The sequence below is a fragment of the Salmo salar genome, chromosome ssa16 (assembly GCF_905237065.1).
Source record: "Salmo salar chromosome ssa16, Ssal_v3.1, whole genome shotgun sequence".
In the NCBI taxonomy this organism is placed as follows: Eukaryota; Metazoa; Chordata; class Actinopteri; order Salmoniformes; family Salmonidae; genus Salmo; species Salmo salar.
This window is the reverse complement of record NC_059457.1, coordinates 72,104,737-72,168,190: the sequence shown is the minus strand read 5'-3', so window position 1 is coordinate 72,168,190 and position 63,454 is coordinate 72,104,737. Positions and strand designations below refer to the sequence as shown.

The following is a 63,454-nucleotide window of genomic DNA, read 5'->3' as shown; positions in this document are numbered from 1 at the left end:
TCCTGGACAGTCTGCGATGCAACGTGGCGTTGGTGTATGGAGCGAGACATGATGTCCCAGATGTGCTCAATTGGATTCAGGTCTGGGGAACGGGCGGGCCAGTCCATAGCATCAATGCCTTCCTCTTGCAGGAACTGCTGACACACTCCAGCCACATGAGGTCTAGCATTGTCTTGCATTAGGAGGAACCCAGGGCCAACCGCACCAGCATATGGTCTCACAAGGGGTCTGAGGATCTCATCTCGGTACCTAATGGCAGTCAGGCTACCTCTGGCGAGCACATGGAGGGCTGTAAGGCCCCCCCAAAGAAATGCCACCCCACACCATGACAGACCCACCGCCAAACCCGTCATGCTGGAGGATGTTGCAGGCAGCAGAACGTTCTCCACGGCGTCTCCAGACTCTGTCACGTCTGTCACATGTGCTCAGTGTGAATCTGCTTTCATCTGTGAAGAGCACAGGGCGCCAGTGGCGAATTTGCCAATCTTGGTGTTCTCTGGCAAATGCCAAACGTCCTGCACGGTGTTGGGCTGTAAGCACAAACCCCACCTGTGGACGTCGGGCCCTCATACCACCCTCATGGAGTCTGTTTCTGACCGTTTGAGCAGACACATGCACATTTGTGGCCTGCTGGAGGTCATTTTGCAGGGCTCTGGCAGTGCTTCTCCTGCTCCTCCTTGCACAAAGGCGGAGGTAGCGGTCCTGCTGCTGGGTTGTTGCCCTCCTACGGCCTCCTCCACGTCTCCTGATGTACTGGCCTGTCTCCTGGTAGCGCCTCCATGCTCTGGACACTACGCTGACAGACACAGCAAACCTTCTTGCCACAGCTCGCATTGATGTGCCATCCTGGATGAGCTGCACTACCTGAGCCACTTGTGTGGGTAGTAGACTCCGTCTCATGCTACCACTAGAGTGAAAGCACCGCCAGCATTCAAAAGTGACCAAAACATCAGCCAGGAAGCATAGGAACTGAGAAGTGGTCTGTGGTCCCCACCTGCAGAACCACTCCTTTATTGGGGGTCTTGCTAATTGCCTATAATTTCCACCTGTTGTCTATTCCATTTGCACAACAGCATGTGCAATTTATTGTCAATCAGTGTTGCTTCCTAAGTGGACAGTTTGATTTCACAGAAGTGTGATTGACTTGGAGTTACATTGTGTTGTTTGTGTTCCCTTAATTTTTTTTGAGCACTATATTTAGTATAGTTTTATCTAAAAAGGACAACTTATGTTTCCCAAAATACATTTTTATTAAATCCACTGAGGATGGTTCTCCCCTTCTTCCTCTGAGGAGCCTCCACTGGTCTTTTCCCAGTGGGATGTGTGGAAAGAATTTCAGTACATCTCAACCTGAAAACACATATTAGAGCTGTACATACAGATTCCGAATGTACAGAACGCCCATACAGATGCTCCCAGTGTGACAAGACATTTCTGCAGCCAGCCAAGTTAAATGAGCACCAGGTAGTTCACACGGGAGACGCAATTAACGTGAGATTTGTGGAGCTAATTTCAGTTTTAAGGAAAGCCTTGCAAGACACCATCAAATTCACACAAAGAAGAGGCTGTACTGTTGTGAGGTGTGACATGCTAACCTCTCACCATTACCAATAACAGGGAAGGTTAGCATGTCTTAGGGGTATGATCTTTGACCCTATAACTTTATAACTCAATTATTCACAATTCTTTCTGGATTATCCGTAATCATCAAATAAAATGTTATTGGTCACATACACATATTTAGCAGATGTTATTGGGGGTGTAGCGAAATGCATGAGTTCCTAGCTCCAACAGTGCAGTATTATCTAATAATTCACAACAATGCACACAAATCTAAAAGTAAAAGATTGGAATTAAGAAATATATAAATATTAGATTGAGCAATGTCGGAGTGGCATTGACTAAAATACAGTAGAATAGAACAGTCTATACACTACCATTCAAAAGTTTGGGGCCACTTAGAAATGTCCTTGTTTTTGAAAGAAAAGCGATTTTTTTTTGCCGATTAAAACAAATCAAATTGTGTTGACATTGTTAATGTTGTAAATGACTAATGTAGCTGGAAACAGCTGATTTATAATGGAATATCTACATAGGCGTACAGAGGCCCATTATCAGCAACCATCACTCCTGTGTTCCAATGGCCAATTGTGTTAGCTAATCCAAGTTTATAATTTTAGAAAGGCTAATTTATCATTAGAAAACCCCTTTGCAATTGTGTTAGCACAGCTGAAAACTGTTGTTCTTATTAAAGAAGCAATAACACTGGCCTTCTTTAGACTAGCTGAGTATCTGGAGCATCAGCATTTGTGGGTTCGATTAGAGGCTCAAAATGGCCAGAAACAAAGAACTTTCTGAGCTGGCAGCCTTGCGAGGGTTAACACACTTAAACGTCTTACTCATGTCGGCCACGGAGAAGGAGAGCCCGCAGTCCTTGGTAGCGGGCCACAACGGTGGCACTGCGTTATCCTCAAAGCGGGCGAAGGTGGTGTTTAGCTTGTCCGGAAGCGAGACGCATCTGGTTTTCCCTTTGTCATCCGTGATTGTCATTGCATCATTTACCATTCAATTCTATTGGACACAAAATAATCTGAAACACAACCAAAACGTTGTTGCCTTGCTATGTTGTCGTCTTAGGTCTCTCTTTATGTAGGGTTGTCTCTCTTGTTGTGATGTGCATTTCGTCTGATATTTATACATCTTTTTTCTTTTTTATCCCAGCCACCGTCCCAGCAGGAGGCCTTTTGGTAGGCCGTCATTGTAAATAAGAATTTGTTCTTAACTGACTTGCCTAGTTAAATAAAGGTTAAATAAAAAAGTCATAAAACAAACTTCAAATCTATCCTACAAGTTTGTACAGTCACAAGCTTTGATCATTGCGTGCTTGGAATATGGGGCCAAATACAAAACTTTTAACAACTTTATTTTTATGTTTAGGGGTGTAAAAAAATGTTGACTCCTACCTTTGAGAGAAAGTATTACTTGTTAAACAAAATCTTTCTCTGAGCAATTGTATTAGTATATAAAAAAAAGCTCAGTATTTGAGTTATTTATCTTATACAGTTATTATTACAGACTCCACTGTATGTGTAAAGAATTTATTACAATTATCAACTGAGAAATCACAAGCTCTCACACACAAGTAATGGTTAACACACTCAAGGAATGAGACAACCAAAACCTTTCAGCTGTGAGATATGTTTGAAGGGCTTCAGCTCCATCAGTTCTCTAAAAACACATGGATGAATTCACACAGGAAAAACAGATACATTTGTTTCACATGCGGAAAAACTTCTCCATAATGCTACTTTTGAATATCACCAGAAATTACACACTGGAGTGAAGCCCAATGTTTATGGCTGTTGTGGAAAGAGACTTATTACAAAATAATCTCTTAAAATACATGAGCTGATCAATACAGGTGAGAAAACTACACAAGCGGAGTGGTTGTGGGAGACTTTCAACTCATCAGTGATCTCAAAAGGCGAGTCCATGAGAGAAGCCTTTCAGCTGTGATGTCAGCGGGAGAAGATTCAGCCAAGCCATTCATGTCGCAGCCAACATGCAAGTGCACACAGGAGTCAGACCATACTCATGCAAGAGATGTGGAAAAGGCTTTTATGATTCAAGACACTTAAAAAATTGAAAAAAATCCAAATAAAAAAAACTGTCAGTAGCTACCGTTATTGTCTGACCGCTCTTTCAGAGGTAAGAAATAAGAGAGTACATGCCAACCTGAATAACATGGACATCTAATAACTGTTCACCAGTTTGAATACTGACAAATTGATGTTAGTTTTCAAATTGTATTTCCCAAATTATTCCATACATCTTGGCTTGTAAATGATTTATACTCTGATGATCACATTGCTGATATTCACCTTAGTTCTAATAGCCCATATTTACAACAGTTGTAATCTTTGTAATAGTATTTTGGGTAGTTCAAGTGGGCAAATAATTACCCATTTGGTTGTTTGGCCTTATGGAATGCTTTAGGTGCAGGGGAGGATTGATAAATACCATTTATGCAGGGTGGAAACTAGGAGAGTGATAAGAGATTTTAAAAACTGTGATTTATAAAATACATTTTACTGTTAATAAAAAACAAATTGTGTTTGACAAAGTAAAAAACACATCTGCAATAACACAGTGATACTGTTACTATATTGCATTTTTGTGTCTCTGTTGTAGTAGTTCTTTCTTATTGAGTGTCTCTGTGACTTTGCCTTTCAGACTGTAGAATAGAGGTCGTCTCCTCTCCAGAGTGTTGCCTCTTCTGGTGCCGTTTTCTGTCGTTAATTTGGGAGAAGCTTTGTCCACAGTCTGAGCAGTGGTACGGTTTCTCTCCAGTGTGACTTCTCATGTGTATTGTAAGAGAGTTCTTTTGGAAAAATCTTTTTCCACAGCAGGAGCACTGGAAAGGTCTCTCTTTATTATGAACCCTTCTCACATGAGTCATCACGTCACATGAACGAGAAAAAGTATTTCCACATTCCGAGCAAGGATAGGCTGCTCTTTCACCAGAGAGTTTGAACTTGTGTGCTTGCTTGTGACACTTAAATGTTTTTTCAAGAGCAAAACTCTTCCCACAATCAGTGCAGTGGTATGGTTTCTCTCCAGTGTGCATTCGTTGGTGCCTTTCTAACTGTTGCATATTTGTAAAACCCTCCCCACAGTCAGTGCAAAGGTATAGTACACTTCCAGTGTGTGTTCTTTGATGTCTTTCAAACTTTGCCTTGTTTAAGAAACACTTTCCACAGTCAGAACAGTGGAGTGCCAGGTCTCCAGTATGTACTGGAAGGTGTGATCTTAGTTTTGCCATGTCAGGAAATCTTTTATCACACCTTGAACAGTGGTAAGGTTTCTTTTCTGCCTGAGTGTCTTGTGGATGGTATGCATTTTCTCCAGCATGTACATACATGTGTGTTTTTAGATCTTCTGGTTTGGAGAAAAGTTCCTCACAAAGATTGCAGTGGAAGTATTTCCCTTTCATATGCTTCCGCTGGTGGTGTCTTTTCAAATGATATGATTGAGAATAACTTTTGTCACAATCAGGGCATTGGTGAGCCTTCACTCCTGTATGTGTTAGCTGGTGTGACTTAAGACGATCTAATCGGCCAAAACCTCTGTCGCAATCAGGGCAGTGGTAAGGCTTCTCTCCAGTATGCGTTCGTTGGTGTCTTTTAAGATCCCCCACTTGTCGAAAGCTCTTCCCACAGTCGGCGCACTGGTTTATTTCGGAGCAGTGGTAAGGCTTCTTACCTGTATGAGTTTGTTGTTGAAGGTATGCCTTTTCTCCAGCATGTACATGCATGTGCGTTTTTAGATCTTTAGGTCTGGAGAAAAGTTCCTCACAATGATTGCAGTGGAAGTATTTCCCTTTCATATGCTTCCGCTGGTGGTGTCTTTTCAAATGATACGATTGAGAATAACTTTTGTCACAATCAGGGCATTGGTGAGCCTTCACTCCTGTATGTGTTAGTTGGTGTGACTTAAGACGATCTAATCGAGCAAAACTTTGTTCACAATCAGGGCAGTGGTGAGGCTTCTCTCCTGTATGTGTTCGCTGGTGTCTTATAAGATCCCTTACTTTTCTAAAGCTCTTACTGCAGTCGGAGCAGTAGTGAGGCTTCTCGCCTCCAGGACTGAAACCCTCAATCCACTCATCAGTGCCACCAGTATCTTGGGGATCCTCTCCATTCTCCTGCGTTGTTTGGGGTTGTGGTATTTCTGAGTTTTGATTCTTCTCTGATTGGCATTGGGTATTGGCTGGGCATTGCTGTTTGCTATGTGAAAGCACACAGTCTACATTTGCCGCACTGCTGGCAGCTTTGAAGTTATTCTCTGGCAGGTCCTGTTGCTTTTCCACAAGTTTAATTTGACGAATGCGTGTGACAGCTTTATCCAGTGTTATTTCTGGGTCCATTTGTAATTGCTCGGACAGTCTTCTGTCACGTAAGCCCATGACTAGTCTGTCTCTTATCATCTCACTGAGCAGAGCTCCATAACCACAATGTTGTGACAAACAATGAAGTGCAGTGATAAAATCATCAGCTGTCTCTCCTGCTTCCTGTTGTCTTTGGTTGAATTTAGTTCGTTCTAATATTACATTCCTCCTAACTGCCAAATGTCCATCTTGCTGCTCATTATTAGAACTGTGGAAGTGTTCCCGCTCGATCAGGTTGTCATCTTGCAGGTCTTCTAGGGTGTCCATCTTCTCTGCCTGGAAATACATTTAAAATAGCATAATTACTAGTAGGCCTATAGTCTCTGTTCTCTAAAACAACATCATTTTGTAATAGGCTATATTATCTATGTTTCATTATGGTTAAAGTCCAAATTAGAATAGATAGCATATACAATAAATAACTAAACAAATAACTTAGCTACTACTGTAAAGATGTGAAGACCCTAAGTCTAATCATTTGAAATACCTAGCAGTATCAACATGATAATGATGATGTTGTTGTTTGTCATTAGGCTTAGCGATCACAATGATATAGCATATCCATTGCATTGGCTAGTGATCTAGGCTAGAGAAGGTTCATTGACAGTAGTAGTAGTGGACATTTCCATGTAAAAAGCCCCATGATCACTAGCATATGAAGTGTCAAATGAAAGTTAAGAGCCTATAGTTCAGAATTATAGGCATATCAAATGTTCAACCATTTTCCATCCAAGCTTGAAATATACTTATTACCATACTAGAATGTATTTATTACTTTACATGTATAAGAAATGTATATGTTGGGGGTACATGAATGGTGAATAGGAACACTGTGTATGGAAAGTTACAGTGTGACAAGGGGAAGTGCAGAAAGTTCATATTCAGAAAGTTCATATTCTGTTCAAACTTGTTGCTGAATATGAATATTCCTGAGCAAGGAGGCAAAGACAAACAGTCTAGTTTCAGTTCCTGAGAAGGAAGGCCAGTTGCTTTGGAACTAGGACCATGGGGGATGTGGAACTCAACTCAAGATAAGGTCACCAGTTGAAGAGAGAAGACACTGCTTGGAGGGGGGGCCATAGGGGCCCACCCCGAAGACCACCTGATTACAGTCCCCCCACACACACACACCCCACTTCCATGAGGATCATAGACTTAGGCAGGCCATGCCAATACCAGTAAGAGGAACCTACTGTGTTTCTGCCTAACTGAGAAGGATTGTTTATCTTAGACATGCAAGGAGATGACTTGCCTAGTCGGAAGGTATAAATATATGCTTGTGTGACTTGTATGTTGCGTCTGCAGCTAAAGCACCCAGTGGGTTGAATAAACTTGGTTTGAGCTTTTTCTAGTCATCCATTTGAGTTTCGGAATTTAACAGTTGATGTTGCTAGTGATTCACCGTGATTTACAGTCGAACTGGAGAGTCTGAATCAGTGGAGCAGGAGCCGACACCAACAACAAGGTAGGCACAATTCCTACACCTGTTTCCACTCATTCTGACATCTTGGGGAGATGAGAATCATAGGCTGAACATATATTATAGGATACGGACCTAGGAAACCTTTCTTCAGTAGTCCCATTGTGTTACGAACAGTCATAGGGTTAGGGTGGGTTCTGCAAGGCTAGGTCCAGGATTGGGTCCCTGAAAGATCCGTGGGCGACCCCACGGTGAAGGGTAGATTCCGTGTAGGATAGGTCTCGGGTGGGGTTGGTTCCCTGAGAGATCCGTAAGTGGGACGATGGTCCCAGGGGGGTGAAAGCCCCAGCTGTGGTGGCCATAAAGTGTGTGTATGGATAAACTGTCATTCTTGTATACTAGTACAGTAAGATGTAGAGAAGTAGTCCATGTAGGAGGAGAAAGGCACGAAGTGCATACGGTGGAGAATAGCAGATATCTGTGCTTAAAGATGAAACATTGTCAGTGAGTGGGAATGTGGATGGTGCTAGAAGGTTGCCTGTAAATTCTGGAAAGCGGCCCTCTCCATGGTGAGTCATCCACAATAGTCTATGGTGAATTGGCATACAATACAACACAGTGTCGTCCAACACCAAAACTGTTCAGACGGGTGACAAATAATTTAGCGCCTACACTGTTACTACTCTCTGGGGGAGTGGGCATCACTGCCTTGGGAAAGTCATTAATAGAAGGTGAGTGTTAGAACCGTGGGTACAGAAACCTAAACACCGTTGGGGGTGGCGCGGAGCCAATAATACCTGATATGGTGTCCGGAAGCCAGGAGAATCCTGGAGCGGGAGGGGTGGAAAGGGAGAACGTTACCAAAGCATTAGAAGCGTTGAAAAAGGCACATGAACAGCACCAAGTATCAACTAAGTGGTGAGGAAAGTTAGCCAAAAATCGGACAAAATTGGTACACATCCCGTCGATGGACAGTTGAAATCCAGGCAAGAGTGTATGGATGCCATCGTATTGTGGAACACTGACATCAAAGAACGGTTCAGACCACAATACACAGGTATCCTAACCACAGCACTTTATCAGCAAAGGATAACATTTTTAAAAAGTTCAAAAATAAAAACCTGCCAGATAAAATGGAGCAATAAAAGAAACTAGGCATATCCGAAGGGTGAGTGCACAGATTAGATGAACAGAAGTAGGAATTGGCTAATGCGTTAGAATAGAGTAAAAATTAGAGGGAGCCCTTGAGGATAGACAAAAGCAAATAAAACAAGTTATGGTTTCGCTTCAATAGTATCAGAATACTTGTATATGCCATTGCCACTCCTCCACCGTTCGCCCCAGGCTACAAAGTGTAACAGGTACATCTAGTGTGCCACCGTTATACCCCTCTCTTACAGAGGAAAAATAGCGATATGGGTTGCAAGACGCGGAGGACGGGCACATTACGAGCCCGGACATAGTAGTCTTGGATAGTGGATCAGCATGATCCAGGTAATCATAGAGATGTGTGTCCAGTACGAACGCATGCGACCCCAGTTAAGTATTATACAAGACAAATATTACCAGGGGAGGATAATCCTATCCCAGCTGACGCACAGCCCCAAGTACGGATCCAAATTCAGCATCGCCATCAGCCACTGAGCGTGAGCCAAATGCTTAGCATTATGAAAGAAGCACCAGACCCAGTAAAGGAGGGACAAGAACGTATCAGTTTCTTGAGGAAACAGGGTAGGATGAGTGACCACGAATGACAAAACTGAGGGATTCTTAACCTGTTATGGCTAGGGGGCAGTATTTTCACGGCTGGATAAAAAACGTACCCGATTCAATCTGGTTACTACTCCTGCCCAGTAACTAGAATATGCATATAATTATTGGCTTTGGATAGAAAACACTCCAAAGTTTCTAAAACTGTTTGAATGGTGTCTGTGAGTATAACAGAACTCATATGGCAGGCAAAAACCTGAGAAGATTTCATGCAGGAAGTGGCCTGTCTGACAAGGTGTCGTTCTTCTTGTCTCTGTTTATTGAAGAGTGAGGATCTTAGCTGTCCCGTGACACTTCCTACGGCTGCCATAGGCTCTCAGAAGGCGGCAAAATGCAGAATCGTGGCTTTGCAGGCTCTGGCTGAAAAAAAGTAGCGCGTTTGGGTAGTGGCTGGTTACAGTACTGTGAGACTCAGGCTCGTGCCCGCGTCGACCGAAAGCTTTGTTTACTTTCCTCTGTTTAGCTAAATGGACATTCCCGGTCGGAATATTATCGCTTTTTTTACGAGAAAAATGGCATAAAAATGGATTTTAAACAGCGGTTGACATGCTTCGAAGTACGGTAATGGAATATTTAGATTTATTTTGTCACGAATTGCGCCATGCGCGCGACCCTGATTTACCATTTCAGATAGTGTCTGGAACGCACGAACAAAACGCCGCAATTTGGATATAACGATGGATTATTTTGGACCAAACCAACATTTGTTATTGAAGTAGCAGTCCTGGGAGTGCATTCTGACGAAGACAACAAAAGGTAATCAAACTTTTATAATAGTAAATCTGATATTGGTGAGTGCTAAACTTGCCGGGTGTCTAAATAGCTAGCCCTGTGATGCCGGGCTATGTACTTAGAATATTGCAAAATGTGCTTTCACCAAAAAGCTATTTTAAAATCGGACATATCGAGTGCATAGAGGAGTTCTGTATCTATAATTCTTAAAATAATTGTTGTGCTTTTTGTGAACGTTTATCGTGAGTAATTTAGTAAATTGTTAGCAAATTCCTCCGGAAGTTTGCGGGGGGTATGCTAGTTCTGAACGTCACATGCTAATGTAAAAAGCTGTTTTTTGATATAAATATGAACTTGATTGAACAAAACATGCATGTATTGTATAACATAATGTCCTAGGTGTGTCATCTGATGAAGATCAAAGGTTAGTGCTGCATTTAGCTGTCTTCTGGGTTTTTGTGACATTATATGCTAGCTTGAAAAATGGGTGTCTGATTATTTCTGGCTTGGTACTCTGCTGACATAATCTAATGTTTTGCTTTCGCTGTAAAGCCTTTTTGAAATCGGACAGTGTGGTTAGATAAAGGAGAGTCTTGTCTTTAAAATGCTGTGAAATAGTCATATGTTTGAAAAATTGAAGTTTTTGTATTTTTGAGGAATTTGTAATTCGCGCCACGCCTATCATTGGATATTGGAGCAGGTGTTCCGCTAGCGGAACGTCTAGATGTAAGAGGTTAACAGCAGTTGGGACTATTTTGTTATATAAAGTACCAGTCAAAAGTTGGCACACCACTATTATTCTACAATATAGCAAATAGGAAAAAAGAAAAGAAAAAAACCTGAAATGAGTAGGTGTGTCCAAACTTTTGACTGGTACTGTATATCTGGCCTCTGTGCAGTCGATTGTGGTTCAGCAAGATAACGGTTTCTATGTGGAAGGAGACGTAGGAGGCCACGTCTCACACAACTTCCAGTAGATACCGGCGCTCAGATATCACCGATTCCTTACGATGAGAAATTAGCTAAATTTGCGACAGGGAAAAAGTACCACATTCAGCGGGGTAACGGGCGGAATCGAAAGCGATACAACTATTATCCATGTCCTATATCATAGGACCAGTAACAATACCATGCTAATTTTACATGGCGACAGGTGTGGAACCAATGTTGGAGTTGGATAATCTCTGCAAAAAGCCAGGGGAGTGGATTCTCAAAAGGTACCAAATTAAAATTCGCAGTACAGACGGTGAAAGCCGAACAATAGTTGTTTCAGGATCATCCCCTATTGGCAAAAGATGCATTAGATTGCGGTCAGATTGGAAGGCTGCAAGCCTGTTGTGGTGGAGGTACATCCACTGCCACCGATAAAGCAATATCCTATTAAACTGGAGGCTGAGAAATCGGTGGCAATATTACTAGAGCGAGGCATAGCCGTCATTGTAAATAAGAATTTGTTCTTAACTGACTTGCCTAGTTAGATAAGAAATAGCGGTACGAGGCCCAGCCCGATGCAACAGCCCTTTATTTCCAGTAAAGAACGAACTAAAATGCCTTTTAAATTGAGTTTTCACGGCATAAACAAAAATGCATTGAAAATCACAACAGTAGTAGCAGATTTTGCAGACCTTTTGGCATCTATTCCCTCGGACTCAGAATGGTACAGCGAAGTGCTGGGTGATATGGCCAAAATATCATGGTATTTTTCACATTTTTGATGTTATTGATTAATAAAAGTTCTAAATTTGCTTTATGAGTAGTGCGTGACCCAAGGATGGCAACACATATATTCTGAATGATTTCAAAGGGTCTTTCTCTATTCAGATTGTTTTATACTGTTCGATTCAACTTCAGCCTAAAATCATTTCCTGCATTTCCATAAATTTCTGCATTTACTGCACTCATGTGAGATCATTTCCACACTGCCACGATATGGGCAACAATACTAGGCCTTATTTTTAACCAAATGTTGCAATTGCGATTTAGATAAACACTTGGGTGAACTTTTTGAATGATGGAAATATCTGAATATCACTGCACAATGCAATTTGACCCTCATCAGGATCCCTTGCTAGAACAACTCTGGGTTATGGGGGCAAATGGTAGGAAAGCACCAATAATGTCTCAGTATGTAATCATTGGGAAGCAGGGAGCGGCAATGGATGTGATGGACAGAGACGGATCTGAATTTGTGCAAAAGTGGTTCAATGTCTCCGACTCTGTCCCTCACATTACATTGCTGGTAAATCAGGGATTTACATCAAAGGATCTAGGACCTATGATGAAGAAAGCTAGGAGGAAGAGATGGGATAAAACAGACAATCCATTGATTTTCCATTCAAAAGATAAGGCATTTATCAAGATAATAAAACACTACAATGATAATTGGTGATCCTAGGGAAATAGAGGTCAGTGCAATCCAAAAGGTATTGTTAGGTGAGGGAATAGGACTGATTAGTGAGCTTAGAGAAGAAATGGAAAATATCATACCACCAGAGGTATGGTCACAACATGACACAGATGTTGGGTTAGTAAAATCAGCAAGTCCTGTTAACATCAAAGTAAAACCGGATGCTAAACCCCATTGGAAAGTCCAGTATCCTATGAAGCCTGAAGCTGAAGGGATAAGTTCAACGATTAAAGGATTGCTCAGGGCAGGTGTATTGATAGAGATGCCAAGCCTTTGCAATACACCTTTGCTACCTGTTCTTAAAGCCGATGGTAAAAAATGGAGACTGGTACATGACTTAAGAGCTGTCAGTGATATTGCACAGGATTGTCCTGCGGAAGTTCCAAACCCTCACACACTGTTGACTAATGTTCCCCCTGATGCTAAGTACTTTACCGTGATTGACTTGCGTGGAGCATTTTTTTTGTGTACCCCTGGCAGAGGAATGAAGGCATTTGTTTGCATTTAGATATAGAGGCAAAACTCTGTCTTATACGAGACTTACCCAGGGATTTCGGCATAGCCCGCATTTATTCAATCAAATACTAAGAGCTGATTTGGAAGAATTAATGCTTGATAGCACTTTGATCCAATATGTGGATGACCTGTTAATCTGTGCCTCAACAGTGGAACAGTGTCACTCTGACTCATTAAAGGTACTTCAACGATTAGCTGAAGGAGGACACAAAGTCTCTAAAACAAAACGTCAGTACTGTCAACCCCAGGTTGAGTACTTAGGTAGGACAATAGCTCATGGAACTAAAGCAATAGCTCCAGGACAGCTAGAGGGTATTAGCAAAGCACCGTTGCCACAAACGGTAGCTCAAATGATGACCTTTTTAGGAATGACAGGATTTAACTCTGACTGGATAGAGGAGTATGTAGTCAAGACAGCTCCTTTGAGAGAAATAATGAAAGAAGCAGGACAGCTTAATCTGAGAGCACAACTAGACGAACACTGATGCTTTGGTTGCATTTGAAACACTTAAAAAGGAGATGCAAACGGCACCAGCTCTAGCAGCCCCAGATTACACTAAACCATTTTTATTATACATAGGAAATAGGTGTGGTAATTATGCAGCAGCTGTTCTTATGCAGGAAACATGTAGTGGTAGGAAGAAACAGCCTATCGCTTACTACAGTTCTAAACTGGATCCGGTAGCTCAGGGTTACCCACCATGTTATCAAGGGTTGGCAGCATTGCATTATGCTTATGACAAGGCGTCAACTATCACCATGGGGTATCCTGTGATTATAAGCACTCATCATAAAATAGTGGAGATGATAGAACAGGGTAAATTTGTGTTAATCTGTTAGGGCTAGGGGGCAGTATTTACACGGCCGGATAAAAAACGTACCCGATTTAATCTGGTTATTACTACTGCCCAGAAACTAGAATATGCATATAATTATTGGCTTTGGATAGAAAACATCCTAAAGTTTCTAAAACTGTTTGAATGGTGTCTGTGAGTATAACAGAACTCATATGGCAGGCAAAAACCCGAGAAGATTGCTTACAGGAAGTGGCCTGTCTGACAAGTTCTTGTTCTTCTTGACTCTCTTTATTGAAAACTGAGGATCTTTGCTGTAACGTGACACTTCCTACAGCTCCCATAGGCTCTCAGAACCCGGGAAAAAGCTGAATGATGTAATTCCAGCCCCTGGCTGAAAAACATTAGCGCCTTTGGTAAGTGGTCTATCAGAGGACAATGAGACTGAGGCGCGTGCACGAGGCGACCCCATGTTTTTATTTTCTCTCTCTTTGTACTAAAACACAGATTCCCGGTCGGAATATTATCGCTTTTTTACGAGAAAAATGGCATAAAAATTGATTTTAAACAGTGGTTGACATGCTTCGAAGTACGGTAATGGAATATTTCAAAAAAATTGCCACGAAACGCGTCGGGCGTGTCACCCTTCTTTACCCTTTCGGATAGTGTCTTGAACGCACGAACAAAACGCCGCTATTTGGATATAACTATGGATTATTTTGAACCAAACCAACATTTGTTATTGAAGTAGAAGTCCTGGGAGTGCATTCTGACGAAGAACAGCAAAGGTAATAACATTTTTCTTATAGTAAATCTGACTTTGCTGAGTGCTAAACTTGCTGGGTGTCTAAATAGCTAGCCCTGTGATGCCGGGCTATCTACTTAGAATATTGCAAAATGTGCTTTCACCGAAAAGCTATTTTAAAAAAATCGGACATAGCGAGTGCATAGAGGAGTTCTGTATCTATAATTCTTAAAATAATTGTTATGTTTTCTGTGAAGGTTTATCGTGAGTAATTTAGTAAATTCACCGGAAGTTTGCGGGGGGTATGCTAGTTCTGAACGTCACATGCTAATGTAAAAAGCTGGTTTTTGATATAAATATGAACTTGATTGAACAAAACAAGCATGTATTGTATAACATAATGTCCTAGGAGTGTCATCTGATGAAGATCAAAGGTTAGTGCTGACATAATCTAATGTTTTGCTTTCGTTGTAAAGCCTTTTTGAAATCGGACAGTGTGGTTAGATTAACGAGAGTCTTGTCTTTAAAATGGTGTAAAATAGTCATATGTTTGAGAAATTGAAGTAATAGCATTTCTAAGGTATTTGAATATCGCGCCACGGGATTCCACTGGCTGTTGAGTAGGTGGGACGATTTCGTCCCACATACCCTAGAGAGGTTAACTATACTGACTCTGCTTTAACCTCTATGGGCTAGGCGGGACGAATTCGTCCCACCTACGTAACAGCCACTGGTATCCAGTGGCGCGATTTTTAAATCGTTTGAAATACTATTACTTCAATTTCTCAAACATATGACTATTTTACAGCTATTTAAAGACAAGACTCTCCTTAATCTAACCACACTGTCCGATTTCAAAAAGGCTTTACAACGAAAGCAAAACATTAGATTATGTCAGGAGAGTGCCCAGCCAGAAATAATCAGACACCCATTTTTCAAGCTAGCATATAATGTCACCAAAAACCCAAACCACAGCTAAATGCAGCACTAACCTTTGATGATCTTCATCAGATGACACACCTAGGACATTATGTTATACAATACATGCATGTCTGTTCAATCAAGTTCATATTTATATCAAAAAACAGCTTTTTACATTAGCATGTGACGTTCAGAAAAAGCATACCCCCGCAAACTTCCGGGAATTTACTAACAGTTTGCTAAATTACTCACGATAAACGTTCACAAAAAGCATAACAATTATTTTAAGAATTATAGATACATTACTCCTCTATGCACTCGATATGTCCGATTTTAAAATAGCTTTTCGGATGAAGCACATTTTGCAATATTCTAAGTACATAGCCCAGCCATCACGGCTAGCTATTTAGACACCCAGCAAGTTTAGCCTTCACCATAATCACATTTCCTATAAGAAAAATGTTCTTACCTTTCCTGTTCTTCGTCAGAATGCACTCCCAGGACTTCTACTTCAATAACAAATGTAGGTTTGGTCCAAAATAATCCATCGTTATATCCGAATAGCGGCGTTTTTGTTCGTATGCGTTCTAGACACTATCAGAATGGTAATCCACGGTCGTGCGCATGGCGCATGGCGTGACAAAAAATGTCTAAATATTCCATTACCGTACTTCGAAGCATGTCAACCGCTGTTTAAAACCAATTTTTATGCCATTTATCTCGTAGAAAAGCAATAATATTCCGACCGGGAATCTGCAATAAACTAAACAGCCCAATGAAAATACTCCACGGGGGGCTAATCGCGCACGCGCCTCATTCCATTGTCACCTAATGGGACACTTGAATAAGGCGATAATCTGTTTCAGCCTGAGGCTGCCTCGTCAACCTTCATGATTTTCCCGGCTTCTGAGAGCCTATTGGAGCCCTGGGAATTGTCACGTTACAGCTAAGATCCTTACTCTTCAATAAACAGATGCAAGACGCACGACTCCTTGTCAAACAGGCCACTTCCTGCATGAAACCTTGTCAGGTTTTTGCCTGCCATAGGAGTTCTGTTATACTCACAGACACCATTCAAACAGTTTTAGAAACTTTAGGGTATTTTCTATCCAAACCTGAACAATAATATGCATATTCTAGCTTCTGAGTTGGTGTAGGAGGCAGTTAAAAATGGGCACATATTTTTTCCAAAATTCTCAATACTGCCCCCTAGCCCAAACAGGTTAACCTCTATGGGCTAGGTGGAAAAGACTAAGGGCAACACTACCAAAAGGATGGACAGGCCTTTGTGCAAGAGTTAGGTTGATTCAACAGATAACTGCCACTGAATGGGATCCTAGTGATGCTAAGCAACATGGGGTGACTCCGGGAGGTGGTTATGCTTGCCATGACTTTCGTAAAGATGGTCTTCCTGTTTATGCTAAAGTACCAAATTCGGATAAATGTGTACTTGTGCATGTCAACAAAAAATGTCATATGCGTGGTCGTTACAAGTGGTGCTCCAAGGACAATATTGACATCTCTATCATGCTGATCCTTTGTTCTGTGCTGTTTCAAAGAGGGGATTGTCCTATCTGTCAGGATGAGGAGTGTGCTTAAATGATATATTTTCTAGTATACCTGTGTGTATCATTGTACCTTCTATTCTATTGTGTTTGGTTGGTTTTATACATATATATTTTATATTTTAATTAAAGCTAGTTTTGCCTTCTAAAATAAGGATCACTTTTAACATGTTAGGTAACAGAGGGTATTCCGGTTACAAGTGTCTACGGACCATGTCCTTAATCTTCTAACAGGTCTGGTTATCAATGATAATCTTTTGTTAGAGAGGTGTCTGCAAGGGAGGATCGTGTTAAGGTGTTTTATTTTAGAACGTTGTCTTGTTACTTTTATAACTGAAGGTATGTTATTGATTTACTTTTACTAGTATCATATTCATTGTATTATCCTCTCTATATTCTACATAACTGAGATGACCTCAGGCAAGGCTATGCACTGCATCCTCATTGCTTCTTCATAGTACATTGGTTTATTATAAGTGTTTTATTTTTGTTTTTGACTGGATCTTTTACTCCTATCTGTGTTATTGATTGGAGATGTTTGGTCCAGTTGGTTTGTGTGCCTTCTTCACACTCATTTATAATTTATCTTATATTTGTATGTATGCAGTTGATGTCTTTTTGCCTCCATCCTCTTGGTATTACTTAGGTGTTAGTTTGTGGGACTAATTAGTCCCAGAGGAGGGATTTATGTGGGAGCTAATGTAATATAAATAGGTGTAGTTGCTATGCTGAAGTAGCAAAGCCATAGGTACATTGGCCATAGGAAGAGAAGGTGACACCCGGGACATTTGCTATTTTTGAAAGGGTAACGTGCCAAAGATTACATTAAGCTAAACGAACATGAGTACATTAGCCAAGGCCATAAGTACATTTATGACAACTGGACATGCCAATGTCAGAAGGACACAGAAAGTAGGATGGTAGCAAAATGACCAACAGGTGAAACATGAGCATGCAATGCATGTATTATTTTTGTATGACATGAAGGGGTCCCGCCACCATTATAATCTAACCGGAAGCAGATATGGGCGTTATTGGGCGTGAACAAGCAAAGAACTCAGACTAAAAGATAATGGTGGCAGAAGGACTAAGGGAAGTAACTTCATTTACATATGGGACGTACTCATATACTGTATGTGTATAAAAGCAGAGCCAGTGCTCAGGGAAGTTGGTTGTTCCGTGGACCAGCACGGCTTTGTTACTTTGTATTAAAGCCTATTTTGAATTTACAAGTTCTTGTAAGAGTGTTATATTTCTGAGGCAATATTCCACGACAGGGGTGACAGGAACATCAATCAAAAATGGACAAGTAGAAGCATTATTTGAAGCGTGTCAATTACCCAGTAAATTAGCAGTAGTGAAATGTGAAGCGCATACGAGTCATACAGATAAAATAGCCATAGGGAATCGCCAAGGCGGCAGCCTTAGTAAGAGCAGATTCCACTGTAAACAAGCAGTTGGGTGGGGTCTAGGAGCTACTTTAACCACCCTAGTCTGTGTCAGTCGCTATAATGGACAATGCCACATGTAAGAGGGATAGATTGACAAACCGCATAGAATGGGTGGCCAAATACAAAGACACGAGAGTACATTGGGGTAGAGTCAGGACTAATACCACAGAGACCAGAGAGGTCACTAAAGGCACAGTAATCTGGGTGGAACCACTTGATAACAGGACTAGTACATAGGCTGGACATAGGCTGTTCAGAACAAGGTGTAATCTTGGTACAGAAAGGAGTATGGAAGTAACGTAATGGCACTGAGAATCTAAGGAATTAAACTACATGTTCTCTCCTGCCTTAAATGGACATTATGTGCCAGGGTTCTCAATCAGCTGAGGGTCAGTTAATAACTTTCAGACTATAGACTAGGCCTACTATATTTATTTCTCAACTTTCCTAATATTAAGCACATTGTTTATCTTTACAACAAGAGTAAAGCCTATGTGGCTGGCATTAAAATAAACCACAGGAAAAGCTTCCTCCATTCGCTATTTAAGTGCATAGATGACATGTATTATTTTCCAGCTGCCCCCGTTTCGAGACTGGTGCAAGATAATGGTCCATTCTAAATCAAAACAAATTTCCCACATATTAAGTATATGTAAATACAAGATTAAATCAAAATAGTCTGATAGGTGACAATATTACCCTATCACTTGTGAATTATATATAATCACTTGTTAATGATGCCTAGCATAAGAAACAATGCCTTTTTTTTTTTTACTTTTCGAATCATAGTCATACCTCATGTAGCCAAGCCCACAGGGCTATATATTTTGAATCACAACTGAAGTTGACAAATAACAAAATGAAGCATATTAATCCGCTTTACAATGGGTGTAGAGCCTAACTGGCATACATAAGCAGCGCATGAGTTTCAAGTTTGGGGGAGATAATTTTCACATTAAAAATTCATCTTTATAATAAAAGCATTACATGCCTAATCACATTTGCGGTCACTTTTGATAATGGTGTTTTCCGCTAATGGAACATTTGCGCTTATAGCCTACTACCATGTACACATTTCTGCACTTATAATGTGAATAAATAGCCTAATAGTTTATCAACATTTTAAGCTAAACGTTCTGATTGGTTGCGTCAGCCACGTCGCGTAAAAAAGGTTTGATGGTAGTGGTCGTATTAATTTGGGATCTATCGCATCCCACAACTGTCCCAGACTATGTTTGGAATATTTATTTATGGCACAGAATGTTGATTTTTGTACTATGGAGGACAGTAGATGGACATAGGCTAGTGATTTTGCGGTTTGTTAGGACTGCTCATCTTGTTGGCTGACGAATTGTAAATGTGGACAATTCTTACAATATCTTCAATATGTACATCGGAAATAGATAAGGACGCGCGCAGTTGCATCCCCGATGTATCAGTCTTCACTTGTAGCCTATGAGAAAGACCCAATCACGTGATGGTGAGCCATGTGAGTGAGATGCACTTCGGATTACGCAGCACTCAGGGAGACGTGCACAACGCAGCACTCCGGGCCAAGGGCACAACGGCCACAAAAGGCAAGGATATTTTTAGGGTGCATTATGACCACAAAGGGGATGCCCCTGTGAAATTTGAGGCATTATTAAGTGCTTGTCAAATTGTGTGAAACAAATAAAGTGTGTACAGCCTGCATAAAAAACAAAGCAGAGCTCATGCCTTTCAAGCGACTTTTTTCAAATCATCATTAGAGTCGTATCATGCAGCCTTACAATGTATTAAAAATCAAAACATATAGCCCAACGTTTGTAGAACAACTAAAGTTACATTAATAACTCTAAATTAAGCATATAGTACTACCTCTTTGTTAACCGCTCAACACAGAATAGCCATGTGTGCACTGCCTCAAAATCGTTTGGAGAAAATATGTAAAAAATGTTTTCTGCTTTGTTCAATTGTATTCTTCAAACTATAAAATAATATAAAATATAATGCCATGGAATTCTAAGCAAATATTGTCCACTAAATGAACTAGAGTGCCCACAGCCATATGGCAAGGCTACAGTTGAAGTTGGATGTTTACATACACCTTAACCAAATACATTTAAAATCAGTTTTTCACAATTCCTGACATTTAATCCTAGAAAAATTCCCTGTCTTAGGTCAGTTAGGATCACCACTTTATTTTAAGAATGTGAAATGTCAGAATAATAGTAGAGAGTGATTTATTTCAGCTTATATTTCTTTCATCACATTCCCAGTGGTTCAGAAGTTTACATACACTCAATTAGTATTTGGTAGCATTGCCTTTGAATTGTTTAACTTGGGTCAAACGTTTTGGGTAGCCTGCCACAAGCTTCCCACAATAAGTTGGGTGAATTTTGGCCCATTCCTCCTGACAGAGCTGGTGTAACTGAGTCAGGTTTGTAGGCCTCATGATGCCATCTATTTTGTGAAGTGCACTAGGCCCTCCTGCAGCAAAACACCCCCACAACATGATGCTGCCACCCCCGTGCTTCACGGTTGGGATGGTGTTCTTTGGCTTGGCCTCCCCCTTTTTCCTCCAAACATAACAATGGTCATTATGGCCAAACAGTTCTACTTTTTCATATCAGGCCAGAGGACATTTCTCCAAAAAGTACAATCTTTGTCAGCACATGCAGTTGCAAACCGTAGTCTGTCTTTTTTATGGCAGTTTTAGAGCAGTGGCTTCTTCCATGCTGAGCGGCCTTTCAGGTTATGTCGATATCGGACTTGTTTTACTGTGGATATAGATATACATCCAGCATCTTCACAAGGTCCTTTGCTGTTGTTCTGAGATTGATTTGCACTTTTCGCACCAAAGTACGTTCATCTCTAGGAGACAGAATGAGTCTCCTTCCTGAGCGGTATGACGGCTGCGTGTTCCCATGGTGTTTATACTTACATTTTACGTTTACATTTTAGTCATTTAGCAGACGCTCTTATCCAGAGCGACTTACAGTAGTGAATGCATACATTTCATAGCATTTTTTTCCCCCCGTACGTGCGTACTATTGTTTGTACAGATGAACGTGGTACCTTCAGGCATTTGGAAATTGCTCCCAAGGATGAACCAGACTTGTGGAGGTCTACAATTTTTTTTCTGAGGTCTTGACTGGTTTCTTTTGATTTTCCCATGATGTCAAGCAAAGAGGCACTGGGTTTGAAGGCAGGCCTTGAGATACATCCAAAGGTGCACCTTCAATTGATTCAAATGATGTCAATTAGCCTATCATAAGCTTCTAAAGCCATGACATTTTCCGTAATCTTGCCAAGCTGTTTAAAGGCACAGTCCACTTAGTGTATGTAAACTTCTGACCCACTGGAATTGTGATAGTGAATTATAAGTGAAATAATCTGTCTGTAAACAATTGTTGGAAAAATTACTTGTGTCATGCAAAGTAGATGTCCTAACCGACTTGCCAAAACTATAGTTTGTTAACAAGAAATTTGTGGAGTGGTTGAAAATTGAGTTTTAATGACTCCAACCTAAGTGTATGTAAACTTCCGACTTCAACTGTACATCAGGAACGAACATAAGGACAACTCAGAGTATGCTATTCTGTTCTTCTGAAATAGACTACATTTTCTTCATGTCCTGCTTCTTTAGACATGTCTAAAATAAATCATGGATTTGTTGTGAAGGTGTAGGCTATATTACATGGATTTATTAGACTTTTTAAAAGTAGATGTTCCAAGGGTCTGCATCAGTGGCTGTGTGTTGAAGGAAGGAGATGCTAAATGTGTTTTCGTTAATTAACGGTCAATTACCTTGAGACCGGCAGTTATTTGCATCAGCTGATGACATTTTGTCACCGCCACAGCCCTAGTGATACCACAACCTAAACATGTCCAATATGTTGAACACATTGACACAACCCTTGCTGATGATGGTAGAGCAAAGAATAGTGTGGGGGTGCCATGTTGCCCGCTTTGAGGATAACACAGTGCCACCGACGCGGCCCGCTATCAAGGACTGTGTGCTCTCCTTCTCCGTGGCCGACGTGAGTAAGACATTTAAATGTGTTAACCCTCGCAAAGCTGCAGGCCCAGACGGCATCCCTAGCCGTGTCCTCAGAGCATGCGGAGACCAGCTGGCTGGTGTGTTTACGGACATATTCAATCTCTCCCTATCCCAGTCTGCTGTCCCTACATGCTTCAAGATGGCCACCATTGTTCCTGTACCCAAGAAGGCAAAGGTAACTGAACTAAATCACTTCTGTCATCATTAACCCTTTCACACGTACCATCACACGGGGTGTGATTGTTCTACAGTGGTCCCTGAAGCGTACGATCACACCCCGTGTGATTAGAACACTCATTTAGAACGCTCGTTTAGAACGGCCAGTTTCGAATGACGCAACAATCAGCATTTGAGATGGCCACACTTTTTTCAGAAACTATTTACACAAACACAGTCCTTACAAAGTTATGTCCAGAATGTGAGCAGTTTATTTTTGGATGCAATGTTCAGATATTCACAGAAGTATATATAGCACAACACAACCACCCTCCCTGTGTTGTGAGGGCACGCAGGAGACCGGGGTTCAATTCCCCAACGGGGAGGAAGTAGTAGGCTGTCCTTCTAAATAATAATTTGTTCTTAACGGACTTGCCTAGTTAAATAAAGGTTACAGTAAGAGCATAACATTTCTACACCATAATTGTAGTTTAACCAATACCTAAACGGAGATTCAGTCAAAATAAAAATCTCATTGATTTATCAAAACCAGTCCCCATGCTTGTCTCAGAGCAGCACGAAACGGTGCTAAAATAGTTGTGGGCTATTGCTTCAAATCCTATTGCTTCTAACTTCAATATGCTCTTTAAATAAATAAGACCTACACCACTTTTAACAGCACATTACTCAACACTAGTGAGACTCATGTCGCCTATGGTAGGCCTACAGTATAATAAAAAAATATGATGTGACTCCGCTATATTTACAAACAGAGGATAGGATGGATTCTAAATTAAAACCAAAAGCCGCCTCATGGGTATCCCGGTGGCGGCCGGCACGGGTATCTGTAGCAACTTATTTTGCATTGCAATGTGGTGATATACAGCTGCGCCACTGGGGAGGCCCCATCCACAAAGTATCAAAATACAGAGGGGTGTTGGTAAAGGTATATTGTCCTGCTAATAGCCCATAATGGGCTATTATAAAACTGTACATGGCATCCAGGTCAGGATAACCAAAAAGATGTCTGTATTAACTTCTCTAGGGCCAGTGGGACGATTTCGTCCCACCTACGTAACAGCCAGTGGAATCCCGTGGCGCGTTATTGAAATACCTTAGAAATGCTATTACTTCAATTTCTCAAACATATGACTATTTTACACCATTTTAAAAGACAAGACTCTCGTTAATCTAACCACACTGTCCGATTTCAAAAAGGCTTTACAACGAAAGCAAAACATTAGATTATGTCAGCAGAGTACCCAGCCAGAAATAATCAGACACCCATTTTTCAAGCTAGCATATAATGTCACAAAAAACAAAACCACAGCTAAATGCAGCACTAACCTTTGATGATCTTCATCAGATGACACACCTAGGACATTATGTTATACAATACATGCATGTTTTGTTCAATCAAGTTCATATTTATATCAAAAACCAGCTTTTTACATTAGCATGTGACGTTCAGAACTAGCATACCCCCCGCAAACTTCCGGTGAATTTACTAAATTACTCACGATAAACGTTCACAAAAAACATAACAATTATTTAAAGAATTATAGATACAGAACTCCTCTATGCACTCGCTATGTCCGATTTTAAAATAGCTTTTCGGTGAAAGCACATTTTGCAATATTCTAGCTATTTAGACACCCAACAAGTTTAGCCCTCACCAAAGTCAGATTTACTATAAGAAAAATGTTATTACCTTTGCTGTTCTTCGTCAGAATGCACTCCCAGGACTTCTACTTCAATAACAAATGTTGGTTTGGTTCAAAAGAATCCATAATTGTATCCAAATAGCGGCGTTTTGTTCGTGCGTTCAAGACACTATCCGAAAGGGTAAAGAAGGGTGACGCGCACGATGCGTTTCGTGACAAAAAAATTCTAAATATTCCATTACCGTACTTCGAAGCATGTCAACCGCTGTTTAAAATCAATTTCTATGCCATTTTTCTCGTAAAAAAGCGATAATATTCCGACCGGGAAATCGTGTTTTAGTACAAAGAGAGAGAAAATAAAAACATGGTGTCGCCCCGTGCACGCGCCTCAGTCCGATGGTCCTCTGATAGAGCACTTACCAAAGGCGCTAATGTTTTTCAGCCAGCGGCTGGAATTACATCATTCAGCTTTTTCCCGGGTTCTGAGAGCCTATGGGAGCCGTAGGAAGTGTCACGTTACAGCAAAGATCCTAAGTTTTCAATAAACAGAGCCAAGAAGCCCAAGGAATGGTCAGAGAGGGTACTTCCTGTACAGAATCTTCTCAGGTTTTTGCCTGCCATATGAGTTCTGTTATACTCACAGACACCATTCAAACAGTTTTAGAAACTTTAGGGTGTTTTCTATCCAAAGCCAATAATTATATGCATATTCTAGTTTCTGGGCAGTAGTAATAACCAGATTAAATCGGGTACGTTTTTTATCCGGCCGTGTAAATACTGCCCCCTAGCCCTAACAGGTTAAAGACTATCAGAAAGAATGTTGGTACTTATTTATTTTGATCCAAAGTCATGAACGAGTGAGTCACTCAGCTTTATGTAGGTACCGCTATATGACTGTGCCATCAACCTGATAATGTAGCGATATTTGAGGTTATTTCATTATCAAAAAAACAAAAGTAAGCGATTGTAATCTGAATAAAGGTCAAAATAAAATATATTTCTGTTTTTAGAGGGAGAGAAACGCTGGGCCAATTGTGTACCGCCCTATGGGACTCCCAATCACTGTCGGATGTGATACAGAATAATAATACTTTTTGTTGTATTTTGTTTTGTCTTTTCTGGTGGATTAAACTGAAATTGCAACCAATCACGGCCGGTTGTGATACAGCCAACCTAACTTAGAAATGCATTTGACGATAGAATTCTCCCACTACCCTCCTTCAAGGCAAGTCTATTGTCCAGCTACCTGCTAAGCCATAATGGCGCTGTACAACGTGACCGTGTGTGTTTAAAAGAGTATTTTCCAGTAAGCAACAATTTGTTTACCTTCATTAGACAACTTTGTTCCAATATTTCTGTAATTCAGTGAAATGTATTCCCATAGTAATACGTTATGGATCCTAAATAAACTAAATAAATATTGGCATTTTGAAAGAGTATTTTTATCATTATTTTATTAACAAAAGCATAAAGATGCCATTATTAGTTATTGTTTTAGTTTGAATGTGCAGACTGGCACTAAGAACAGCCGGGAACATTTCCCTAGTCAGCGCCATTATTAGTGCAAAGCCCCTTAACCTCTATGGGCAAGGCGGGACGAATTCGTCCCACCTACGTAACAGCCACCTGAATTCAGTGGCGCGATTTTTGAATCGTTTGAAATACTATTACTTCAATTTCTCAAACATATGACTATTTTACAGCTATTTAAAGACAAGACTCTCCTTAATCTAACCACACTGTCCGATTTCAAAAAGGCTTTACAACGAAAGCAAAACATTAGATTATGTCAGGAGAGTGCCCAGCCAGAAATAATCAGACACCCATTTTTCAAGATAGCATATAATGTCACAAAAACCCAAACCACAGCTAAATGCAGCACTAACCTTTTATGATCTTCATCAGATTACACACCTAGGACATTATGTTATACAATACATGCATGTCTGTTCAATCAAGTTCATATTTATATCAAAAAACAGCTTTTTACATTAGCATGTGACGTTCAGAAAAAGCATACCCCCCCGCAAACTTCCGGGGAATTTACTAACAGTTCGCTAAATTACTCACGATAAACGTTCACAAAAACCATAACAATTATTTTAAGAATTATAGATACATTACTCCTCTATGCACTCGATATGTCCGATTTTAAAATAGCTTTTCGGATGAAGCACATTTTGCAATATTCTAAGTACATAGCCCAGCCATCACGGCTAGCTATTTAGACACCCGGCAAGATTAGCCTTCACCAAAATCATATTTCCTATAAGAAAAATGTTCTTACCTTTCCTGTTCTTCGTCAGAATGCACTCCCAGGACTTCTACTTCAATAACAAATGTAGGTTAATCCATCGTTATATCCAAATATCCTCTGTTTTGTTCGAGCGTTCTAGACACTATACGAATGGTAAATAACGGTCGTGCGCATGGCGTGACAAAAAATGTCTAAATATTCCATTACCGTACTTCGAAGCATGTCAACCGCTGTTTAAAACCAATTTTTATGCCATTTATCTCGTAGAAAAGCGATAATATTCCGACCGGGAATCTGCAATAAGCTAAACAGCCGAATGAAATTTCTCCACGGGGGCGAATCGTGCATGCGCCTCATTCAATGGTCCTCTGATCGGCCACTTGGATAAGGCGATAATCTGTTTCAGCCAGAGGCTGCCTCGTCATCGTTCAGGTTTTTCCCGGGTTCTGAGAGCCTATTGGAGCCCTGGGAATTGTCACGTTACAGCTAAGATCCTTACTCTTCAATAAACAGATGCAAGACTCCTTGTCAGACAGGCCACTTCCTGCATGAAACCTTGTCAGGTTTTTGCCTGCCATAGGAGTTCTGTTATACTCACAGACACCATTCAAACAGTTTTAGAAACTTTAGGGTGTTTTCTATCCAAACCTGAACAATAATATGCATATTCTAGCTTCTGAGTTGGTGTAGGAGGCAGTTAAAAATGGGCACATATTTTTTCCAAAATTCTCAATACTGCCCCCTAGCCCAAACAGGTTAAAGTGCCGCACTGGGTAGCCCCCCCCTCCCCATAGGTTAGGTCCATCTTCTGTGCGCAGCTCTGCGGTCCATCCCATGCCCCCTGCCCTCGTGCCTTGAACCTCGCACGCTTCAGTGGATACAGCTGGAGAACTGCAAGGCAATCCCATTTGGCTCCACTCGGGAACCATGACCAATAAACATTCACCTGCTAATAACAGGGTTAATAATATCTGTGAGAATATCCAAGAGGCTTTTAAAATATTCTAAATTAATAAATTGCTTTGTTTAAAACAGGGCTCCGGGCAGCCGAGCGGAAATGGAGGAAAACTCGCCTCCCTGCGGACCTGGCATCCTTTCACTCCCTCCTCTCTACATTTTCCTCTTCTGTCTCTGCTGCTAAAGCCACTTTCTACCACTCTAAACTCCAAGCATCTGCCTCTAACCCTAGGAAGCTCTTTGCTACCTTCTCCTCCCTCCTGAATCCTCCTCCCCCTCCCCCCTCCTCCCTCTCTGCGGATGACTTCGTCAACCATTTTGAAAAGAAGGTTGACGACATCCGATCCTCGTTTGCTAAGTCAAACGACACCGCTGGTCCTGCTCACACTGCCCTACCCTGTGCTTTGACCTCTTTCTCCCCTCTCTCTCCAGATGAAATCTCGCGTCTTGTGACGGCCGGCCGCCCAACAACCTGCCCACTTGACCCTATCCCCTCCTCTCTTCTCCAGACCATTTCCGGAGACCTTCTCCCCTACCTCACCTCGCTCATCAACTCATCCTTGACCGCTGGCTACGTCCCTTCCGTCTTCAAGAGAGCGAGAGTTGCACCCCTTCTGAAAAAAACCTACACTCGATCCCTCCGATGTCAACAACTACAGACCAGTATCCCTTCTTTCCTTTCTCTCCAAAACTCTTGAACGTGCCGTCCTTGGCCAGCTCTCTTGCTATCTCTCTCAGAATGACCTTCTTGATCCTAATCAGTCAGGTTTCAAGACTGGGCATTCAACTGAGACTGCTCTTCTCTGTGTCACGGAGGCTCTCCGCACTGCTAAAGCTAACTCTCTCTCCTCTGCTCTCATCCTTCTAGACCTATCTGCTGCCTTTGATACCGTGAACCATCAGATCCTCCTCTCCACCCTCTCCGAGCTGGGCATCTCCGGCGCGGCCCACACTTGGATTGCGTCCTACCTGACAGGTCGCTCCTACCAGGTGGCGTGGCGAGAATCTGTCTCCGCACCACGTGCTCTCACCACTGGTGTCCCCCAGGGCTCTGTTCTAGGCCCACTCCTATTCTCGCTATACACCAAGTCACTTGGCTCTGTCATATCCTCACATGGTCTCTCATATCATTGCTATGCAGATGACACACAATTAATCTTCTCCTTTCCCCCTTCTGACAACCAGGTGGCGAATCGCATCTCTGCATGTCTGGCAGACATATCAGTGTGGATGACGGATCACCACCTCAAGCTGAACCTCGGCAAGACGGAGCTGCTCTTCCTCCCGGGGAAGGACTGCCCGTTCCATGATCTCGCCATCACGGTTGACAACTCCCTTGTGTCCTCCTCCCAGAGTGCTAAGAGCGTCGGCGTGACCCTGGACAACACCCTATCGTTCTCCACTAACATCAAGGCGGGACCCGATCCTGTAGGTTCATGCTCTACAACATTCGCAGAGTACGACCCTGCCTCACACAGGAAGCGACGCAGGTCCTAATCCAGGCACTTGTCATCTCCCGTCTGGATTACTGCAACTCGTTGTTGGCTGGGCTCCCTGCCTGTGCCATTAAACCCCTTCAACTCATCCAGAACGCCGCAGCCCGTCTGGTGTTCAACCTTCCCAAGTTCTCTCACGTCACCCCGGTCCTCCGCTCTCTCCACTGGCTTCCAGTCGAAGCTCGCATCCGCTACAAGACCATGGTGCTTGCCTACGGAGCTGTGAGGGGAACGGCACCGCCGTACCTTCAGGCTCTGATCAGGCCCCATGTAAATGTAAAAAATAATATTTTGGAGATGATTTTGTTTTCAAATAACGTAAAATGAGTTAGAAAAAGGATATTCTTGAACATGGGGCGAGACATTATTTACAAATTAGTAAATAAAGCCAGTTTGTTATTTAGAATGATTTAATTATCTTTTTTAGAGGGAGAAAAACCAAAAACCTTCAGTCATCTCATGGGTCTCCCAGTTGAGGCCGGCACAGGTATTGAACCAACATCTGTAGCAACACATCTTGCACTGCTATGCAGTGTCTTAGACCGTTGCGCCACTCAGGCACTGTACAACGTGACCGGTCGGGAGTGCCCTACAGTATTACAGTAAGAGCAAAATAATCCTAACAAAATAAAACCTTAGTGTAGCAACAGTTTTAGTCGTGCACAATTATCCGTTTCTATTTAGGTTTATGTCACCCATTCATTGTCAGTTAGACACAGTAGGACCCAATAGCATAATCAGTGCTCTAACTCCCCCTTGCGCTGGTCTGGAGCAATGAAGTGGTGATGCAGGGTACCGTACTAAACCACAAATTACATCTAAGTACCGCAGCATAATCACAAAACTTTTAGTGGAGCAACCACTGTAGTAGCAGAGATAATGTCATTTCAGACGCTATTATCAACTTTTAGTGAGGGGTTCATCGAGGAAGGCAAATTCTTGAAAGACTAGCCACAGATCCCTGTATACAGGAAGCCACCTCACCAGAAGGGAAGTTATCTGTGTTAGTAGCAACGCATCTCCTGCAGGGTGTGATTAAGAAACATGTCACTCAGAGTTTTGTACAGTTAGACACTCTCCCAACACCACTTATCTTTCCACCATTCCAAATAGACAGGCATGGGAACACCTCCTGTAAACCTGCAGCCTGAGGGGAATGTCTGAGTACAAGCAGAACAGTATCCCGAAGGTATAGGCCCAGGCTATGGGAGAGTGGGAAACGTCATGTAATCCAACTTCGGTTTTTGCCATATATGATTATGCATAGCTTAAAGCATTACTAATGCAGCTCATTGTGTGTTTTCTTTTCAGGTCTTTTGCCATCACTCTCTTAGGAACCCAAAGGAAGAAGAGAAATCAAAAGCTCCAGCTGAAATGTCATTATCAGCTGTACAATAGGAGGGGTAGTGGCAGATAAGAGTGGGATTAGAATTTTGAGGCCAGGGCCTTATGCCATGGAATCAGATTATATAACCAGAGGCCATAAATCTCAGAGGTGTGAATATATAAAAGAAATGTGGGAATAATAATGTTTTATTTTATGTTCATTTATAAGTAATGTTAACGTTTATATAAAATGTTAAACAGTATGGAGATACTATTCAAAAAGGAGAGTGTTGGATTCGAACTTGAAATATATGTTACCATACTAGAAGTTATTACTTTACATGTATAAGAAATGAATATGTTGGGAGTCAATGAAGTGTGAATAGGAACGCTGTGTATGGAAAGTTAGTGTGAAAAGGAGAAGTGCAGAAAGTTCATATTCAGAAAGTTCATATTCTGTTCAAACTTGTTGCTGAATATGAATATTCCTGAGCAAGGAGGCAAAGACAAACAGTCTAGTTTCAGTTCCTGAGAAGGAAGGCCAGTTGCTTTGGAACTAGGACCATGGGGGATGTGGAACTCAACTCAAGATAAGGTCACCAGTTGAAGAGAGAAGACACTGCTTGGAGGGGGGGCCATAGGGGCCCACCCCGAACACCATTTGATTACAGTCCTATCTCACATACACACACTTCCACACCCATAAGGATCATAGGCAAGCAATGACAATACCAGTAAGAGGAATCTACTTTGTTTCTGCCTAACAGAGAAGGATTGTTTATCTTAGACATGCAAGGAGATGACTTGCCTAGTCGGAAGGTATAAATATATGCTTGTGTGACTTGTATGTTGTGTCTGCAGCTAAAGCACCCAGTGGGTTGAATAAACTTGGTTTGAGCTTTTTCTAGTCGTCCATTTTAGCTTCTACTCTGTTTGTTCAGAACCTAACACTGGTCAAACAGATGGACACGGGGTCTTAGAAACATCTAGCAGAAAGTCATAAAATGTATTAGAAATAGATAAAAACACAATCATGTGTAAAGACACCTGCCAACTAATATCAACATTTAAATGTAGATTTGCAGAAATTATTTTCCTTCTGTAAATGCAAGTAAGTCTGTCACCAAAAAACCACATATCTTTAAAATATTTGCTAAGTTCACAGAAGTAAAGGTAGACCTACTTTCTCTTTCTGTCAGGTGGTGGTCAAAGCCAGATTGTGACATCTGGACAACCCCTCCCTCTCCCTGTCTCTCTCTCCAATTAATGTTAACTACCCCTGCACTTTCTGACACCTACACATTAGCCCCCTCTCTTTCCATTTACTGTAATCAGCATCCCCACCCACTGAGCACCAACCGACCCTGGACGTTGAAATGTAGTTGAAATTTGGTCAGTCCAAATCTGAACTAATCAGATGTCTGTTTCACAAGTTTGGACAGTACAGTAAAATAAAAGTAGGGCAGAGTATAGTCCGGTACAATAGAGTACTGTACAGTAGAGTTTAGTACACTAAGGTTCAGTATAATTTACTGTGTACTCTCCTGAACTATATTGTACTCTACACTACCGTGCTGAACTTTAATGTCCAAACTTGTGAAACATAGATGTTTATGATAGGTACAGATTTGGTCTGGTCCAGACCAACCAAACTTGGTCTTGTTTGGGGACAGAACTCAGAATAATAGCCTGTGTGTAGAACACCTAAAACATGCAAAGGAAGATATTACATTTTTCTAGCTTTTGTGTACTCAGGATGCATCACCATGAAGAGAATGACATTCATAATTATGGATTTCTGTATAGTACAGATCAGGGACCCATGATGTCATTCTGTTAACATCATTATGTTACTGGGTGTTAATCCACTTCACCTACCGTAGTTCAATAAGATAAATCTATATATATATATATATTAAATTTAAACTTGAGTCTTCATATCATATCTGACACCGTATTCTTTCTAGCGACATCTTTGAATCCTAATTCGGAGCAGAGTTTTTGGAAAACGTGGTCACAAACTGATGGAGATTATAGGTCATTCTGTTAACAAACGTTATCTGTACTGTTCGAGTAAATGTGTTTTTGTAAAATCTTCAGTGGAAATTGTTAAAAAGTACTTATTGTGCAAATAGTTGTATGGTTTGTTTAACTTTGCAATCGATGGTTTTTGTTTGGTATACTTTTGAAGTGAAAAATCGGAGTCTCAGCGTCATTGTTACCTTTGAATTGCCCGGCTCCTCTTCATCTCGGGTCTCCTGCATTGGTTGGGGCAGTCCTGCGTCCTCAAGTTCCGCCATTTTCTATGGTGTGTTTTGTATCCCAAAAGAAGGGTTGCGGGTAAAACCAGAGGCTGCAAACCAACCAAGTCTGCTGTTCTATTCTATACACAATATTTGTGTCTGCTTTTGCAGGTAGCAAATTTAAGCGTTTTGGTAGATTTGATTCAAAGTGGGAGAAAAAAAATCTCACAAGACCGTTGTTGTACTGCTGCACGTCTATCCACTGTCGGGTATTCCTCTCTCACATCAGAACGTGTTACGGATAAAAAAAGAACAAGAAAACGCAGGAAGCTTAACTACCGACTGAGAACAAAGTGTCGTAAACTGCTTGCATACGTTTCACTTTACGCCTGAATACAGAGTATTGATTTTCTAAAACCAGAGGCGAAACATCGCGAGACTTCCGGGAAAGCTTGCGAAGAAAACGAAGCTGACAAGGCCGGGGTTTGTTGGGTTTAGAGAAGTCAATGAGAGACCGTGTTGATTTTAGCTTGTAAATGTTGGTGGGGCAAACCCCACAAAAATCTTTTTTTTTCAGTGCCACCAAAGCCACTACACAACACTAAGCAATACATTAATTGCATTATAACGGTGACAAACGGTGCCCACAAACTGTTAGGGCCTACATGAATCTGTCCCAACAGCAGAGCTTTCTTTTCAGCACCATGGAGTGAATCATTACCACCATTACACCTGTCTATCAGCGGAGGCTTGTCTGGCAGCGAAACAGTTCATTCAGCCTCATTTGCTGACTTTTAAAAAAACATTGCTGATAGAATTTGTTCTTAAACAAATGTGGTTTCTACTGACAATTGAGATGTAGAAAGTATGGCATAAGGGAACGACGAGCGGATAAGAGGCAATCCGTAATTTCGATTAAGAAATGTATGAGCAAGCTAGGAAGGACGTAGTCAATATAACTATTTGTTCAGTATTTTGAAAATGTACACCGCTAGAATTCAGAACAAATTCTCCCTGTACACCAAATCAAAACCATAGGATAAATAAAGGGGACATATAAACAAACAAATAAATATCTTAAATATTCAATTATTACATATCTCTAAAACAGGCTACATGTTCACCATCAAGTCAGAACAGTAGGCTAAGTTATGATGGGCTACTAACACCTTAGTACATGGGCTACTAACACCTTAGTACATCACATACACCTAGTACTACTTTCTTGGCTACAGTATCCATATCTCCCTGGCATAATACATAATTTATGCAGCAGCATTCAAGACATTTTTGGACTCACCTTGTTGTGCTGTGCTCACTTGAACAGAAAGGTGGGACGGGGGTCCTTCTTGTGGGCACTAGAAAGAGGCCCAAATCCCGACTTGGAATTCCGAGTTGGATGACTGTTCAAAACTATTTTACGTATTTTCCCTGTCGGAGCCAATTTCATCCGGGTTCCCAGTTGTCTTTAACTTTTTGAAGTCTGAGATTTCCCAGTTCCGAGATTCCAGTTGTTTTGAACGCGGCAGAAGTCATGCTGGATTGACAGCCTTGCCAATGTATTCAAACTTTTCTGGGCCATGGCGTTCCCCCCTTTTTCGTGATAGGCAATTGGTAGTTAAGATCTTGTCTCATCGCTGCAACTCCCCTACAGACTCGGCGAAGGTCGAGAGCCAAGCCGCACTGGTTCTTGACACACTGCTCGCTTAACCCGGAAGCCAGCCACACCAATGTGTCAGAGGAAACACTGTCGAACTGACCAAAAGATAGCTTGCAGGCGCCCAGCTCGCCACAAGCAGTCACTAGAGCACAATGAGACAAGGACATCCCGGCCGGCCAAACCCTCACCTAACCCGGACGACACTGGGCCAATTGTACGCCGTCTCCCGGTCACAGCCGGCTGTGACACAGCCTGGGATTGAACCCGGGGCTGCAGTGGTGCCTTAGCACTCATTGTTGAATTTGCGATTTCCAACTTATGTAATGTCTATTAGCCGATGATACATTTTATCTATAATTTCTCTTTATATGACAAGGATTGAAAAGGATTTGCCAATAGATTGCCAACTTGATGCATGATGATGACATGATGAGTCCAATCAAAGCTACGCTAGATATAACATGATTTGACCATTGACCTTGAGCCTTCTTGGATGGGCACTTCTAATGTAAGTCTATGGCAGCACCCAATGAGCTTGAATTTTCAAGCTTTTCCCGTAGATTTGGTGGTGACGTATTTTCCCCAAGAGTGACAGAATGCTGAGCCAATCACGGTGCAACTAGAGAACATTACCAACCCCTACGCTCCATATTTTCCACTGGCTGCCCCACCACCACAGAAAGCACTGAGCTAGGCTGAAACACCTGCATTTTGGAGCTGCCTTGAGAAAGCAAAAAAAGAGACCATGTTTATGCGGCTTTATTAACAAAATTATTATTTTGTAGGTATGACGTCCTCTTAGTTTCGCACAAGCCAAAGCAGCTGCCTTCCTCTCCAAGGTGTCCTCCTCGATCCAGTGGCATGTCATACCGAAAAAGCTTCTGTTATGGGCAGACCAGATGTCTGCTGTGGTGCAGACTGACTTTACACTCTGGAGTTTGGTTCAGAGAGCTTCTTTCATGGACTCAAATTCCTTTCAATTCATTGAATCAAAGGTCTTTCTACACATGACCTTTCTCCCCCACTGATTCCTTCTACTAGCTTGCGGAATGAAGGCACCTCTACTAGTGAAAAGGGTTGCACATCCTCTATGAAGTCAAATACCAGGTGATTAAGCCGGCTTTGTGAGGTGTGTGGTCCTCCTGGTTGTAGTTTTGCTTGTTTCAATGGTGTACAAGATGTTCCTTTTTGGCCATCTGTAGATGGCTGTGCATCTCTGCACTCCTGTATGTCGTCTGGTTGACTTTTTCTGCTCAGGGTCTTCCGTTGATTGTTACGCATCCTCTGAAAAAACGACATGTAATTGCTTAACTATAACACCACAGTATAAGTAAAATAACAGCAGAGTGAGCCCCTTGTTATTGTTTTAATTAAGGATTGTAGCTACATATGTTTCACTTTCTATAGCCTGCCCCTGTCTGATAAACACAGGGCTGGGGTTGGAACATGTACCCACTCACACATGGACAAGGCTGTGGATACAAGGATGTCAATGGTGGTTTAAATTGTTTGTCTAGAAATACTCAAATGTAAAAATAAAAACAATGGACTGATACAGTATTATACATTGAGTTATGATTGAATAATACAGGCATTTATTTGGGTTGAAAAAACAATTGAACAGCAGGAAAACCGCAGTGTGACTTTATTGATTTGGGCAGTGGCAATTTTAGCATGTAAATCTTGGTGGGGCCAAAAAAATAAAACAAATGTGGGATGTATGCCAGCTAAGCCACTACACAACACTAAACAATACATGAATTGCACTATATCACTGCTACACCTGGCTATCAGCGGAGCCTTGTCTAGCAGGGAAACAGTTCATTCAGCCTCATTTACTGCCTTTAAAAAAAAAACATAGGTGATATGGCTGACTTGCTTAAACAAATGTGGTTTCTACTGACAATTGAGATGTAGAAACTATGTCATAAGGGGAAGACAAGCGGATAAGAGGCAATCCATAATTTCAATTAAGACATTAATGAGCGAGCTAAGACAGACGTTGTCAAGGTAACTATTTGTTTTGAAATGTACAGCAACAGAATTCAGAACATGGGCCGTTCTTAGTGTTCGCCCTGTACACCAAGTCAAAACCGTAGGATAAATAAAGGGGTTATATAAACAGACAATGAAAGCTCTTACAATATTCAATGATTACATTTCTCAAAAACAGGTTATAGGCTACATGTGCATCACCAAATCAGAACAGTAGGTGTGAAAACAGACCAAATTATTAGGCTGAGGCACATGGGCTACTAACAGCTTACAACAAAACATACACTTAGTAGTACTTTCTTAGCTACAGTATACATATCTCCCTGGCCTATTACATTATTTATGCAGCAGAGGGCTCCCGAATGGCGCCGCGGTCTAAGGCACTGCATCTCAGTGCAAGAGGAGTCATTACAGACCCTGGTTTGATTCCAGGCTGTATCACAACCGGCCGTGATTGGGAGTCCCATAGGGCGGAATAGCCTTCAGGCCACCATGAAACTGGACTCGCTGGTCACCATTGGACAGTTTAGATCAATCTTGAGGGAGATGTGATCATTGTGTTTGTTTTGATTAATCTTGTTGCATTGATGTTGTTATTTTGCTTTATGTTGTACTGAATTGTGTGTTCATGTTCACAGGGCTCCCTTGAGAATGAGACCCTGGTCTCAATGGTGACCCCCGTCTCATTGGAATGGTCCCACCTGATCTCACCTGCCTTCAATCATTGTTAGAACAGTCAACTCAGTTTTCTTGTCAATATAATAGATCATCTTTGATATGGATTGCCTGGCTACCCAAACGCCTCAATAATGTATATCTGCAGACTGTGGTTATTACATGCCGCACCCACTATGAGTAACTTACTACAAGCCGTGCCCATTGCCATTGCGGCTGCTAGCAGTGTCTCTGGCCCACACTCCAGCACAGTAGGTAGCGGGAATGCACCAACGAGAGCATCCTGACGTGTTGCATCACCTCCTGGTATGGCAACTGCTCGGCCTACGACGGCAAGGTGCTCTAGAGGGTAGTGCGTACAGCCCAGTACATCTCTGGGGCCAAACTCCTGCCATCCAGGACCTCTACATTTTTACATTTTTTTTTTTATACCAGGTGGTGTCAGAGGAAGCCCTAGAAATTGCCCAAGACTCCAGCCACCCTAGTCATAGACTGTTCTCTCTGGTGTGATGTCTGCAGGGCACAATTCAGACAAGCCAATCATGTCAAAACCCACATGCAAGTGCACACAGGAGTCAGGCCATAGGGAAAGGGGAATACCTAGTCAGTTGTACAACTGAATGCATTCAACTGAAACGTGTCTTCCGCATTTAACCCAACCCCTCTGAATCAGAGCAGTGCGGAGGGCTGCTTTAAATCGACATCCATGTCTTTGTCGCCCCTGGGAACAGTGGGTTAACTGCTTTGCTCAGGGGCAGAACGACAGATTTTTACCTTGTCAGCTCGGGGATTTGATCAGCAACCTTCTGGGTTACTGGCCCAACGCTCCTACCCGCAAGGCCTATGGGATGCTTTGTGCAGGGGAGGATTAACAAATACAAATTTGCCGGGTGAAAACTACGAGGGTGATAAAATAAAAATATACATTTATAAAAATAGTTTACTTTTGATACAAAATATTCAAATAATTGTTTGACAAATTTGACAAAAAAAAACTACAATAAAGACTGCCAATATTGTAATAGCATATGATTGTTTTACTGTTGTAGTGCTTTCATATTGAGCGTCTCTGTGGGAGATTCTCAATTGGTTTCGCAAACTCTCCTCGCCTCCTTTTGAAAAAGGTCAAAAGTAATCAGTGAGAGGAAACGTGAAAACAAACCATAGCATGTATGAAATTACTCTTCTACTCCACTTGCGCGTCATCAAGCAAATGATGCTTACAGAGGAGGAATCCCAAAATATGTGTAAAGTGGTAAAAACAAGTTTAGCTGGTTGTTCCAGACATTTTATAAATAGAAGATTAGTTGTGTTTGGGAGCCTGTAGGATACACGGGGGGAGAATGTCAATTGCGTACTCCTTACGTACCCTCTCATCGAATCCTTCAAAAAACCCATTGGCTGAGAAAACCAGAGGTCCCTCCCCTATGACCTTCTCCTCCAATGGGTTTTGAGAAGGAGGCGAGGGCATGCGAGGAGTATGCAATTGAGATTCTTCCCTGATGTTCCTTTGACAAAGGAGGCAATCTCCTACATATGGCGACCACTCATCGGTTTCCAGGTCACGGAGGAGGACGGAGTCATCGACTTTTTCCCAAATTAGGGGGCCTTCCACACTGTTGTATAGAGGTCAAGTCTCCTCTTTAGAGTGTTGCCTCTTCTGGTGGCGTTTTCGGTCGCCAATTTGGGAGAAGCTTTGTCCACAGTCTGAGCACTGGTACGGTTTCTCTCCAGTGTGAATTCTCATGTGTACTGTAAGGAAGTTCTTTTGGAAGAAACGTTTTTCACAGCAGAAGCACTGGAAAGGTCTCTCTTTATTATGCACCCTTCTCACATGAGTCATCACATCACGTGAACGGGAGAAGGACTTTCCACATTCAGAGCAAGGATAGGCTGCTCTTTCTCCAGAGTGTTTTAACTTGTGCACTTGCTTGTGACTCTTTAATGTCCATTCACGTGCAAAACGCTTCCCGCATTCAGTGCAGTGGTACGGTTTCTCTCCGGTGTGTGTTCGCTGATGCTCTTCCAACCGTCGTAAAGTTGTAAAACCATCCCCGCAGTCAGTGCAGAGGAATGGCTTTTTTCCACTTGCAGTGTGTATTCTTAGGTGTCTTTCAAACTTTGTCTTGTTTAAGAAACACTTTCCACAGTCCGAGCAGTGGAGTGCCAGGTCTACAGAATGTACTGGAAGGTGTGATCTTAGTTTTGCCATGTCAGGAAATCTTTTATCACACCTTGAACAGCGGTAATGTTTATGTTTCTTTTCCTTGTGTGTTAGTTGATGTTTTTTAAGTCTCTCACGTCCCGCAAAACTTTTGTCGCAATTAGAGCAGTGGTACGGCTTTTCATCTGTATGTGTTTCTTGCTGATGTCTTCTAAGACTATGCCTTCGTGTAAAGCTCTTCCCACAGTCGGAGCAGTAGTGATGCCTTTCTTGTGGTGAGATCTTCTCTGTATGTTTTAGCTGGTGATTTTTCAACACCCATAACTGTTTGAATTGCTTCCCACAGTCGGGGCAAAGGTATGGCCTTTCTTGACTATGTACTTCCATGTGTATTTTTAGTTCTCCCGGTTCAGAAAAGCTTTTATCACAGTAAAGACAATCACCCCCTTTCTTATGTGTCCTCTGGTGCCTTTTCAGATTATCAGAGCGGGTAAAACCTTTCCCACAATCAGGGCAGAACATTTCTTTCACTCCTGTATGTGTTCGATGGTGTCTTATAAGATCCCTTACTTTTTGAAAGTTCTGACCGCAGTAGGCGCAGTAGTGAGGCTTCTCTCCTCCAGGTCTGAAACCCTCAATGAAGTCATCAGTATCTAGGGGCTCCTCTTCATTCTCCTGCGTTGTTTGGGGTTGTTGTGGTCTTTCTGAGTTTTGATTATTTTCTGTTTGGCACTGGGTATTGGCTGGGCATTGCTGTTTGCTATGTGAAAGCGCACTCTCTACATTTGCCACATTACTGGTAGCTTTGAAGGTATTCTCCGGCAGGTCCTGTTGCTTTTGACGAATGCGTGTGACAGCTTCATCCAGTGTTATTTCTGGGTCCATTTGTAATTGCTCGGACAGTCTTCTGTCACATAAGCCCATGACAAGCCTGTTTCTTATTTTCTCACTGAGTAGAGCTCCATAACCACAATGTTCTGACAAACAATAAAGTGCAGTGATAAAATCATCAGCTGTCTCTCCTGCTTCCTGTTGTCTTTGGTTGAATTTAGTTCGGTCTAATATTACATTCCTCCTAACTGCCAAATGTCCATCTTGCTGCTCATTATTAGAACTGTGGAAGTGTTCCCGCTCGATCAGGTTGTCATCTTGCAGGTCTTCTAGGGTGTCCATCTTCTCTGCCTGGAAATACATTTAAAATAGCATAATTACTAGTAGGCCTATAGTCTCTGTTCTCCAAAACAACATCATTTTGTAATCGATAATATATCCTACGTTTCATTATGATTAAAGTCCAAATTAGAATAGATAGCATATAAAATAAATATCTAAAATAAATTAAGTCTATACATTGAATTTGGTGTCAAATGAAAGCTAAGAGTCTATATTTGTTTTAAATTAAGGCACAGAATGACCCCAAAATTATAACAGAATGACTGCAACTAAACTGGCTGCAATGGGAATTCATAGTAGTCACAAACCACAGTTGGGTCGAGACAAACCAAATGTGGTCTTGTTTGGGGACCTCATTAGAATAATAGCCAGTCTGTAGAATAGGCATAATACCCAAACATGCAAAGGAAGATATTACATTTTTCTACCTTTGTGTCTATTCAGGATACATCATCATGAAGAGAATGACATTCATAACTATGGATTTCTGTATTGGACAGATCTGGGACCCATGATGTCATTCTGTTACCATCATTATGTTACCAGGTGTTAATCCACTTCACTTACTGTAATTCAATAACCAAAATAAAATAAATTAAACTCGAGGTGTAATATCATAGCCAACAACCAATTCTTTCTGCAGAAATCTTTTGATCTTGTTTCGGAAAAAGTCCCACTTTACATCTGCACTGTCTTTGAGTAAATGTGTTTTTGTCAAATTTTCTGTGGAAATTGTTAAACGTAATCCTTGTGATGTGCATGGAGTTGTATGGTTTGTTTAACTTTGCACTCAATGGCTTTTGTTTGGCATACTTTTAAGGCTGTGGCTGCGGATCCGACTTTTTCGGGATCTTTAGTCTGGAAAGGAAAAGATCCGGAGCTTCCAGAAGCTTCTGCGCAGATCACATTCTGCGCACACTGGCAGACTTACCATCAGGCAGAAGAGGCAATTTCCCCAGGCTTCATTTCATCAAGGGGCTTCATGAGCTGGACATAAGCTAGAGATACCTTTTTTTTAACATGGGCTGCATCTCAATCCACCAAATCTGCCCATGTCAGCCTTCCGTATCTGCGGTGGAAGGTGCCCGAGCTACAGAGGAGTTTGTCAGACCAAGAGACATCCTGAAAAATCGGTATTTTCACAAAAGCTTCTGTAGCGTCCGAACGTTGTCACAGGACTCGTCTGAAGGTAACCCGGAACCGGGCCAAAAATTGAATAGGGCATTTCCATGTAAAAAGGTATACAGGCAATTCCAATGGATTTTTTTTTTTAAATCCTGAGTTTTCTTGTATCTCTCAGATATAGGACAGACACCGAAACATACTTCCTTTCGATGACATTTTTTACTATCTGTTTTTACATGTATGAATCTGTTATTCAATGCATTTCTATGGTCTAGTAGCAGTAAGGCCAAAATCAATGTTTCGTCAAATACTTTTTTTTTATACCTACTAGGGTCCTAAAATTCTAAATCAAATAGCTAAATGATCCTTGGTATGACCATCGTAAAACAATTCCACATGTTAGCTTAGTAGAAATCCAGCCCTGGGACCTTAGACTCTAGGGGAATACAATACGCATTTCTTTAGACTGGCCTCTGACTGGGGCCTCCAAATCACTAAATCCGCTCGTCTGCGCATGTGTATTATTCTCCTTCACCCATAGAGAACAGGCTACTCATTTAATAAAAGTTAGATCAAAGCTCAATGTCTGCAAGATCACATTATAAAAAAAAATCTGGAATTCTACATAACAGAACCAAATAATAGCATAGTGTAATGTTAATGTAAGACCAGTAACTTTGTTCTATCCTATTGTATTCGGTTCTGTAGAATACTGTGATCATTATGTAATCTTGCAGACGTTCAGCTTTGATCTAACTTTATTAAACGAGCACATTCGCCTGAGTAGCCTGTCATCTGTGCATAGAAAATATACACCTGTGTAGAAAGTGATACAACATGCGCAGAAGCTTCGGATCTGTAATTTTCCGGAATTAAAGGGACTAGTCAAATGAACATCAAAAGTATAATTTTCGGAATTTTAGCAAACCCTAACTAACCTGTTACGTTAATTATCCTAACCTACTATGAAAAGTCAAATCTGACGTTCATTTTACAAAAGTTGGATTCCTTCTAGCTATTGCCGGACTAAACATCCCGAAAAAATAGTCTGATCCGGCAACTCGGTTCTTTCAAAGTGAAAATCGGAGTCTCAGAGCCATTATGATACCTTTGAATTAGCCGGCTCCTCTTCATCTCGGTTCTCCCGAATGGTTTCGGGCAGTCCTGCCTCCTCCTGAAGTTCCGCCATTTTCTCTGTATGTTTTGTATCCCACCAGAAGCGTTGCGGGTAAAAACAACGAAGTATTTTGTGCTATTCTATACACAACAGGTTTGTCTTATTTTGTTGCTAGCAATTTAAGCTTTTCGCTACATTTGATTAGTGATGTTGCGTTTGATATCGAGCTCCGAGGCATGTGTCGAAATCGTTAAGCAGTTTCTTATTTTTCTTCGGTGGGGTTTAATGGCGGTTGGCTTCCAATATGTTGCATTATCGCCACCAACTGGACTATAGTATAAATCCATTCTACTTTGTGATACAAAATGTGGGTGGGGTAAACCATTCCAACCCACTGCCCCATTCCACTACTTTAACCCCATCGGCTCCTGCACCATGCCAACGGCCTGGGAAGACCAGACACTACTCAACACACCCTGTAACTCTTCTGAAGTCAAATCTCATACACCCAAGTACTTCTCTGCAGCTGCCACCACAACATCTATTTTCTGTGAGGTACAGTTGATAAGTTGATCAATGATAAGCATTGCTAAGAAGCCAATCTTACTGAAGCATGTCACTCATTGACATATCCCTCTGTGCTGGCACAGATCTATCTACTACTCAAGATCCTCCACCCTCAGGGCCAGACACTCGTGCAACCTGCAGATTGATGAGGGAAGAATTTTCTGAGCTGAACTGACCAAGACACATCTCCAACAACACAAAAAACCTCACATAATTTTGCCCCAAAACAGTGGCATATGGGCTTTTTACACAACAAAAATAAAAACGCAACTTGTAAAGTATTGGTTTCATGAATTGAAATAAAAGATCCCAGAAATGTTCCATATGCACAAAAAGCTTATTTCTCTTGAATTTTGTGCACAATTTTGTTTACATCCCTGTTAGTGAGCATTTCAATTTTGCCAAGATAATCCATCCACCTGACAGGTGTGGCATATCAAGAAGCTGATTAAACAGCATGATCATTACACAGGTGCACCTTCTGCTGGGGATAAAAGGCAACTCTAAAATGTGCAGTTTTGTCACACAACACAATGCCACAAATGTCTCAAGTTTTGAGAGAGCCTTCAATTGGCATGCTGACTGCAGGAATGTCCACCAGAGCTGTTGCCAGATAATTTAATGTTAATTTCTCTACCATAAGTTGCATCCAAAAACATTTTAGAAAATTTAGCAGTACTCCAACCGGCATCACAACTGCAGACCACGTGAATGGCGTCATGTGGGTGAGCGGTTTGCTGATGTCAACATTGTGAACTGAGTGCCTCCCGTATGGTTGCAGTGGGGTTATGGTATGTGCAGGCATAAACTACAGACAACGAACACAATTGCATTTCATCGATGGCAATTTGAATGCACAGAGATACTGTGACGAGATCCTGAGGCCCATTGTGAGGTCCATTTGTTTTTTTAAAGTTATCTGTGACCAACAGATGCATTGCTGTATTCCCAGTCATGTGAAATCCATAGATGCATTGATTTCAATTGACTGAATTCCTTATATGAACTGTAACGCAGTAACATCTTGGAAATTGTTGTATGTTGCGTTTATATTTTTGTTCAGTATAGGTGAGCGCTGATGCCGCCCTGTGATAAGCAGTGGCCACTTTGTCAAAGGCAGGTGAGCAAAATATTTCGCTTGTACATTCCCAGCGCAGCAGCGCTCCTCTCCAGGATGCTGTTAGAGAGATGAATCGCTGCGTCGCTCCATCAACATTCCGTCAACAACAAAAAATCTGACATAAAGCATGTAGCAGATATAGCTAGGGTAAAACATGAGCCATTCACAATAATTAAAGCAACATGTCAAGAAAACTTTAGGCCATTACATCACTTTTTATCATTACCGGTTACCGCATGGCAGAGACATGAAAATGAGCTAATGGACTTGAAAACGGGTGTTGTAGCCTACACTCAAATGGGATGTGGTTTTACGAACTGTGACATTTTGCCAAGGCAGAGATGAGTGGCCGACACCAAAACGCGGCAGTGGACTCATAAAGTATGCCCTAATAACGATTGCCAAATTTGTCATTACACCTTTTGGTGTTTTGTGTAACAGAAGTCTCTTTCCATTCACCACTGTTCTGAAGCTGGAAATATATTGCAAGTTGATGGCTGTGCGCAGGTAGCCTATGAAGGAGCCCTTGGAAGTGATTGTTTGATAATCAGATGAAAACTTCTTGACTGGTTGTGTTTATGCAACAATAAAAGGTAATACATTATAAAAAATCTGTATAACTAGGCCCACAGAGATGCTATTGAATTAATAGGGATTGTATATGTAATTCTATGATTAGGACCATAAAACATGCTGGTGAACACGCTTGGTCCCGTACCGGGAAGAAATACATGTTTATTTCACCCCTGGATATAGCATATGGTAGAAACAGTAATGTGGCCTTTTCTGTAGCCTTCTGTAGGCTTGAGATAATAAGTATGACAATATAATGACACCGACACGTTATACATCATGCTGGTTTTTGATCAAATGGCGTAACTTAAATGGCGCCCAAACAAATCGTTTTTTTTAACAAACAACATTTCCTAAAATCAAGACAGGACAAAATGGAATGGACAATTATGATACCCACAACTGCTGTCCAGGAGTTTCAACCTGTGGGGTTGTAGCCTACTGTGTCGGCCCGCAATGGAATTTTATGGATTCCCATCAATGTGGTACGCCCACGTTTGCAAAACAAGCTGTTGCATTTGCTTTATTAGTCCTGATTCCTGTGGCTAATCAATTTGTCTATTTAAGCTCTGAATATCAGCTACACAATTTTATCAGGAGTTATCCTGCAGCTACTTGCAATGTGTTTACACAGAAGTATTTTTTTTTTCGCCATAGTCAGCTGATCAAAAATGTACTGGTACTAACTTGAAACCACTGATAATGTCAATTTACCCAGTAAGCACGGACCAAGGCTGACATCTTTTGGACTTTTTTTTTAACATCTATGTTTGGTTCAGATTTGAGCCGGTCTGGATCAGCATTGATTTGGTCCAAACATAGATGTCTATGTTTGGTTTAGATTTGGTGAGGTCCATGACATTGATTCTATAAATACTTATTTTCAACTTTCATTCAGAACCTAAAATCAACCTGATTTCGATGTCTGGAAAATATGTATTTTAAACTATGGAAAATACATGTTTTCAACTTTCATTCAGAACCAAAAATCAACCTAGCTTCAAAGTTGGGAAATATTTATTTTAGATGTCTTTTCAACCTCATTTTGCTTACTGGGACTATTCTAGTTTTGCAGGGGAGGGGGGATTGTTCTGTCTTGCCTAGGGTGGCAGAATGGCTAGGACCAGCCCTGCTCACCCTTGACCCATCCTCCTCTACTTTCTTCACTGTCTCAGCAGAAGACACCTTCTGCACTACTCTGACTCTGGCCACCTCAACCTGCCTCTCTTGCACTGAACACTTCCGATCCCCAGCAACATGGGCACCCTCACAGTTGACACACACAATTTTTTCCGCCGAAACGGCACAATCCTCTGTCCCATGCCCTTCAGCACATTTCCAACATCTACGAATCTACCTCCTACACATTGCTGTGACATGGTCATAAACATGGTACCTGAAACACTGCAGTGGATTTAGCACAAAAGCTTTAAGAGGATAACTGATATATCCTCGCTAAGAAGTTTACTTAAAAACAGTATGGCGATGCATGTATGACCATAAATAGAACAATGAGCTAGATGTTTCACCGGATATATAAATCTGAACCATCTGGTTGGCATTTCCGCTCATCACCAAATATGGTAATGAGAGGAAGCCCAGTGGCTGGCATTGGGAGAAGCTGGAGAGAGATGTATTTTGGCCGACATTTCACACATCAATTAAATATTTGATCTCAATACAGATTTCTGTTCCTAAAACAAAAAACTGTTACGAACAGAGTGGACAATTTTTTTTAGACTTAACCCTTTGCCAAAGTTTCAGAGAATTGCATTGTTTAGAAGGAATGGAAGGGCGAATTTAGTTATTGCACACTTCACAGAGTAGACGTCCCCTAACGGAAATATGCAAATACATGCTAGATCGTGCAAATCATTCACTATGATTAACTTGCTCCCATTGGAAACGACAGTCTGTGATCCCTCTTAGGTTAGTTATAAAAAATCTTTGGTATCCCTTTATCAGAAGCACGTGATCAATGACATCTGAAGCCTCGTTTAACTGAACAACCACCTGACTGGTTTGGTAATGGGTGCGTTTGAGGCGAAGGCGAAAGTAGCCGACTGTAGCCAGAAGTCGACGAGGTACGTGTGCACCGACAGGAAGTCGAAACACGATAATGTCAGACATGGCATTCGCCTTTGTTATTGCTGATGAAGTGGATGCTATTGAAATTCCACTTCTCCTACACAAAGCTGAACATGATTAACATGTTCCAAGGAATGAATATCCTGATGATAAGGACATTAGATACCAGCCCAAGGTCCTTCTAACATTCATATGACTTTTTGTATTTTTGTGATATTTTTCTCAAAATTTAACCAGGTAGTGAGTCATGGGCAATTTGAACAATTTGAACTTATACTTTTAAAAATCCACCTCTCTAAAAACAAGTCTCTCACCGTTGCCGCATGCTATAGACCACCCTCTGCCCCCAGCTATGCTCTGGACACCATATGTGAACTGATTGCCCCCCATCTATCTTCAGAGCTCGTGCTGCTAGGTGAGCTAAACTGGGACATGCTTAACACCCCAGCCATCCTACAATCTAAACTTGATGCCCTCAATCTCACACAAATTATCAATGAACCTACCAGGTAACACCCCAAAGCCGTAAACACGGGCACCCTCAAAGATATCATCCTAACCAACTTTCCCTCTAAATACACCTCTGCTGTTTTCAACCAAGATCTCAGCGATCACTGCCTCATTGCCTGCATCCGTAATGGGTCAACACTTCAGCGAGCAGGCCTTTCTAATCGACCTGCCCCGGGTATCCTGGAAGGATATTGACCTCATCCCTTCAGTAGAGGATGCCTGGTTATTTGTTTTAAATGCCTTCCTCACCATCTTAAATAAGCATGCCCCATTCAAGAAATTTAAAACCAGGAACAGATATAGCCCTTGGTTCTCTCCAGACCTGACTGCCCTTAACCAACACAAAAACATCCTGTGGTGTTCTGCATTAGCATCGAACAGCCCCCGTGATATGCAACTTTTCAGGGAAGTTAGAAACCAATATACACAGGCAGTTAGAAAAGCAAAGGCTAGCTTTTTCAAGCAGAAATTTACTTCCTGCAACACAAACTCAAAAAAGTTCTGGGACACTGTAAAGTCCATGGAGAATAAGAGCACCTCCTCCCAGCTGCCCACTGCACTGAGGATAAAAAACCCTGTCACCACCGATAAATCCACTATAATTGAGAATTTCAATAAGCATTTTTCTACGGCTGGCCAGGCTTTCCAGCTGGCTACCCTTACCCCGGTCAACAGCACTGCACCCCCCACAGCAACTCGCCCAAGCCTTCCCCATTTCTCCTTCTCCCAAATCCAGTCAGCTGATGTTCTGAAAGAGCTGCAAAATCTGGACCCCTACAAATCAGCCGGGCTAGACAATCTGGACCCTTTCTTTCTAAAATTATCTGCCGAAATTGTTGCAACCCCTATTACTAGCCTGTTCAACCTCTCTTTCGTGTCGTCTGAGATTCCCAAAGATTGGAAAGCAGCTGCGGTCATCCCCCTCTTCAAAGGGGGGGACACTCTTGACCCAAACTGCTACAGACCTATATCTATCCTACCCTGCCTTTCTAAAGTCTTCGAAAGCCAAGTCAACAAACAGATTACCGGCCATTTCGAATCCCACCGCACCTTCTCCGCTATGCAATCTGGTTTCAGAGCTGGTCATGGGTGCACCTCAGCCACACTCAAGGTCCTAAACGATATCTTAATCGCCATCGATAAGAAACAATACTTTGTAGCCGTATTCATTGACCTGGCCAAGGCTTTCGACTTTGTCAATCACCACATCCTCATCGGCAGACTCAATAGCCTTGGTTTCTCAAATGATTGCCTCGCCTGGTTCACCAACTACTTCTCTGATAGAGTTCAGTGTGTCAAATTGGAGGGCCTGTTGTCCGGGCCTCTGGCAGTCTCTATGGGGTTCTACAGGGTTAAATTCTTGGGCCGACTCTTTTCTCTGTATACATCAATGATGTCGCGCTTGCTGCTGGTGAATCTCTGATCCACCTCTACGCAGACGACACCATTCTGTATACTTCTGGCTCTTCTTTGGACACTGTGTTAACTACCCTCCAGACGAGCTTCAATGGCATACAACTCTCCTTCCGTGGCCTCCAACTGCTCTTAAATACAAGTAAAACAAAATGCATGCTCTTCAACCGATCGCTGCCTGCACCTGCCCGCCCGTCCAGCATCACTACTCTGGACGGTTCTGACTTAGAATATGTGGACAACTACAAATACCTAGGTGTCTGGTTAGACTGTAAACTCTCCTTCCAGACTCACATCAAACATCTCCAATCCAAAGTTAAATCTAGAATTGGCTTCCTATTTCGCAACAAAGCATCTTTCACTCATGCTGCCAAACATACCCTCGTAAAACTGACCATCCTACCGATCCCCGACTTCAGCGACGTCATTTACAAAATAGCCTCCAATACCCTACTCAATAAATTGGATGCAGTCTATCACAGTGCCATCCGTTTTGTCACCAAAGCCCCATAAACTACCCACCACTGCGACCTGTACGCTCTCGTTGGCTGGCCCTCGCTTCATACTCGTCGCCAAACCCACTGGCTCCAGGTCATCTACAAGACCCTGCTAGGTAAAGGTCCCCCTTATCTCAGCTCGCTGGTCACCATAGCAGCACCCACCTGTAGCACGCGCTCCAGCAGGTATATCTGTTTGGTCACCCCCAAAGCCAATTCCTCGTTCGGCCGCCTCTCCTTCCTGTGTCTCTGCTGCCAGTGACTGGAACGAACAAAAATCTCTAAAACTGGAAACACTTACAGTGGGGGAAAAAAGTATTTGATCCCCTGCTGATTTTGTATGTTTGCCCAGTGATAAAGAAAGGATCAGTCTATAATTTTAATGGTAGGTTTATTTCAACAGTGAGAGACAGAATAACAACAAAAATATCCAGAAAAACGCATGTCAAAAATGTTATCAATTGATTTGCATTTTAATGAGGGAAATAAGTATTTGACCCCCTCTCAATCAGAAAGACTTCTGGCTCCCAGGTGTCTTTTATACAGGTAATGAGCTGAGATTAGGAGCACACTCTTAAAGGGAGTGCTCCTAACCGCAGCTTGTTACCTGTAAAAAAGACACCTGTCCACAGAAGCAATTTATCAATCAGATTCCAAACTCTTCACCATGGAAAAGACCAAAGAGCTCTCCAAGGATGTCAGGGACAACATTGTAGACCTACACAAGGCTGGAATGGGCTACAAGACCATCGCCAAGCAGCCTGGTGAGAAGGTGACAACATTTGGTGCGATTATTCGCAAATGGAAGAAACACAAAAGAACTGTCAATATCCCTCGGCCTGGGGCTCCATGCAAGATCTCACCTCGTGGGGTTGCAATGATCATGAGAACGGTGAGGAATCAGCCCAGAACTACACGGGAGGATCTTCTCAATGATCTCAAGGCAGCTGGGACCATAGTCACCAAGAAAACAATCGGTAACACACTACGCCGTGAAGGACTGAAATCCTGCAGCGCCCGCAAGGTCCCCCTGCTCAAGAATACATATACATGCCCGTCTGAAGTTTGACAATGAACATCTGAATGATTCAGAGGACAACTGGTGAAAGTGTTGTGGTCAGATGAGACCAAAATAGAGCTCTTTGGCATCAACTCAACTCGCCGTGTTTGGAGGAAGAGGAATGCTGCCTATGACCCCAAGAACACCATCTCCACCGTCAAACATGGAGGTGGAAACATTATGCTTTGGGGGTGTTTTCTTTTGACGGGGCCATGTACCGTCACATCTTGGGTGAGAACATCCTTCCCTCAGCCAGGGCATTGAAAATGGGTCGTGGATGGGTATTCCAGCATGACAATGGCCCAAAACACACGGCCAAGGCAACAAAGGAGTGGCTCAAGAAGAAGCACATTAAGGTCCTGGAGTGGCCTAGCCAGTCTTCAGACCTTAATCCCATAGAAAATCTGTGGAGGGAGCTGAAGGTTCGAGTTGCCAAACGTCAGCCTCGAAACCTTAATGACTTGGAGAAGATCTGCAAAGAGGAGTGGGACAAAATCATTCCTGAGATGTGTGCAAACCTGGTGGCCAACTACAAGAAACGTCTGACCTCTGTGATTGCCAACAAGTGTTTTGCCACCAAGTACTAAGTCATGTTTTGCAGAGTGATCAAATACTTATTTCCCTCATTAAAATGCAAATCATTTTATAACATTTTTGACATGCGTTTTTCTGGATTTTTGTTGTTGTTATTCTGTCTCTCACTGTTGAAATAAACCTACCATTAAAATTATAGACTGATCATTTCTTTGTAAGTGGGCAAACGTACAAAATCAGCAGGGGATCAAATACTTTTCCCCCCCACTGTATCTCCCTCACTAGCTTTAAGCACCAGCTGTCAGAGCAGCTCACAGATTACTGCACCTGTACATAGCCCATCTATAATTTACCCCAAACAACTACCTCTTCCCCTACTGTATTTATTTATTTATTTATTTTGCTCCTTTGCACCCCATTATTCTTATTTCTACTTTGCACTTTCTTCCACCGAAAATCTACCATTCCAGTGTTTTACTTGCTATATTGTATTTACTTCGCCACCATGGCCTTTTTTGCCGTTACCTTCCTTATCTCACCTCATTTGCTCACTTTGTATATAGACTTATTTTTCTACTTTAATATTGACTGTAGGTTTGTTTTACTCCATGTGTAACTCTGTGTTGTTGTATGTGTCAAACTGCTTTGCTTTATCTTGGTCAGGTCGCAATTGTAAATGAGAACTTGTTCTCAACTTGCCTACCTGGTTAAATAAATAAATGGGCTACTAGAATGAGAACATATAGGTGTTTTTGCAGCATATGGGATATATTCTGTTTGCCATTAGTTTAGGTTTTATTTATTTAACTAGGCAAGTAAGTTAAGAACAAATTCTTATTTACAATGACGGCCTAGGAACAGTGGGTTAACTGCCTTGGTCAGGGGCAGAACAACAGATTCTTACCTTGTCAGCTCGGGGATTCGATCTAGCAACCTTTTAGTTACTGGCCCAACACTCTAACCACTAGGCTACCTGCTGCCCCTTGTCCTTGTACCATCCTCATTATTATTTGTGATTGTGCAACATGGAATTATAACAGATGTGATTAAATGGAGTCCACAAAGATTCTTAGTGTATGATAATTGATTGCATGTCTGCAATGTATTTCTTTACTTCTCAACCTTTATGTCGCTTTTGTCAGTAAGCATGCAAAGAACTTTCATTTGATTCAATTACATGAAGTCAGTGCTTGACTTGGACTGAAATAGGTTCCGGTACTCATTTAGTTTATATTTAGTTACAGGAGCTCCACAATACTTTTATGCTAATATTCTATAAGAGGAACAGGAGCTCAAGCAGTAGAACATTTGAGGTGCCGGTACTCAGCTCCGGTGAGTTCCTGCCCAAGTCAAGCACTGCAGGAAGGACAAAACACTCACTTTAAACTGACTATACATGTACATCAGTACACATAAGTTATTGGGTAAACAATATGCCAATCAATATGTCAAGTAGTCAAATGCACTTGGTATTGACCCCACAACTGGTGTCTGGGGTACTTACTTATTAAGGGACTGTTTCCCGGACACAGATTAAGCCTTTAAAATTGCCAGTGTAGAAATCCCCTACAATAACCCATGTGTAGCCTGCGATATGTATTCAGTTTTCTTCACACTTAATAGACAATCAACAAATTTGAATTTGTTTGGTAAAAACAATATTACAGACAAGACAAATTGTAGGCTATAACATGGGACACAACATTACAGTAACATCTGGATAAATACATTAGCTATATTGTCGCAAGTACGATATTTAATTTTTTATGTTAGAAATTTGGATCACATGTAGGCCTATGTTTTATTTATTTTATTTTATTTCACCTTTATTTAACCAGGTAGGCCAGTTGAGAACAAGTTCTCATTTACAACTGCGACTTGGCAAAGATAAAGCAAAGCAGTGCGATAAAAACAACAACATAGAGTTACACATGGAATAAACAGACATACAGTCAATAACACAATAGAAAAATCTATATACAGTGTGTGCAAATGTAGTAAGATTGGGGAGGTAAGGCAATAAATAGGCCATAGTGGCAAAATAATTCCAATTTAGCATTAACACTGGAGTGATAGTTGTGCAGATTATGATGTGCAAGTAGAGATACTGAGGTGCAAAAGAGCAAAAATAAATAATATGGGGATGAGGGAGTTGGGTGGGCTATTTACAGATGGGCTATGTACAGGTGCAATGATCGGTAAGCTGCTCTAACAGCTGATGCTTAAAGTTAGTGAGGGAGATATACGTCTCCAGCATCAATGATTTTTGCAATTCGTTCCAGTTGATGGGGTTCACCTTGGGGTCATAATAGGGACTGCACCAAATGATTGATGTATTATAATAATTGATTATGCTTATGTTGAATTAATAGAAGGGTAAGGGCAATAAGGCCATCCCCCACTACATTTATAGGGTCCTGGACCACAGATTAGCAATATATGCATTATAAGGTTTAATACTGTTCCACAGTTATTTTCTAGTCTCTGCCTCTTATAAGAAACAGTCTGAGAGATGTGTGAGCTATTGCAGTCAAAACAGAGTGTCTGTGAGAAAGCGCCTCAAGGCTAAAAGGGATACATAGACACAGAACACTGCAGGGGAGTAAATAGATAAGAGACAAGTCAGACACACCACTGTAAGCCACACGGGAATGGAAAAATTACTGCTGAGCCCTTAGAAAACACTGGACTATTGTTTTCTCCTGCAGGTTTGTATAACTGTATATGCATGGGCTTGGTCTCATGAGTAGAAGGTGTTGACCTAGGCAGTTACATCACTAGGGGTTGACTGCAAGCATATTAAAGCAACTTTGACCTTTTTTATTTTGCAGAACTTACTCTGAAACATGCGTGCTGTGTTTCCGTTGTCAACTTCTGTCTGCAATTGCAAGGTTTGATTGATTTACTTAAAGAAGATATTGTCTGATTGCTGATTTCACCAATAAGCCAATGATTGACAAGGAACAAAGAACCTACCCCAACACAGTCATTGGCAGCAGAGAACTGGAAGGAAAGGCGGCCAAAGGAAATGTTGGCTTTGGGGATGACCAGTGAAATATACCTGCTGAATTGCAGGCTACGGGTGGGTGTTGCTATGGTGACCAGTGAGCTGTGATAAGGCGGGGCATTACCTAGCAAAGAATTATAGATGACCTGGACCCAGTGGGTTTGGCGACGAATATGTAGCGAGGGCCAGCCAACGAGAGCATACAGGTCGCAGTGGTGGGTAGTATATGGGGCTTTGGTGACAAAACGGATGGCACTGTGATAGACTGCATCCAATTTGCTGAGTAGAGTGTTGAAGGCTATTTTGTAAATGACATTGCCGAGTCAAGGATCAGTAGGATAGTCAGTTCTACGAGGGTATGTTTGGCAGCATGAGTGAAGGAGGTTTTGTTGCGAAATTTCTTGATTGGTAGTTAGTCTTGCCAGCTATCTTGTGGTGATCATGCACAAATACCGACCGAGCACATGCCCACGGGCCCTGACCTCCAAAAGTTCCCAATTGATTTTGTTACTCATTCTCACTCAGATGTGATATAAACATGGCATAAGTCATGGCAAAATGTGTAGAATTGTAGGAAATTAACTTTAAACTGAAAAAATGTCTCTTCCCCCATGGATAAATGGGTAGAATTGCAGGAAATTAGGTGTAAACCTGCAAAACAAAAAAATCTCTGCCCATGGCAAAATGTATATCATTTAATAAATATTTTTTATAAAATTGCTAAAATTTGAATTGCAGAAAATTAACTTATAAAATGTATCTCCGCCGTCAAGAGGGGGTCCACTAAAATGTTTTGCCATGAGGTGGGGGGCCCTCTAACCAAATCTTGCTTTTGGCCCCCAAAACACTCGAGCTGGCCCTGCCTCCATATAAAAAAGGCTTTTCTCAGGCATTAGATTGGCCATAGCCCAGTGCACCATGGGTCAGCTTAAAGTGGCACCCCATTATCCTTTTTACCTCATTTAACACCTAATTTACTTAACAAAAGGCACATCTCAATAGGTGGTCCAGGTATGTCATGACATGGCACAAGTGGGAGGGGTGGGCCTTTCCTCTTTTCTTCTCTATTGCTCCTCTATTGTTCCTCAAGCAAGGGGAGAAGCTGATGACATCACAGATTCCCATCATACCAACTCCTTGAATGCCCTACACCTTGACATATGCAGTCTAAAAAACACTAGCTAAAATGCTAGTTGTCAACAATCGACTCATCGTGCAGCCTAATGAGCCACGCAAAACGGTCTTGAGTGGCAACAAATCTGCCCAATTAGCTGATTCGCTTTCCATTCACCCAAATCAAATCTTATTTGTCACATGTGCCGAATACAACTGGTGTAACATCAGTGCTTCGTTTGGTTAGGCCACTTTACTGTGAAATTCTTGCTTATGAGCCCTTCCCAATGAAGCAGAGAAAAAATTAAAATTAAAATTAAAATACAAATAGTAATACAAGAGGAATTAAATAAAATACACGAGAATGGAGCCATATACAGGACGTACCAGTACCAGATCAATGTGGAGCTATATACAGGAAGTACCAGATCAATGTGGAGCTATATACAGGAAGTACCAGTACCAGATCAATGTGCAGCTATATACAGGAAGTACCAGATCAATGTGGAGCTATATACAGGAAGTACCAGTACCAGATCAATGTGGAGCTATATACAGGGAGTACCAGTACCAGAACAACATGGAGCTACATACAGGGAGTACCAGATCAATATGGAGCTATATACAGGTGTACCAGTACCAGATCAATGTGGAGCTATATAATTGGAGTACCAGTACCAGATCAATGTGCAGTGGTATGAGATATTTGAGATAGATATGTATATGAAGTCAGGGTAAAGTTTAAAGGCATCAGGATAGATAATAAGAATAGAATAAAGAACAGAGTAGCAGCAGCAAACAATGACTGTAAAAGTGTGTGTGTGTTTGTGTGTGAATAGTGTATGTATGTGTGTGTGTGTGTGTGTGTTTATGTTGTGTCGGTATGCGTGTGTGTGTTATGTGTGTGTGTATGTATGTAGTCAATGTATGTGGGTTTCGTGTGGGCGTGTCAATGTAATGTGTGTGAGTGTGTATATGGTGTGTACACTACATCACCAAAAGTATGTGGATACCTGCTCGTCGAACATCTCATTCCAAAATCACGGGCATTCATATGGAGTTTGTTCCCCCTTTGCTGCTTTAACAGCCTCCACTCTTCTGGGAAGGCTTTCCACTAGATGTTGGAACATTGCTGCGGGTACTTGCTTCCACTCAGCCACAAGAGCATTAGTGAGGTCGAACACTGATGTTCAGCGATTAGGCCTGGCTCGCAGTCGGTGTTCCAATTCATCCCAAAGGTGTTCGATGGGGTTGAGGTCAGGGCTCTGTGCAGGCCAGTCAAGTTCTTCCACACCGATCTCGACAAACCACAATAACAGCACTTACAGTTAACAGGGGCAGCGCTAACAGGGCAGAAATTTGACAAACTGACTTCTTGGAAAGGTGGCATCCTATGACGGTGCCACGTTGAAAGTCACTGAGCTCTTCACAATGGATATTCTGCCAAAGTTTGTCTATGGAAATTGTATGGCTGTATGCTCGATTTTATGCACCTGTCAGCAACAGGTGTGGCTGAAATAGCCAAATCCACGAATTTGAAGTAGGGTCCACATACTTTTGTATATATAGTGTATATATAAAATTGTATTTGTGTTTGTGAATGAAATTACTTCTGCCAGATGCCTTTTATTAAGTTTTTGCACTGAAGACCATTCAAAAAGCCTACAATAGAATAAAGCCTACAAGGCTTCTTCCTGGAAAATGATGTGTCACTTGCATAGCGTATATGATGTATTCAAGACAACCCGGAACTTGTGCCATGTTCAAGACAACTCGGAACTCGGAAACACAGACATTTTTGACATGGAAACTCAGAAAGATGAGCTCCAGTTTCCGAATTGGAACGTATCAAAATCAACCAGTAGGAAGTTCTATGCAAAAAACATATGCAATTTTTTATTCAGAGGTTCCGAGTTTCCGAGTTCTCTTGAAACCTCATCAGAACTCTAAAATCTCAGATGTTTGACTTCAGGGCTTTCAAGTCAACTGGGAACTTGGTGAAAAAACGAGCTCCGATGTGGCACTGACGATGCAATCCTCATTATAGTGCATCTCATCCCGCAACATCTGGAGAACCCCAACGCCTATGCTCAACTGCTATTTGTGGATTTTAGTTCAGTAAATTCAGACAGATGTTAGTAAACCCCTACACCATCACTTAGTATTATAGAAACCTTCTGCAGGATTGTTGAAAGTGATGTTGGTGACCTGAAAGACAACTAGAATCACAAATCCTATGATAACCTGAGAAGACTTAGAATCAGATTTAGAATCAGATCGCTCAATTATCATGAAAAAAAATGTGACAAAGGAGAAGGAATTGCATTTTTGTGGACCACCACATCAAACCAATGGTTGAGAATCTCCCATCTTATGACAAAGACACCAGTTACATGATCTCATTGATAGAGGGCCTAGGTAGGATACCAGAAGGCACCCTACTGGCCACTTTTGATGTGGAGAGTTTGTACACTAACATCCCTCACATGGAAGGCTTGCGGGCAACACCTCTCGAGCAGAGAGACCCTACCCATGCTCCATCCAAGGACTTTTTCATCCAAATTTGGGGTGTGGCCATGGACTCACCCTTTGCTCCTAACTATGTGAATTTGTATGTGGAACAATTTGAGGAAGCACTCATTTACAAAACAGAGACACACCCCCTCCTGTCTAAAATCCTCCTATGGAAGAGGTACAAAGATGACGTCTTTGTGCTCTGGGAAGGAAGTTTTTTATTTATTTTTATTTGGATCCCCATGAACTGTTGCGAAAGCAGCAGCTACTCTTCCAGGGGTCCACACAGAACATGAAACATGACATAATACAGAACATTAGTAGACTAGAACAGCTCAAGGGCAGAACTACATCAATGTTTTAAAAGGCACACGTAGCCTACAGATCAGTGCATACACACCAATTATCAAGGTTTGCTGTTCATTTGAGCAATATGAGATTGAACGGAGTTTCATGCAATAATGGCTCTACATAATACTATACACTTTCTTGAATTTGTTCTGGATTTGGGGACTGTGAAAAGACCCCTGGTGGCATGTCTGGTGGGGTAAGTGTGTGTGTCAGAGCTGTGTGTAAATTGACTACTCAAACAATTTTCAACACATGAATATTTCTTATAAAATGTAAGAAGTAATGCAGTAATGCAGAAATGCAGTCCTCTCCTCAAGTCTTAGCCAAGAGATTTGGATCATTAAAGAGAATGATGCATTACACACAGACTTATACACAAAACCCAGAGACTGCAACAGCCTGCTACGTGCGGACAGTATGCATCCCCTTCCCCTCAAGAATGGTTTATCATATGGCCAGTTGTGGAGGATTAAATGCATCTGTGCCCAATGGTCATATTTTGACACCAATGCTAAGAAAATTACAGACAAATTCAAAACGAACTCTTGATGACGCAGTGATGAAAATATCCCAAACACTAAGACAGGAACTGCTCAAACTAAACCAAAGAAGAACAACAACGCAACAACCTTCTGCATGAAGTATACCAAGTGTTCAGAGAAAATGAGAGCAATCCTGAAAAAGCACTGGCATCAGGGGAGGCTGCTGAGGGGAAGAACGCTCATAATAATGGCTGGAACGAACTAATGGAATGGCATCAAACACATGGAAACCATGTTTGATGTATTTGATACCATTCCACTTATTCTGCTCCAGCAATTACCACGAGCCTGTTCTCCCCAGTTAAGGTGCCACCAACCTCCTGTGACTGGCATATTCTGCAATCAGACCAAAAAATTGCACACCTCTTTAAGTGGTCAAATAGCGTGGCTGCAATATTGGGGACAGCCTAGTGAGATCTGACCTTCCCCTTGAGCCCACTCAGACACTCTTGGCACCCATTCAAAATGGAAATTACAAATGTGGCTCATGTGCACAGTGTAACAGTACTACGAAAAACATCCTTCTTCAGACACCCACACACAGGTCGAAAAATCCCTGTTAGCGATGTCATTTCATGTAAGACAAAAGGAGTAATCTATCTCATCACCTGTGGAATAGTTTACGTAGGACAATTGAAAAGACAATTAAAACAATGCATAGCTGAACACCGCAGCGCAATCAGGTGTAAGAACACTGACTACCAGGTGGCAGCTCACTTTGTTGAAGCTAACCATCCTATCTCCTCTCTGAAATGCACTGTTATCGAGCATATTAGTCTGCCAAGGAGAGGAGACCCTACTATTGAGGGAGACCTACTGAATTTCTTATCTAGAAACACTGACCCCTAGTGGACTGAATATTGACTTTGTTCTCAGGCGCTTTTTTTTAACAAGTCTGCCAAGTGAACATATCAGCGTGCATCCAAGATGTTCCCTTTGTTGATTATGCTTATTATGCATTACGTTAGAACCAAAAAATGACATGTAACAAAGATTAAATCAGAGTATCCAAGATGCTGTAGCAGTCAGACGTCTTTTGTCCTCGTCTTGTCATGTCCCGTGTATATATATTTGTATATCTTTTATCTTTGCATATATTTCTTTATATTTTTCTTAACCTCAACTTCAACATACTCTCCTGCAATCCGCCTCACACAATGTGGTATGACCCGGTAACCCCAACAGCAGCTAGCCAGCTAACTAGCTACTAGCTAGTAGTCAGCTAGCCACTGCTAGCGGTCATCAGCTACCTTTAGCCCGGACAACTCTCGCCAGTCTGCACAGCACGACTCAAACCAGAGGAAATAGGACTTATTTTTCTTCATATCTCCGGATTCCTACCGCAAGCTCTGAACCTTTTCACCTGGATCATCGCAGCTAGCTAGCTGCTATCCGAGTGGCCACTCTTGGCTAACGTCTCTATCCCGAAGCAAGAACCAATTAGCCTGGAGCTAGCCTTTGCTAGGCCCATCTCCCGGATAGCCGAAGAGGTCCTTGGGCTACAATATCTATTTTGCCAATTGGCCTGGACCCCTTTTACTGCCGACACGGAGCCCCGCTGACCCATCACGACTGGAGTATTGACGTAATCGCCCGAGCGGGTTTTTCAACTGGCTCCTCTGTCGCGATGTCCCCTGAATGCCCATCTGCTAGCCTGCTAGCCGCGGCCTGCTAGCTGTCTAGAGCATATCGGACTGTTAGCTGAAGAGGCCCATCGGACAAATTCTTTAGCAACTATACCTATTTTGCCAATTGGCCTGTACCCATTTACCACACGGAGCTCTGCTGATCCATGACGACTGGTCTGCCAACATAACAGCACGAGCGGGCAACAAACTTCTTCTGTTGAGACGTCCCTCTAAGGCCCTTCTGCTAGCTTGCTAGCCCCGGCCCGCAAGCTGTCTGAATCGCTGTGTCTCTGGCCCGCCGAGCTACTCACTGGATCCCTATGATCACTCGGCTACGCATGCCTCTCCCTAATGTCAATATGCCTTGTCCATAGCTGTTTTGGTTAGTAATTATTGCCTTATTTCACTGTAGAGCCTCTAGCCCTGTTCAATATGCCTTAGTTAACCCTTTAGTTCCACCTCCCACACGTGCGGTGACCTCACCTGGTTTAAATTATTTTTCTAGAGACAATATCGCTCTCATCGTCACTCAATGCATAGTTTTACCTCCACTGTATTCACATCCTACCATACCTGTGTGTACATTGTGCCTTGAATCTTTTCTACCATGCCCAGAAACCTGCTCCTTTTACTCTCTGTTCCGAAGGTACTAGATGACCAGTTCTTATAGCCTTTAGCCGTACCCTTATCCTACTCCAACTCTGTTCCTCTGGTGATGTAGAGGTTAATCCAGGCCCTGCAGTGCCTAGCTCCACTCCCATTCCCCAGGCGCTCTCATTTGTTGACTTCTGCAACCGTAAAAGCCTTGGTTTCATCCATGTTAACATTAGAAGCCTCCTCCCTAAGTTTGTTTTATTCACTGCTTTAGCACACTCTGCCAACTCGGATGTCCAAGCCGTGTCTGAATCCTGGCTTAGGAAGACCACCAAAAACCCTGACATTTCCATCCCTAACTATAACATTTTCCGACAAGATAGAACTGCCAAAGGGGGCGGAGTTGCAATCTACTGCAGAGAAAGCCTGCAGAGTTCTGTCTTAATATCCAGGTCTGTGCCAAAACAATTTGAGCTTCTACATACCTTTCCAGAAACAAGTCTCTCACTGTTGCCGCTTGCTATAGATCACCTTCTGCCCCCAGGTGTGTCACGTCCTGACCAGCAAAAAGGGGTTATTTGTTATTGTAGTTTGGTCAGGGCGTGGCAGGGGGTGTTTGTTTTGTGTGTTTCGGGGTTTTTGGTTTATGTTCTATGTTATCTATTTCTATGTATTTATCTAGCTTTTCTATTTCTATGTTAGTTTTGTCAATGACCTCCAATTAGAGGCAGCTGGTTGTTGTTGTCTCGAACTGGAGGCCATATTTAGTTGGGTTTGTTTTCACTTGTGTTTGTGGGTGGTTGTTTCCTGTATAGTCTGTGCACCTTACGGGACTGTTTTCATCGTTTGTTTTGTTTAAGTGTTTTTTCCTTTAATAAATAAGAAGATGATCAATATACCCGCTGCATTTTGGTCCACTCCTTACGACGCCCATGACAGAACCACCCACCAAAGAAGGACCAAGCAGCCGAGGAAGGAGCAGCAGGAGAACTACTTGGAGTCGTGGACATGGGAGGAAATATTAGATGGAAAGGGACCCTGGAGGCAGGCTGGGGAGTACCGGCGACCGAAGGAGGAATTGGAGGCAGCAAAGACAGAACGACGGAGGTATGAGGCATTATATCCTCCATTTCAGGAGGTGAGGAGGCAGCCCCAAAAAATGTTTTGGGGGGGCACACGGGGAGTTGGGGTAAGTTAGGCAATAGACCTGAGCCAACTCCTCGTGCTTATTATGGGGAGCGTTTGGCGTGGAGAGCACCGTGCAATGCGGAAGTGCGCAAGGTCTCGCCCATCCGCACGCACAGTCCGGTGCGGTCGATACCAGCCCCCCGCAAGTGCCGTGCTAGAGTGGGCATCCAACCAGGAAGGAGTATGCCTGCTTAGCACTTCTGGCCACCAGTGCATCTCCTAGGCCCGGGCTACCCTGCGCCTGCTCTATGCATGGCAGCCATCATTCCTCAGCACAGCCCAGTTCGCCCTGTGCCAGCGCTCCGCCCATGCAGGGCTACAGTGACAACTCAGCCAGGACGGGTTGTGCAGGGTGTGCGCTCCAGACCTCCAGTGCGTCTTCAAGACCCAGTGTATCCTGTTCCTGCTCCTCGCACTAGCCCTGTGGTGCATGTTACTGTTCTGGCGTCTCCAAAGCCAGCTCCACGCATCAGGCCTCCAGTGCGCCTGCCCAGCTCAGTACGTCCTGTTCCTGCTCCTCGCACTATCCCTGTGGTGCGGGTTACTAGTCTGGCTCCTCCTAAGCCAGCCCCACGCATCAGGCCTTCAGTGCGCAGTCCCCGTCCAGAGCTTCCGGCGACAGTTCCCCGTCCAGAGCTTCCGGCGACAGTTTCCCGTCCAGAGCTTCCGGCGACAGTTCCCCGTCCAGTGCTTCCGGCGACGTCCTACAGTCCGGAGCCTGCAGAGACGGCCCACAGTCCGGAGCCTGCAGAGACGGCCCACAGTCCGGAGCCTGCAGAGACGGCCCACAGTCCTGAGCCTGCAGAGACGGCCCACAGTCCGGAGCCTGCAGAGATGGCCCACAGTCCGGAGCCTGCAGAGATGGCCCACAGTCCGGAGCCTGCAGAGACGCTCCTCGGCCCTGAGTCTCCAGCGACGCTTCTCGGCCCTGAGTCTCCAGCGACGCTCCTCGGCCCTGAGTCTCCAGCGACGCTCCTCGGCCCTGAGTCTCCAGCGACGCTCCTCGGCCCTGAGTCTCCAGCGACGCACCTCGGCCCGAGGTCTCCAGCGACGCACCTCGGCCCGAGGTCTCCAGCGACGCACCTCAGCCCAGAGCCTTCAGCTGTGGTCTACAGCCCTGAGCCTTCAGCGGGGGTGGGCAGGTTAGAATGGGGACTAAGGCCGGAGCCAGAGCCACCTCCGTAGTTGGAGGATTGGGGGGGGTGGTGTAGCACAGGCGCCGTCGTTGACGGTGGCCACCCTCCCTTCCGTCCCTTTATGTTTGGGGTTATATTTTGTGGGGTTTTGTTTTGAGGTGCATTCGGGGTCTGCACCTTTTGGGGGGGTACTGTCACGTCCTGACCAGTAAAAGGGGTTATTTGTTATTGTAGTTTGGTCAGGGCATGGCAGGGGGGTGTTTGTTTTGTGTGTTCTATGTTATCTATTTCTATGTGTTTATCTAGCTTTTCTATTTCTATGTTAGTTTTGTCAATGACCTCCAATTAGAGGAAGCTGGTTGTTGTTGTCTCTAATTGGAGGCCATATTTAGTTTTAGTTTTTTTCACTTGTGTTTGTGGGTGGTTATTTCCTGTATAGTCTGTGCACCTTATGGGACTGTTTTCGTCGGTTGTTTTGTTTAAGTGTTTTTTCCTTTAATAAATAAGAAGATGATCAATATACCCGCTGTATTTTGGTCCACTCCTTACGACGCCTGTGACAATGTGCCCTGGACACCATATGTGAATTGATTGCCCCCCATCTATCTTCAGAGCTTGTGCTGTTAGATGACCTAAACTGGGACATGTTTAACACCCCGGCCATCCTACAATCTAAGCTTGATGCCCTCAATCTCACACAA

At 42.4% G+C, this 63,454-nt stretch overlaps 2 protein-coding genes across 2 annotated transcripts; both read right to left on the bottom strand.

The window, feature by feature from the left end:
• Positions 1–3,084: 3,084 nt before the first annotated feature.
• On the bottom strand, positions 3,085–32,814 carry LOC106574517 (zinc finger protein 2 homolog). The gene is made up of 2 exons (XM_014150442.2): positions 32,389–32,814; positions 3,085–6,223 (listed from the first exon to the last, which is right to left on the bottom strand). Exons 1-2 carry the CDS (start codon positions 32,464–32,466, stop codon positions 4,202–4,204), a joined length of 2,100 nt encoding a protein of 699 aa, XP_014005917.2. The 5' UTR covers positions 32,467–32,814; the 3' UTR covers positions 3,085–4,201.
• A 2,606-nt stretch (positions 32,815–35,420) lies between these two features.
• Positions 35,421–42,630, bottom strand: LOC106574518 (zinc finger protein 2). Its single transcript, XM_014150443.2, has 2 exons — positions 42,310–42,630; positions 35,421–40,085 (listed from the first exon to the last, which is right to left on the bottom strand). Exons 1-2 carry the CDS (start codon positions 42,388–42,390, stop codon positions 38,370–38,372), a joined length of 1,797 nt encoding a protein of 598 aa, XP_014005918.1. The 5' UTR covers positions 42,391–42,630; the 3' UTR covers positions 35,421–38,369.
• Between the last annotated feature and the right edge of the window lie 20,824 nt (positions 42,631–63,454).

Coding starts and splice junctions, on each gene's coding strand:
- LOC106574518 (XM_014150443.2), bottom strand. CDS start 42,390: ATGGCGGAACTTCAGGAGGAGGCAGGACTGCCCGAAACCATTCGGGAG. Junction 40,086..42,309: donor AGGAGCCGGCTAATTCAAAG/GTATCATAATGG, acceptor ATGTATTTCCAG/GCAGAGAAGATGGACACCCT.
- LOC106574517 (XM_014150442.2), bottom strand. CDS start 32,466: ATGGCGGAACTTGAGGACGCAGGACTGCCCCAACCAATGCAGGAGACC. Junction 6,224..32,388: donor AGGAGCCGGGCAATTCAAAG/GTAACAATGACG, acceptor ATGTATTTCCAG/GCAGAGAAGATGGACACCCT.